The 58492-nt window shown below is 41.2% G+C and overlaps 1 protein-coding gene across 1 annotated transcript; it reads left to right on the top strand.

Annotated features, from left to right (window-relative positions):
- The first annotated feature begins 6573 nt into the window (after positions 1–6573).
- Positions 6574–43878, top strand: ABCG7 (ABC-2 type transporter family protein). Its single transcript, XM_087681311.1, has 11 exons — positions 6574–6956; positions 9514–9704; positions 9801–9951; positions 10039–10171; positions 10291–10492; positions 10801–11083; positions 11246–11377; positions 42427–42647; positions 42749–42961; positions 43126–43210; positions 43316–43878. The coding sequence occupies exons 1-11, from the start codon at positions 6738–6740 to the stop codon at positions 43487–43489; spliced, it is 2004 nt and encodes a 667-aa protein (XP_087537437.1). The 5' UTR covers positions 6574–6737; the 3' UTR covers positions 43490–43878.
- The last annotated feature ends 14614 nt before the right edge of the window (positions 43879–58492 follow it).

Below are 58492 nucleotides of genomic sequence, written 5' to 3' on the forward strand. Positions count from 1 at the left end.
CTCAAGAAGGTTCAAAGAGTGCCCAAGAAGAATTCAACCGATAGGAAGCTCGAACGGAGTGGCTATGGTTGCTGACAAAGAGCTAACTATTGTAGGTATTCGAATGGAAGTTGAGAGTGTGCAACCAAGCTTGAGCTTGTGAAGAAGAAGGCTCTGATACTAGTTGAAGGGAGGTGAGCCCTAAAGTGGAAGCACGAACAGGAGTAAGAGATATGGTCAAAGAAGCAAGAGCAAGAGAGAGACACACACACAATGTGGGAACTCCAACGGTCACAATGTGTGACTGGCCTTCCCTTTATTCAAATGTCATTAAAAGAATAAAGAATTTAGTGACAATGATGGGCACCCACTGCCTGCAGTGTGAAGGTGCGGGTATTGTTAGTGTAGTAATGCAGAGGCAGCTAGGCAAAGGTGCCTTTATCCCCAACACTATTAATCATTGGGTAGTGGAAGTACTTTGTTATGTTCATTGATGCTTATTTGCATAAGGTCTGGGCATATCCTATTAAGTATAAATCGAATGTCTTATCTACCTTTTAGTGTTGGCTTTCTCTCTATCTAGGTATAGGATAGAATGCCTAAGTTATGCCAATGGAGATGAGTATGTTTACATAGCATTCGAGTAATTCTATGATGAGAGAGGTATTAAGCATCAGTTGACTGCCCCATACACCCCACCCTAAAATGGTGTTGCCAAGTGCATGGATATGACCATTCAAGAAAGAGTCCAAAGTATGCTTCATTAGGAAAGCTTATTATAGAATTTTTGGATGGAGGTAGTTACTACGGCCATACACTTGATAAATAGATTGCCATGCACTGCCGTTGGTTGTTAGGTTGCAGAAGAGATATGGTTTGAAAAACCTTTGTTATACGTTCATTTGCATATCTTTGGATGCAAGGCTTTTTGCCATGTTTCCAAGGACAAACATAATAAGTTGGATCTTAAATCAATGAAATACATATTTCTTGGTTATGAGGATGCAAGTGAGATGGGTTATCACCTATAGGGTCCACAAGCTAAGAAGGTCATCCATAGCCATGTTGTTGTTTTCCATGAGGGGAAGATACATAAGTAGCTTGAGTACATAGTTGATATACGCAAGGTGATATTTTAGGAGGAGCCTCTTATTATCATAAAACAACTAGATAACCTACATTGATGTTCCACTAGTGTATGATCATGATATTGGATAGGATGTACAGGTTCCACAACCTATTTTGAGATGGTTTACTAGAGAAAGACATTAGCCTGATCAGTTTTTGCCCCCCATGGACTATGTTATGGTGATAGATTCTAGTGAGCCTCTTACTAATGAGGAGGCCATGCATAGAGGTGATAGTTACTTTGGGGAGGGGGCCATGCAGTCAAAGTACGACTCGTTGAAAAAAACACATACATAGGATTTGGTTCCTTTGCCTAATGAAAAACATGCATTGCCATGCAAGTGGGTGTACAAGTTGAAGAGTACCCCTAGATGCACCAATCCAATATATAAGGCCAGATTGGTTACTAAGGCTTTTAATCAAAAGCATGGTGTTGCCTTTGATGAGCTCTTTTCTCCTGTAGTTAAGATGACTACCCTATGCATAGTATTCGCCTTAGTTGCTCAATTAGTTTTGGATCTCTATCATATGGATATTGAGATGGCTTTCTTACATGGGAACTTGCATGATGATATTTATATGTAGCAACCTAGGGGCTTTTAGAGAAAGGGTAGAGAATATCTAGTGTGCAAGCTGAGAAAGAGCCTTTATGGTCTTAAGAAGGTATATAGAGAATGGTATTATAAGTTTGATGCATTTATGCGGTCCAATCTTACTCCTGCAGTGATATGGATCCCTGCCTCTACACGAAGAAGGCTCATGATGGCAATCTTATTATCTTAGTACTTTATGTGGATGACATGTTGTTGATTCCTAGGAGAGCTCATGATGAGCTAGAAGCTTTGGAAAATTAGCTCAAGAAGAGCTTTGAGATGAAGGACATGAAGCAAGTCTCACATATTCTTGAGATGCACATCATACACAATCGCTCTAAGGGGCTCCTTTACTTGTCACAAAAGGAGTACATATAGAAGGTCCTTAAGTACTTCCATATACAGGATATTAAGCCTATTGGCTATCCATTACCTTCCCATCTAAAGGTCAATTAGGTAGATTATCCCTAGTCAGTATCCCTAGTTAGATGAGTAAAAGACTAAGATAATCAAGATCCCTTATGCATGTGCAGTGGGCAATTTGATATATGCCATGATAGCCACTCATCTAGACATAGCATTTGTAGTGCGAGTTATGGCATGCTATATGGCTACCCCTTAGCTGTGACAATGGGATGCCATGAAGGGTATTATGAGGTACCTGAAAGGCATTGCAAATATGAGCATTTGCTATGGTGGTCATGATGCTATAGTCGTGGGTTACACTGACTCTGACTATGCAATACATGTAGATACTAAGAAGTCCACCTGTGGATATGCCTTCACTTTTGTTGGAGGTATTATGTGCAAAAATACATGGCCTTATCTACTATTGAGGCAGAGTATGTTGCAGCCACAAAGGCTTGCAAGGAGGCCTTATGGTTAAGCCATCTATGATGACAAACCTTGTATTACTATTACTCCTTCACTGCATTCGGATTGTATGAGATGCTATTCAAGTGCAAAGAACCCTGAAGACAAAGCATATTGAGGTGCACTATCACTTTATTAATGAGGTGGTAGAGAACTAGTCTATTGAGCTTATCAAGATCTTGATTGATGAGAATCTTGCATATCTACTCACTAAAAGTCTCTCAACAGAACATTTTGCCTTCCTCAGGAAGACGATGGGTGTAGGATGAGATGACGTTTATTCCTCATCCTATTGTTCTTTATGTACATTTGTACCTTATTACTTTTTCTTGTTCTCTCTAGAGGCACATTTACCTTTAAGTGGTAGTTTGTTGGGGTTAAAGATACCTATGTCTATGCTACCCTGTATTTACTTCACACACCTTGACTACAGACATATATTCTACACGTAGCAAGCACCTATCATTGTCATTTTATTCTTTATTTTTTAGTGACTATTGAATCAGGGAAGACCCGTCACATAGATTGTGACTATTGGAGCTTCCATATATGGTGTTTCTCTCTCTCTCTCTGGCTCTCTTGCTCTATCCGCCGTGCTTGTGTGCTTCCACTCGGGCTCTATCTTTCAAAGTTAATCTTATACAAATTTTAATTCTCTATGTTACACAGAGCAAAAAAGTTTTAGTTTGGACAAGACGTTTTGATAACAACTCACACTTGGAGGTCCCTTGATTACTTTTGACTTGGGATTACACATGTTTTGAATGATTTTTTATCTTAAAGTATGTACCACACTAGTTTATGCTCACTTTTTTATAGAATTTATGCAAGCTGAAAAGAGATTGAGGCAAAATTATATTACATGTGTATAAGAAGGAATACGTTGGGAAGGTATTGGAGCATTTTAATATGGACAGGGGAAGGCTATCAGTGTTTCATTGCCTTCATATTCAAAACTTAGCCAAGAGGACATCCCCAAGTCAAATGAGCAAAAGGTTGAAATGGCCAAGGCTCCTTATATATTTGTAGTTGGTGGCTTGATGTACGCATGGTTGCTACATGCTCAAATACTACTTATGAAGTGGGAGTGGTTAGTAGGTATATGGCAAACCTTGGCAAGAAGCATTGGGAGGCAGTAAAGAGTATCATGAGTTACTTGAGCACACTAGGTCTATGTGCATATGATTTTGAAGAAAGAATGTATTTATTCTTGGATATGTAAATGCTAATTTTGCAAGAGGTGTAGACTTTAAGAGCTCTACTATGGTTTTGTTTTCACTTTCATAAATGGTGTAGTCTTGTGGATCTCTCAATTTAGCCATGTATAGCTTTATCTACCATTGAGGTAGAGTATGATGTAGCCACATAGGCATGCAATGGCCTACTCATCTAGTGGGAGACTTGGGAATTGGTAGAGAGGGAAAATGAATCCATATAGGGGGCATCCTGATAATAAGATGCCTTCAGCTTCAAAGTTTATCAACTAAGAAATAGTTATGCATTAGGTTTTTAGAGTAGCCAAGAATGCTACCCAACGTGAAATCACACTTTACTAGTGAGCTGAAGAGTATGCATAAAAATCCCTTTCCAACAAAGTGGTATTGATACAATGTTGACTTGCCTTGAAAGGTTGCTCAAACCATCTCATGAACTTGCTTTTGTCAAGCACCTTGCTTAGAGAATTGATATAAAGACTGATACTAGGGCAATGAGCAACCTTGTTTAAGTTGTTTGAGAGAGAATACCATTTGGTTACACAACACATTATGGTTTACACGATGCTTACTTCTTCTTTGCATTATAGATTCTAAGGTTTGTTCTAAACCCTTCCTCCATTGTTGCCATATTGATTTGATCCGCACGAATGATAGCTACGGAGTCCATCTCCATTGAGCCAACATCACCCGTTTAGAGCCTTCTATGGAGTCTTATTCACCTTCTCTACAATAGTTGCATTATTGCATGCTCCATCTCCAATTTGAATGAGGATATTGGGGGTTTGCATTCAGCAACAAGTGTCACATGTCTAGTGGGAAGTACATTCTCTTTCATCCTTATTAAAGCACCAATCAAAGTGCTTCACTTAATATACTAAATGTGTATTTCTTATGGCTTTTGAATGTGTTGCTACTATAGATTATTGTTTCTACAAAACCTATATATAAATAATTTTACATTTGCATTAAAAAGGTAGAATGCTTGAGAGCTAATAAGCCCCTAGCTTTTTAACTTGTCATCCTGCATATATTTATTGCAATGTTTTACCTCTTTAAAAAAGCTTTTAGATTCAAATGTTTTATATCATATATATAAGCACATTTTGTAGGAAGAAAGATAGTAGATATGCATGAGCAATTTCTCAAATTATGATAATATCTTTATTAGGATGATCTCAATTATTAGTTTCCATTAAGTCATAGTTGCTACTTTTATCACCACAAAGTAATATTTTTCTCCACATACTCAAACCTAGTTTAGGACCCAATATCAACATGAATAGACAAAGAGACAATGAAGAGAAAAATTTGGCTACAATCATTTGTTTTGCAAGATGGTCTAATAAGTTCCCACTAGCCCATAAGTTTCCACTAACCCATAACTATTAACTCAATTGTGCATATTTGAGCAAAAAATTATACTTAAGATCCAAATAATGAAAGGGAATACCATGTTTCTAATTACTTGCTGAAGATATTGCAATGTTATGCAACAATAATTAAGCATACATCGACTACAATGGATGTAACTTTCCTCAAGCACTTATGTCTAATAAAAAGGTTTGCAATGCTTAGGTTAGGGCATGTCTATTTCTATCACCTTGGGTAGGCCTATAAGCATTCTGAGAAAGACCCCATACATTTTTAGTCCCACAAAAGGTACGGCATGGATGTAACTTTCCTCAAGCACTTATGTCTAATTAATAGGTTTGCAATGCTTAGGTTAGGGCATGCCTATTTCTATCACCTTGGGCTACCGCCTATAAGCATTCTGAGAAAGACCCCATACATTTTTAGTCCCACAAAAAGGTACGGCATGGGTGCAACATACATCTAAACAAGCCAAAGTCATTGGTATCGATGGAGAGTTTGAATGTTTGCATGGCAATATTTGGTTGGTCGTTAGGTATTAATATCTTTTAACATTTTTAGGTCCTTGTTTTGTGGGTTTTTGCACGAGTTTGTAAAATAAAATGGTAATGATTGCTCTTTCAAACAAGGCTTTTCCATTGAATTCTTTTACAAGTAGATTATATTAATTTATATTCTTATTCACTTCATTTTTCATTCAATGTTTTTAAATTAAATTTCTCAATTTACTTGTGATATTTTGAATAGATTTCTTAGTTATTATATAAATATGTTAAAAAGTAGTAATCATTATTCTCACATGTAATGCTTATTGTTGAAATGTTTTTGGGTTTTTGCTTAGATCTTTAACTATTTTAACAATATTTTAGAAATAGTAATCATTACACTTACCGGTGAGTGCTAGTACATATAGAGGTGATGAACGACTGTTTTGTTTCTTTTGAAATTTTGCATTCAATTGTTTTACCAATATTTCTCTTCCTTTTGTGCTCGTATTTTAATACTTCTTTTATTTGGAGGAGGCTTGAACTTTGAGGGATGCGTCAAAGGCATGTATCCATGGGTTGAAACTTAAGTACCCATGTACACGCCCACATGCCTCAAGCGTGTTATTGTTTCTAAAGTTTTTATGTTTATAAAATGATAATGTTTGCAAATGGGGTTGTGGCACAGTTGTTTGGGTGTGGGTTGAGTTACATGGGTGTGCGAGTTCAAACCCCGAACACTGCGCCGCATCCCCGGGAGAGGCATTCAAAATATCTATCCGCATGTAAAAGAGCATAACGCTTAAACATTTGCCATTTTCCAAGTTCTCGATTTGAAACGATCATAATAACGGTTGCGTTCACACGGTATTTTTATTATATCTTAGGAATTTCTCGCATGCACGACACGACCATAGCACAGAACGTTGGCCATTGCAAACCAATGAATTTGTGACGATTGGATCGTTTTTTAACCTCTCGCTTCCTCGAGCTTAAGTAGAAAGACAGCCTACTCGCATGCGCGAGTGAGAGAGACGACGAAGAAGAAGAGAGGTCACGAGAGGCAGTTTGGCCCAGCGCCATAAGCTCCCATGGGAGGTCTCAACACCCTGGGCCCCGTCGTCGCTGCCGTTTTGGCAGCCGCTGCAGTCCGCGTGCTCGCTTCCGGCCGTCGCAAAGGAGGCCGGAAGCGCGATCCAGATGATGATGATTATGCCGTCGAGGAGAACTCTGTTGACGATTCCGTCAAGCCAGTGCATCTTCAATGGCGGAACATCAGCTGTGTCCTTTCCGACAAGTCTGGCAAACCAGTATGCAATCTGCTCTTTACCTACATTGGTTGCATGTACACACATGCTAACTTCTTCCATAAGCTATACTGCCATTAAACAAGGTTGTGATGTCGTGTTCCGGATGCTTGTGTGTACCAATGTCACCTTGATATTTACTTCGTCTTAATCAAAGAGAATGCGAGAAATGTGATCAGTATTGATCAGTTTCTACTTAGTTTTAATTGGGGACGAAGATAGACAGATCAAGTAGTGGTTAATTCGTGTTAATTAGAGAGAGCTAGAGGTAGAATCGGTGGTTAACTAGTTTGTAGCTAGTTGTACATGTCACATCACACGCATGTAGAGATTTCCATCCGCAGGACATACATGCGCATTCAAGGCATATACATGTATGCATTTGCATATGCATCATGTATGTACTTACATCCAAGCCATGCATGTAGATGCCCTACTACACTATCCTGCATATAGGAAGATATGCTTAGTAGCCTTTTAAAACCCTGTTACATGGAAAGATTTCCGTGGCTATATCTAATGGTATAGCAACATATTCTCCGAATCTCCAAGGTATGAAGGTCCTTGATGGTGGCATGCTGCAAAGGCTATAACACGAGATGGAGTCCATCATTAAGGGCCCTCAATCAGCTCACAAGTTCAGGAATAAATTGTTTGGATTCATGACTTGGTGGTTAGATGTAACAAATGATACAAACTTAAACTTGCCATTAGAGAGAGAGAGAGAATGTAGAGAGAAGGAACAAATCTGGACTGGACTCAGAAAGAATGCTGAATACAAGGCTGCTGCAAACAGCCCTTGCATGCTATTGGTTTGTGTTAGTGAGGATGTTTATTCAGCCTGCTGCAAACAGCCCTTGCATGCTATTGGTTTGTGTCAGTGAGGATGTTGGAATGTGCATTATGGGGCCACTTATGTTGTGCCTCGTGTGCTGGTTGGATTCATAGTACGGGGGAGTTTCGGAAACGGGGAAAACAGAAACGGGAAAAACCGGAGTTTCGGAGTTTTGGTCAAATTTTGGAAACGGCGTTTCGGATTATACACTAAAATAAATACTGTATTATGTGGGTATGTAAATATATCAATGCCTATAATAACATGTACCCAAATTTCATACAAAACTTTTGAGTCCATGTTATATGATTGAAATCATGATTCATTACACATATCACAACTCACGAGTGAAGATTGAAGAGTTAAGACTCAATGGTTGAAACTTAAGACAACTTAACACAATTAAGACTCAATTTTCAAAACTGAAGGTAACAAATGAATTATAATTTATGACTCCTAAATCATCTATGATCTAAAGAGTAGAGAAGACTGACATAAAGAACAATGGAATAAGAATCAATATGCATAATAAGTGAAATCAAGATACAATGATACATGTAACTATGTCATGTGAATAATCAGTTAAAACTCTAAAGTCCAGTGAGCACTGAGCACTGTGTACTAGTCTCTAGACTCTAGTAACTACTGAGTAATAAGTATCAACATCAATGAATGACTGGCAAGTGTAGTCTGGATAACAAGGCTCGATGTTTTTGTTGGGAACGCATGCCAAGTGGTCTTTCATGTGTGTTATGCTCCCTGAATTCTCCAATCCACAATAGTTGCACCACCACTTATTTGATCCACCGTAGCCCTCATATCTCTTGATTGGAGTGATGTGTCTCCAATATGGATCCAATGCCATGATTAGCCTTTAGGTAATGGGGGGAAGAGCAAGAGCAAGAGGAAGAGGAAGAGGAGGAGGAGGAGGAGGAGGAGGAGGAAGAGGAAGAAGAAGAAGAGGAAGAAGAAAGAAAAAGAGGAGGATGAGGAAGAGGAAGAGGAAGAGGAAGAAGAAGAAAAAGAGGAGGATGAGGATGAGGAAGAGGAAGATGAAGAAGAGGAGGAAGAGGAAGAAGTAAAGGCTAATGGGAGGAGGAGGAGGAGGAAGACGAAGAAGAGGAGGAGGAGGTGGCGGCGGGAGTTGGAGTGCCCTGAAACGGACCGCAGGATGCCGAAACGCCAGGGGAAGTTTCATCAAGTTCAATTAAGCTAGGATAGTGCTCAAGATCAGGCATAATTCAAACCATGCTCGATTGGGTTTTCATTTTCTCCTGCATTCAGAGATATTTCAGCTGGAATTAAGTATGGATAAGAACCTCAAGTCACGAGTTTTGTATGTCACTATTTGTTTGCATGTTTTTTTCAGGTTTCGTTTATTATTGTTATTACAGTTCTTGTTGCATGCTCTTTAACGTCATGCTCTTGTTTACAGATTCTCCTGTTGGTTGTGTGGATTTTTCCTTATGTTGCCGAGTCTATCTACAGTTGTCTTATCATGCTAGCAGTATCTCAATGCTTGCTGACTGTGTGCTTTTCCAATGAATTTCACTATGGTTGACTGTTGTTTTCACACAAACATAGCTTTCTTTGTACATTTTACATCATGAATGCAGTGGTTCAACCACAAAAAAGAAGCATGCATGTCAATGTGCTCAGTTCACTTGTCATAGTGCATCCATGAAGTGCAAAGCACCTCAAATATATCTGCATGCTTGTTAACAGGTCAAGCATATACTTAGACATGTTTCAGGAGAAGCAAAAGCTGGACGCTTGCTGGCTATAATGGGACCGTCTGGATCGGGGAAAACAACACTGCTAAATGTACTGGCTGGCCAACTTTCTGCATCATCACGCCTAACTCTCAGTGGAGATCTCTTAGTAAATGGAAAACCGTTCTTGCCTTCATCTCATAAGTATGCTTTTAAGCTTTCCTCTATCTAATATTTCCTGAAACTGTAAACTGTCTTTTGACAGTGTTGTGGTGCTAATTTTGCTTTTTATTTGAGCAGGGTGGCATATGTTAGGCAAGAAGATCTTTTCTTCTCTCAGCTTACTGTAAGGGAGACGCTCTCACTTGCTTCTGAACTTCAGCTCCCCAGCTCATTGTCTAGTGAAGAAAGAAAACAATATGTAGATAATTTACTGTATCGCTTGGGTTTGGTAAGAGTGGTCTTGTTGACTTGTTTCAAGATGTATATTTGACTGGGCACAGGATTATATCTACTGGGTCTTATTAGCAGTATGCAGGTAACTTGTGCAGATAGTCGTGTAGGTGATGCGAAAGTGCGTGGAATAAGTGGAGGAGAGAAAAAGAGGCTGTCAATTGCTTGTGAGTTAATTGCCAGCCCTTCAGTAATATTTGCTGATGAGCCTACAACAGGTTAGCTGCATTTTCTCTCTTGCTTTTTGAGAATAATCGCATCTGAGTTGTGAAGTCTAATGTTAACAGGGCTACTTGATAAACCAGTCCTAAGCTGTTATTAACTGCTGAATCTGTAGGTCTGGATGCATTTCAGGCAGAAAGGGTAATGGAAACCTTACAAAACCTAGCCAAGGATGGGCATACCGTTGTCTGTTCGATACATCAACCTCGAGGTTCAATTTATGCAAAATTTGATGACCTTGTACTGCTAGCCGAAGGGTCACTTGTTTATGCTGGCCCTGCCCAGGATCATGCCTTGTCCTACTTTACTGAACTTGGGTATGCTTCCACTCCTTAAATAACCCCTTAATAGAGTGGAATTAAGTCAAAAGAAAGTAATGACAAAGAAACTCAGAAATGCAAGTGCTTACAGTGCAAATTCAGCTTTTGTGATTCTCCATTTAGGTGTCATCATTTTGTTCTGACAACATATATTTTCTGTCTTCTTTTTCCCTCCATCTTATGTATACTCTTTTGTATTTTCCTATTAGGTCTGATCAGAATGTGCAATCCTTCTTCTTCTGAGCGTTTGTGTGTTTTAAGGCTACCTATGCCAAGCGCATTGATATGATCTATAAACCTTTCAGGTACCCATGCCCACAGCATGTAAATCCAGCTGAGTTCTTTGCAGACCTCATTTCTGTAGACTACAGCTCGCCTGAAAATGAAACGTCCACTCGCATACGCCTGGATAATTTACTTCAAGCATTTAGGCAGAAGTCACATGCGAGTTATGAGCTCAATTTACAGGGGGAAAATGGAGTAGATTTGTCTCATTCCACCGAGATTATAAAAGTCTCTATTGCACCTGTCAATCGCATTGGTTGGTGGAAGCAATTCAGATTGCTGCTTAAGCGTGCCTGGTTGCAGGTTGCATCTTTGTGCTTTACTAATGGTGACCACAATGCTGAAGAGTTGTGCATGTATATATTGGCAGTTTCAGCAAGTTTTGCACCTGTCTTTTGTGCAGAATGCTCCTCAGTTTTTATAAAGCACTGAAACATAAGTTTATTGTGTGTAATCTCGTGGTAGGCTACGCGAGATGGACCTACAAATAAAGTTCGTGCCAATATGTCAATATCATCAGCGATCATATTTGGGTCAATCTTTTGGAGGATGGGGCTGTTGCAGACATCCATACAAGACCGAATGGGTCTTCTTCAGGTTTTGTAGTATCTATATCCCCTTTTAACACAATCGTATCAGTTTCTTTCATGAGCTTTAAATTTTTCCCAGGGCAAGTGCCTTTTCCTGAAAATTGTTTATTTACATGGACATTCAAATCTTAAAGAGATTATTAGAGTGGTAGAAGTTCATGTTATAATGTCTATTCAGTAGACATCGGTAGTCTTTCACAAGAGACCGGAATGTTCCTAGTGTCTATCAATTCTGAGCCTCACCATGATTTATGACTGGTAGACTCCAAATAGTTTATTTAGTACATCTCATGGATACCTGGTTCTGTCTAGTGGAATGCACATCAGTTAGAGGAGTTCACATGTAAAGTACAGTTTGGTAGAAACTTGATGCAATTTAACCTTGTGCCAATATTGTTGGGAGTCTTTACAATCAGAATGAATATATATAGAATGAAGGAACAGAGTGCTCGAAGCGACAACATGTTAGAATGGTGCAATGTGTCCTAATGACATATACACAAGCCTTTTTCTCACTTTGATTCAGATTGATGTTGAAACAGATGCAGTAGGATTGTGTGAAATCCTGCAGCAGGTTGAGGTTCATGATGAGCTGTTTTTTCGATAAAGAGCAGTCTTTGCTCCAAACAACCTTTTTGAATGATGACTTACATGAGGTCTTCATTTGGCCACAAAGACGGGGATGACTTGCTGATTCTAATTCTTTACGTGGATGATATGCTATTGATTGGAACTCATGAATTGCATATTGACGCTTTGAAGGCTGAATTGCAGCTCATTTGATGTTATTGATCTAGGCCATTTGTATTACTGTCTTGTCATATAGTTGTACTATAGTTGAGGGGGCATTGTCTTGAGACAGTCCAACTACATTGGACAGCATTGTAGAGCGTTTTCAAATGCAACACTGCAAGCATATCTCCCCACACTTTTCTTTCCCTAACATGGCATGATTCCTCAATGTGTTGAGATTAACATTCAAATGAGTGGCGTGTGAAGGCCAACAACAACTTGAATCATCCCTAATAATTTTATCTGTTTTGATGTAGCTGGACATGCATTCCCTTTCATATATTAGTAGAGTTTCAATCATCATCTTCCACATAGAGCAAGTATATTTCCCAAGGTTACTATTTGTTTGAATTTGTTAGAAGAGTAAAACAAGCAGTGGAATAAAGAAAGATAGAAGATTGATGAATGAGACAATGCACAAGATGTAACTAGGAAGATGAATCCATTATGAGAATCAAGTGTAAAATGGTTGACCGCCAATTCACACACTACACAAGCTCCCTCTCTTCACACCAAGAATTTGTAAGTAAATGAATGATTGTGGCCACACTCCCTCCTTTTATAGATAAAAACAAAGGAGACTTGTCACAAAATAGGTTGGCAAATAATCAACAACAAAGATACTTGTGACATTAAAAGTGACATTTAATGTCACGTTAAGGTCATAAATATGGAATGTGACATTAAGGTAAACCTAGGGGAACATGCACGAGAATGACCGTCCGGGCTCTTGGGCGCCCGAACGGGGTTAAGGGGAGTCTAGAGAGTAAGAGAGTCCAAGAATAGTAGGACTTAAGAAAAGTGGACGGCTGGCAGAGGAATACGGGGGAGAGGTGCCAATACTTATCTAGGCGTGGTTGGGAGGAAAAGAATCACTCGTACTCAGGGTTTTCATCGTTTTTCTCTGTCTTTTCCGAAGCCATCTTTCATTGGTATCAGAGCCTATGGTTCAACGGCCAGATCCGTCGTACGCCAGGTCGTCAGTCCTTTGTAAGGTCGCGTGTCACTCGTCATTAATGAGTACTGGCCGAAAAGAGATGCCGTGAAAGCGTGATGGGCCGTGAAGAAAAAAAAAAAGTGAGACGTGCCACGTCACGTAAAAAGTGACACGTTACGGGCAGAAGGAAGGTTCAGATGAAACGACCAGGCGTGTGGTCGTGAGGTGAAACGTGACAACGTGTCACGACTGCTGTGAGACGGAGGCAAAACGTGAAACGTTACACGACTGCTGTGAGACGGACAGAAAAATGTCATGGAACTGACAGAAAAATGTCATACACGACTGAAGTCAGGAAATTGAATTTCCAGCATGACTGCTTCACTGCTCTAGTCTGGGAAGATAAAATTTGTTTCTTACTCTTCGGGTTTCTTTCCAAACCAGCAACCACCGCCTGCCATTAAAATCAGGGAAGTACTTTACTTTGTATACAAATTTCTTATCTTTGCTTTCCAATTCCAGTGTATTAATGGCAGAAAAAGGGAAAGAAAGGGTGATGGAAAGCTCTAGTTCTGGGGACCAACCTATGGTAGATCCCCATGAACCAGAAATACAAGAAGAACAATGGGAATAATTTTTTGCTACACGAGAGCAATTCGATGATCTTACGGCTCGTGTGCAAGCTCAGGGGGTTCAAATGGAATTTTTAACCCAAACACTCACTGAAATAAAATCTCAATTAACTTTATTGCTAGAAAGAAATAAAAATAAGATAGAAACCTCGGATGTCCGATCTTCATTGAAAGATTTAGATGTGACTATGCGAGATCCTAAGGAACCCCAACCTTACCATAAATTGAGGGATAATCCAGTTCTAAAGGATATGAAACCACCTCAATTTTACGGGGAGGAAAAAGATAGGAATAAAGACACAATCTTTAATTTCCTCCAAAAATGGGAAGATTTACATAAACTAAAAAATACCCCACCACATCTCCAAGCACTGGAGGCTAGTTTAACTTTGGGGCCCAAAGCATATAAGTGGTGGCGAACTTTAAAGGAGGCAAATAAAATACTTGAAACTTGGGCTCAATTTGAATCCGTCTTTTTGAAAGAATTTCTTCCTGAAAATGAAATGGAAAGAAATTGGGAAGATTGGGATTATGTCAGACAAAAGGGAAGACCCCTGCTGACATATCTGGAGGAATATCGTGAGATAATCCTCAAACTGGAAGGAATAGATGAATTTCAAAAAACAAGAGGATTCATTAGGGGACTAGATAAAACCTGTAAAAAGAAAGTAAAACGGAGTTTACCTAAGACGCTGGAAGAAGCAATTAAATTTGCATTAATTCATGAAGATAGTATGCGTCAAGGTACACTCACTAGTCTCACTGATACGGAGCCCAAGTCTAAGGAATTGGAAAACTTCAAAATTTGTGGGCAAATTTAAAAGGAAAATGCCATTTTTTAAGGGTAAAAAACAACCTTTTGAAAAGAAACCATATATGAGGCCAAAGTTAAGTCTTGATGACTTTGATAAGGCCAAAAAAGAAAAGTTGTATTTCAATTACCTATCCCCTAACCATGCTGCTTGGAATTGCCCTCAAAAGAAAAAGGGGGAAGACAAAGGAAAGGATAAGGACAAGGGCAAGGGAAAAGAAAAACAAATCCATGTAGTGCAGACCTTAGAATTAAAGGGCCATGAAAAGTACAAATCTTTAGAGGTCTTGCATATGGATGTACAACATAAGTGTTGTATGTCAACTTCTATGTGGCAACCTACTTTTGGGCCACATGATTTACTTAGAGTACATGGATTGATAGCTGGAAAAAGGGTTAGAGTCATGATTGATGACTCTGTCATACATAATTTTATAAATTATGCACTTGTCAAAAAATTGAAACTTCTCCAACAAAAGAGTGGGCATCAATATGTTGTTCGCATGATGCAAGGCCAAGATAATAAAATATGGGATACAATGGTATCCAATTTGGAAATTGAGATTCAAGGATATAAAGATAAACTTGATTTCCAAATTATGAACATGGAAAGAGTTGATATTGCTCTAGGGAGGGAGTGGCTATGGGGATTGGAACCATCCTTAAAACGTAGTTACCATCATAATACACTGGAATTTGAAAGGGATGGTAAGACTTTTGTCATTCAAGGTGAACATGAAGTATCTGATAATCCTTTGCTGTGTTCTACTGAAGTTCAGAAGCTGATAAAGAAGGAAGTTTGTGAGGTATATATGTTATGGTCTCTTCCTGTACAGAACACTTTTACTTTCTGTAATATAAAGCAACAATTTTCTTATGTTTGTGAGTTGAATGTTAATAATGAATTGAGTAGTTTGTTAGATGATTTTAAAGATGTGTTTCCTTTTGATTTACCAAGTGGTCTTCCACCAGATAGGGGTGATATAAATCACCCAATTGATATAAATAAGGATACACACTCTATTTCAAAACCACCGTATAGGTTAAGTGAAACACAGTATCAAGAAGTTGAAAGACAAATTAAGGATTATGTGGATAAAGGATTTATTCAATCCAGTAATTCACCTTGGGCTTCACCAATTTTATTGGTAAAGAAAAAAGATGGTTCTATGCGACTTTGTGTTGACTATAGAGCACTTAATAAAATAACGGTGAAGAATAAATTTCCTATGCCCAGAATGGAAGATCTTTTTGATCAATTACAAGGGGCAAAATTCTTCACAAAGATAGATTTAAGATCAGGCTATCACTAAGTAAGAATTAAGGCACAAGATGTTTCCAAGACGGCATTTCGTACTAGATACGGGCATTATGATTTTTTGGTGATGCCTTTTGGCCTCACTAATGCACCAGCTACCTTTATGAAGCTGATGAATAGTGTTTTATGGCCCTATCTAGGACATTTTGTAGTAGTCTTTTTGGATGATATCTTGATCTTTAGTAAATCAAGAGAAGAACATTTGGAACACTTACAATTAGTATTCCAACTGTTAAGAACACATTCCCTTTATGCGAAGAAAACTAAATGTGAATTCTTTGCACAAGAGGTCAAATATTTGGGGCATATTATCTCGAAAGAGGGAATCAACATGGATCCAGAAAAAGTAAGGGCAATTATTGAATGGCCACCTCCAAGGAACCTGGAAGAGCTGCAGATCTTCCTAGGTTTATCTGGATTTTATCGTAGATTCATTCGAGATTATGCCAAAATAGCTGTTCCAATGACAGACCAACTTAAAGGGAAAGGAAAAAGTTTTAATTGGGGAACATACAAAAATGAAAGTTTTCAAAAACTTAAGGTAGCTATTGCTACAGCTCCAGTATTATTAATAGTGGATCCCAATAAACCATTTGTGGTTGAAGCTGATGCCAGTGATAAGGCGATAGGTGCGGTCTTATTACAAGAAGGTCGACCAGTTGCTTTTGAAAGCAAGAAATTAGATCGTGCAAAACAGAATTATTCTGTTTATGAGAGGGAGCTGTATGCAATAGTACATGCAATGAAGAAATGGAGGCACTATTTGTATGGTGCCAAACTTTTGATTTTATCGGATCATGAAAGCATTAAGTGGCTTAATGATCAACCAGACTTACACGGGCGTAAAGCCAGATGGGCTGAACTCCTCCAAGAGTTCGACTTTGAGATAAGATATAGAAAAGGAAAATATAATATAGTAGCTGATGCACTCAGCAGAATGCCCATCATTAATGAATTGAGTTTTACTCAGTTCACTTCCAACTTGCTTGAATCTTTAAAAGGGAAATGCCAGGTTGATTCGGCATATTCCAACATATGGGAAGCAATAAAAAATGGGAATCCAAATGAAAGTGCTTCTACTGAGGAAGGAATATCTGAGGATGTTCAACAAGGAAATGGAGCATCAGGGGTTGCTCAAATTGGATTCAAGTGGAAGAATTTTACCATTGATAATGGTTATTTACTCTACAAGGGTAGGGTATGTGTCCCAAAAGATATAGAAATAAGGCGCCAGATACTCTTTGAGTGTCATGATACCCCTAGTGCGGGACATCCAGGAGTCAATAAGACTTATAGTCTTATTAAAAGGCAGTTCTATTGGCTTGGAATGAATAAGGACGTCTTTGACTATGTGGTCAAATGTAATAAATGCCAGGTTAATAAAGCTGAAAGATTAAAAATGGGAGGACTTCTCCATCCACTAGAAATTCCTTCGGAAAAATGGGAGAGTATCTCCATGGACTTTATTGTTGCTTTACCTAGAACATAGAGGGGGCACGACTCTGTGTGGGTGATTGTGGATAGGTTAACCAAAATGGCTAGGTTCATTCCAACTTCAACTGATGTTAAAACACCAGAATTGGCTAGATTGTTCGTAGAGAACATATACCGATTGTATGGCCTTCCGGCAAATATAGTTTCTGATCGGGATAGAAAATTTGATAGCCATTTTTGGCGTGCGGTATTTAGGAAATTGGATACTAAACTTAGCATGAGTACGGCGGATCATCCGCAAACAGATGGACAAACTGAAAGGGTTAACCAAATTCTTGAAGATATGCTTAGGGCATATGTAACTAAAAGGCAAACTAATTGGGAAGAGTATTTACCGATAGTAGAGTTTGCATATAACAGTGCCAAGCACTCTTCCACTGGATATAGTCCATTTATGTTAATGTATGGGTTTCAGCCCAGAGCTCCTTTTGCAGTAGGACTGCATAAGGAAAAGGTTCAGGCAACTAAAGACTTTTTGGAGGATATGAATAGTATGTTAAAATTTGCTCAAGAAAATATTAAAAAAGCCCAAAATCGAGCTAGAGCATATGTAGATCCTCACCGAAGAGACATCTCCTTTGAAGAGGGAGAATTGGTCTATCTTAAGGTGCCTGAACAAACTAAAATTATGAAAAAGGGACAATGTCCAAAGCTTTCACCAAGGTATTGTGGTCCTTTCATAATACTTAAAAGGGTGGGAGAATTGGCTTACAAGCTCCAACTGCCTGCTGGTAGTAAAATACATCCAGTTTTTCATGTAAGTAAATTAAGGAAGAAGCTGGGTGATTTGGATAATCTAATCTTAAATGATGATATTGAGGAGCTATTCAATTACCAATCTAATCCACATGAACCAGAAATAATATTAAATGTTCGCAATAGACGAACAAGGAATACTATTTATCAAGAATGTTTGGTTAAGTGGAAAGATTGTTCAGAAGAAAGCTCAACATGGGAGCGAGTAAGTACTTTAAAGAAAAGGTTTTCCGATTTACAGTTAGACCTTTCAAGTATCGTTTTCGAGGACGAAACCGATTCTTAAGGGGAAGGAAATGTGACATTAATGTGACATTAAAAGTGACATTTAATGTCACGTTAAGGTCATAAATATGGAATGTGACATTAAGGTAAATCTAGGGGAACATGCACGAGAATGACCGTCCGGGCTCTTGGGCGCCCGAACGGGGTTAAGGGGAGTCTAGAGAGTAAGAGAGTCCAAGAATAGTAGGACTCAAGAAAAGTGGACGGCTGGCAGAGGAATACGGGGGAGAGGTGCCAGCACTTATCTAGGCGTGGTTGGGAGGAGAAGAATCACTCGTTCTCAGGGTTTTCATCGTTTTTCTCTGTCTTTTCCGAAGCCATCTTTCAATACTATCCATAAATTGGGACATGGGGATCCACGAACTTGTGATATGGCCATTTCTAACACTCTCTCTCATAGCATAGGTGAACAAGCAAAGACCAAGAATACCCATGATGCACCATGAATACTTTAGTAGTACACACTTTGTTGGATGTGCCTCTGTAAGAAAGCGCTCTAAAGAAGTAGACCAAATGCCATATTCCCCATGTGAAAGCAAAGTAGTCAAGCTAGTCACCTTGCGTGAATACCCACGATGTACTGTGAATACTCTAGCAGCATTCACTTTGTTGGATGTGCCTCGGTAGGAAAGCACTTTAACGAAGTAGACCGAATGCCATAATCCCCCTTTGAAAGCAAAGTAGTCAAGCTAGCCACCTTGCACCTCCTATAGCTATATAAGCTCAATGGATAGCTTACCATGACACCAATATTTCTCCACTAGGGCATACACATACCCTTTGGGTCCCCTCATGTGAGACCACTTGAAGACATCGTGTCACATACCCCATCATAAACATGGCATCAGACACATTAGTGCAAGGTTTAGGTCATCAAAACATGTGAACTTTATGACACATCAAATCCACAAGAACGAAAGAGCATCAATGTGCCCTTTCTCTACTCTTAACACTTGCCCCTTTTGGCTAAGAGCATATGAGTGCGTGGGACATCACTAGAATTGTTCACTCAAGCCATTGCTAGGCCCCACGTGAATCAAGATGATATAGATACTCGCAATCTTGTGCTTTGCCAAGCATGACCATGATATCCACCGCACTGAGCAACGACATGTCTTTTGCATCTTTCTTCTCTTTGAATGTGATACCATGCCACATCACTACTCTTCACCTTTGCAAACATGTTTGCTACTTTGCCGCATTGTGATGGAAGCATTAACTTTTCCAAAGAATGGAGCAATCCAACATCCTCTCAAAAAAGCAATGGTAAGCATAGTAGTACTCAACCACAACTTGATAAGATATGTTAGAACATTGAATCTCTTGATCACAAGGCCACCTATATGATCATAATGAAGTGAAATGAGAGTGGAAATTATTGGCCTATTACCTTGGTTAGGAGAGAGTAGCAAAGGGAGCATGATTCACATACAAAGAACTTAAGCTCAAACAAATCAAGAAACTTGCTCAAAAAATAGAGTATGCAAGGGAAGGATTTGCTAAAATCATTCAAAGGACTACTTATGAATTAGCCCTTAAAACTATCAACTAGTAGACACACTAAGGTAAACATAGATCCTAAAAATAATGTTGGAAACACAAAGATTCCACGTAAATCAGGCATGGAATTAAACATATGACACGAATCGATGGCTCACCAGCTAGCCACCAACAAAGCTCAGTTAAGGAATGATGTCAACACAATAGTGTCAAACGCAGTCATGTCTATGCAGTCACCTCAACACAAGATTGAAACGGTAATCAAATACAGAATGAGGTTAACCCAGACAGAAGCGGATTGTAGCCAATGCAGCAAATGCAGATAGGTCAATAGTTGACACAAATGGTCAGCATATAGTTCAAAAATGCAATCTCACAATGTTCAAAAGAACATGCCACATCCAGTAGAAATGCAATAGCAAAGATAAGCAGTGTATATACACAGCAGCTTGACATGCTAGAAACATTGCTAGTTAAAGTAACAATTGATGCAAAATTAGAGCAGATCTCCATTCAATGATGAAAGAGGCAATACACAAGATGTAATCCAGAAAAGGAATCCACTATGAGCAAGAGTAAATCGTTGAGCACCAAATTTGCCAGGAGTTTTAGAAACGGGAAATGGAAATATGTTTCAAAGTCGTGAAATGGAGATTTGCTTGTAAAGATATGCTAGGTTTTCATTAAGGAAATGTAGCATGTATGACCAAGAGTGAAACACAAAGACTCGGTCAGAGACAAGCAAAACTCAAACCCTAAATACAAAACGCAAACACAAAACTCAAAACTCAAACATAGGGAGAATAACTTTGAAGTGAATGAATGTTGTAAATGAATGTAAGAGTGTGTAGAATGCTCAAGGATAGAGCAATGAAGTGTGAGAGAACGATGACTGTTGGAGATGGATCCCAAGTGCTGTGACCACTAGTTGGAGTGACGTAGTGAGAGAAACACCAAACGTTGATCACCAGTGTAAGGAGACTGAGGCGATTGTATAGGATGATGCTTGATGATGTGGGTGAAGCTACAAAGTGCCACTGTGGAATGCTGTAGTAGAAGGCCACAATAAAACGCGGTAGTAGGACATTGCAGTAGAGGAGCAATCGAGTGGATGGTAGTAGTTGCGAAGGTTGGACCGCCACACGGTGGGAGATTGATGGTTGAGATCTGCATATAAGGGTGAGAAACTTGCACAGAAGAGAAGGCTTGTCTAGTTATAGATATTGAAGAGTATCCCAAAAATTAGGGTGTTGGGGGACCTCTGAAACTCTCTCGAACTGCGTACCAATTTTGCATTTTTCCTTAATTAAGCGTGTTTGAGGATGCTTAAAAATGCTAATCAGCTATAAAGTGTGTTTTAGCTCAACAGTCCCTCTTAGGCCCAAAATTGAGCCCAAAAGGGAAGGTTGGCAATGTTCACCCCAAAGTAGCCAAGGCATTGGACAAAGGGTGCATATTGGTTGCCTAGTGGTCTACCAAGACTACAGAGGTGATGGTTATTTTACCAAGGGAGTCTAAGTAGTCACCCCAGAGAGGATAGGGCATTGGACAAAGGGTGCACGTTGGCTGCCCAGTGGCCTACCAAGCCCTACAGGATGGAACCACATTGAACTTTTTTTTTGGTTTTTGTTTTGGTGGAAAGTAAAATTTAGGGGTGGTGGCCGATTAAGTAACTGACACAAGTAGTTATAATCTGATAAAAATCAACATAGTTTTGGATAGAGAGATGCAAGTAGAAAGAGAGTGACAAATTTGTATTATAGTTTGAAGAAAACAGAGAAGCAGTAGATAACACAATCAAAACTTGCACTCCGATGTGGAGTTCGAACCTCTTGACCATCCTCGAGTTGATTTCATGTACATGAAAAGAATCGCAATCTCACTCTCGCTCACAATCTCAATCGCAATCACATTTGTAGTCTTAATCTTGGATTTTGAAAGAAGAAGACAGATATGATAGTTTGTTTAGCTTTTTTGCCAAAATGGCTTCATGTGTTTAGAATAGGCTTTTCCAAGAACAATGTGTTTCCCAAGAAAAGTGTGGGCCAAAATTAGCACGATTCTCCCAAATCATCATGTGCATGCAAACTTGTGGAAAACGGAAAGAAAACACAAAAAGCACGACACATTAAAAAAAAGTGTTGAAAATTTTTATTTTTCATTTTCGAAGGCTCATATCTCCAAAATTGTGAAGAACTGAATCAAGCTTGTGAGACAACAAAATATTCTCCTCGATCAGCTCTTTGAACTTAGTGAGAGGAACTTTGACCAAATTTTGCTACGTTTGATCACAAATTAGCTTCTAAAACATGTCTTATGCCTAAAAGTTGGAAAAATTTTGACAAAAAATCTGCCATCATTAAAATTTGTCAAAGTACTTAAAATGACCTATAAATCATTTTCAAATACTATCTACACATATGCAAAAAAAAAGATTATTAGGGCATATCAAAGTAATAGTGACCTAGAATACAAGACTAGGGATGGTATCTCCTGTGAGAGTGCGCAGTGAAAGAAGAACATGAACACAGAGGAGAGGAGAGAGGAAGCAGAGAATGAAGGAAGAAAGTCTGCATTGACTGAGATGAATGCTGAATACACTGGAATGGACAGAACAGTCCCTGCACGCAGCTCGGAGCGTCAGTGAGGGAACCAGGACAGACTGGAAGCAGAGGCAGCACCAATGCCGGAGACGGAGACGGAGGAAGCAGTGCTGTACCTGCAGAGAGTGAATGCTGGACTGACTGGGGGGGCTGCTATAAATAGCCCCCAGCCAGCAAACTGGCCGACCAGCCAAACTGGCCGACCAGCCAGATCTGGCCGACTATGGCCAGATCTGGTCCGACTGCCCAAAATAATGGGCAGTCAGCCCAGAAACAGCCCAGATTCGGCTGTAAAATGCCCAAGGCTGCATGCTGACTAAAGCAGCCTAAAAACACACTGACAGAGCTCCTCTGTCTCCTGTCAGACTCTGACAGGAGCTCACAACCAGGAGATGACAGACTGAGACTGAATAAGAGCAGGCTAACACCCCCTCTCAACTCCTGGGAGAGTCTGAAGACCCAAGAACCGCATGTGATGAAGCAAAGAAGCCTGAGGCAACGGCTTCGTAAAGAGATCAGCTGCGTTGGCCGCCGTAGGACAATAGACCACCACTAGCTCCGAATCCACGATCCGCTCTCGAACATAGTGATACTGAACCTCAATGTGCTTCGTACGAGCATGAAACACCGGGTTCTTGGCCAGAGCAAGAGCACTCTGGTTATCCACGCGCAGCTCTATAGGTCCGGTCTGGGAAAAGCCAATCTCCGCGAGTAAGCGACGGAGCCAAACTGCCTCCATAGCGGTCGAACATAGGGCCCGATGCTCAGCCTCTGTAGAAGAAAGTGCCACAGTAGGCTGCTTCTTGCTGCTCCAAGAGACAGCACCAGATCCAAGGGTGAAAGCATAACCTGTAGTAGATCGTCGCGAATCCACATCACCGGCCCAATCAGAATCACTCCATCCAGAAAGGGTAATCCCATCTCCATACATGATCCCAAAGGATCGAGTCCCCTGCAAATAGCGAAGAACCCGCAAGGCCGCCTGCCAGTGATCATGGGTAGGAGTCTGCATAAAGGAAGACAATAAAGCCACCACAAAAGAGATATCCGGCCGAGTGTGAAGCAGCCAGATAAGAGGGCCGACAAGGCACTTGTAACGGGTGGGATCGGTAAGAGGAACTCCAGCTGTCAAAAGCTTGGACTCAGGGTCCATAGGGCATGAAATAGGCCGACACTCAGCCATATCAAACTCCGAAAGAAGCTCGGAGATGTACTTGTGCTGCGATATAAAAATGCCCTGTGCCATCTAATAGATCTCCAAACCTAGAAAGAAGTGAAGGATTCCTAGATCCGTCATGTCAAACTCCTGCTGTAGAATGGACCGTGTATGCTCCACCTGCTGAGTGTCGCTCCCTGTAATGATAAGATCATCCACATACAAGATGAGGAACACCGAAAGAGAATCCACAACCCGTAAGTAGAGGTTGGGATCATAAGTGGAGCGCGCAAAGCCACTCTATAGAAAGAAGCGGTCAATCCGCTGGTACCAAGCACGAGGAGCCTGCTTTAGGCCATAAAGAGCCTTCCGCAGCCTGTAGACATGATCCTCCTTCCCCTGCACAAGAAAACCAGGAGGCTGTGAAACATAAATCTCCTCCTCAAGAACGCCATTCAGAAAAGCAGACTTGACGTCCATCTGATAGACAGGCCAACGGTGGTGAGGAGCAAGAGCCAAAAGCACTCGGATGGTAGACATCCGAGCTGTAGGAGCAAAAGTCTCAAAGTAATCCAACCCTGCACGCTGGGCAAAACCCTTGGCAAGAAGCCTAGCTTTGTGCTTGTCCAAGGAGCCATCTGCAAGATATTTGGTCTTAAAGACCCATTTCACACCAATCACCTTCCGTTTCGCGGGACGCGGTACAAGCTCCCACGTATGATTTCGCTCGATGGAGTCGAGCTCGGCCTGCATAGCCTGTCTCCAAATATCCTGTGCAAGAGCCTCCTCCACAGTGGAAGGCTCGGAATCCTGAAGAATCTGTGACATAAGAGCATAGTTCACACATAGTGAACTGTCCCACTGGGCCTGTAAACGGGCTGAACGACGTGGACCTGTAGAAGAAGCAGGAAAGTGAGTAACACCTGAATCTTGCATGAGCCGGCGATACCATAAAGGAATCCTGAAAGACTCCTGCTGCTGTGAGGGAGACCGGGGGGTCTCCGGAACCTGTAAAGCACCCAAATCGGAGAGGGACTCCCCCTCACCGAGGGAAGGTAGATCCTCCGTATCTGAAGAAGGCTGTATATCCCGTGAAGATCCCAAAGAGGCGGTAGAAGAGCTCGTAGTAGACGAAGGCACATCCACCAAAGGGGAGAGGGAAGCCGAAGGAGGAGGAATAGGGGGGGTGCTAAGAGGCATCCTGGAAGGAAGTGAAGGGAGAGAAGGTGGGGGGGGGGGGGTCCGTCGATGATGAAGAAACATCTGAAATAGAACCATCAATCGGATCCTCAGAGGCCGAAGCCTCATCAAAGATCACATCCCTGCTCACCTCAACCTGCCGCGTCGTCGGGTCGAAGAGTCGATATCCCTTCGTGGTCGTACTATAACCAACGAAGATAAGCTTTCTTGACTTAGAGTCGAACTTCGTCTTCCTCTTCTTCTTGTCCACATGGACAAAAGCATCGCACCCAAAGATGCGAAAATGGGACACGGAAGGCTTCTTCCCAAAGAAAGCCTCATATGGAGTCATGTCCTGTAATGCCGAAGTCGGAGAGCGGTTGCGTATATGCACCGCTGTAGCCACCGCCTCACCCCAAAGGAAATGAGGAAGACTCCTATGCTCCAGCATAGATCGGGCCATCTCAATCATGGTCCGATTCGCACGCTCCACCACACCATTCTCTGATAGTGTGTTCGGATGGGAATACTCCACCCGAATACCATGATCCTTGCAAAACTGAGAGAAAAGGTGAGAAGTGAACTCTCCACCGTGATCAGCTCGAACACCACGAACCTTGGAAGTTGTTTGGGTCTCCACAAACACCTGCCACTCACAGAAACGGGAGTATGCCTCGCTCTTATACTCCAAGAAATAAGGCCACACATAACGACTAAAGTCGTCCACAAGCAGCATCAAATACTTGGCCTTCCCAAGGGAGGCCGTGCCCATAGGTCCGCAAAGGTCGGTATGTACTAACTCAAGTGGAGAAGAAGCCCGCCTAGAAGCAATCTGCGGGTGAGGCTGCCGGTGCTGCTTGTCCCTCAAGCAGCTAGGGCACAAAGTGTGAAGAGGAGGGAAATCAGGAAGTCCCTCCACCATCTTCCTCCTAGAAGCCCGGCGAAGAGAATCGAGGTTCAAATGACCATACCGAGCATGCCAGAGCAGCCCAAGCTCATGGGAAGTCCGCGCAGCCAAGGGTGTGAGCGTATAAAGTCCACCCTCCTGTGTACCTGTCCAAAGAGCATCACCTGTAGAAGCATCCTCCACTGTGACTGCATCCTGAGTAAAAATGACTCGGGTACCTAACTGAGTAAGACCATGCACAGATAATAGGTTAAAACCCAAATCAGGCACATAGAGAACTTTGGTGGAGGAAGACCGCCTGTCAGAAAACATAGGTAAAGTCCCCACTCCATGAACAGGAACCGTAGATTTGTCACCAATGGTGACTGTACCCCCTCTAGAACGAAGATCCTGAAGCCAATCCTGACGGAAGGTCATATGTGAAGATGCCCCACTGTCGACGAGCCAAGGCTTCTCCTGTGTGGTAGAAGCTAGGGCAGTGTCTTCCTCAACAAAGAGATGCACAAACGCAGATTCTGTTGTGGCGGGGGCCGCCTTCGAGTCCTTCTCCTTAGGCTTCAAATGGGGATACTTCTGCCAACACTTCTCCTCGGGATGAGTGCCCTTCCCACAATGGGGACACTTGGGCTTCTTCTCCTTCGCATCCTTCTTGTCCTCCTCCTTCTTGTCCTTGGCCTTCTCCTTCTTTTGTTTCTTCTTCTTGCCACCACCTGTGGAAGCCGTAAATGACTTGGTGGAGCTACTGGCTCCCACCTCTGTGAGTCGCTCGTCATGCTCCAAGACAAGCGGGGAAAGCTCCTCCCATAGGAGAGTCTCACGGGTCCTCGAAGTGATGAGGCTGGTGTAGAAGACATCATAACAGGGTGATGGCAGCTGAGTCAACAGAATCATCGCCATATCCTCAGACGATATCAGACGACCAAGAGAGGCTAGCTCGCCTCGCATATCCTCCATCTTCGTGATGTGCTCCTTCATGGAAGAAGAACTATCAAGACTGAGCATCCACAACTTCTTCTCCAGGGAAATCTTGTGGGCAAATGTCTTGTGTTGATACAAAGACGCAAGCTTTGTCCATACTTCCGCCGAGGTCTTTAACTTGTGAACATGTACAAGAGCAGAATCATGGAGACTCATAAAAAGAAAAGAATGGGCTCTAGAGTTGAGCCTATCCCATAAGGCTGCACGGTCCATAGAGGTGCCATCGGACGAATTCACGGGGGGTCGGTCGATGGGCGAAGAAACAAGCTCCCAAAGATGAAAGGTATCAAGGATGCAAGCCACCTTGCATGACCATAGGGAATAGTTGGAACCATCCAACTTGTCTTCCTTCGGAAAGGAAGGGAGAATCGGCACCTGGATAGAGGGAATCAAGGAAGGCATCCGCACATCTGATGCAGTCTTCACTGAAGAAACCTTCGCAGTAGATGGAACCCTCTGAGATGCATGGACTGAAGAAGGACGAGTGCGAGGAGGGTCTTCCCGATGTCGAACTTCACGATAGTCCCGCCTCCGCTCAGAGGAATGATGAGAAAGAAGCTCATCCTCTGAGTCTTCAAAGCCTGAAAACTGGTAAGACATCTTCCAATCTGCAAAATACCAAAGAAAGTTGTGCCGCTGACGAAATAGGACCAGCAATGTGGTCACCAACCACCAAGACGCAGGCAGAGAGTGCCTACAAACACCTGGATCTGCAAAACGCAAATAGATCTGATGTCGAACACCAGAATCGAGACCACCAGCACCGGGAACAAGCCCAGACAGAGGTCGCCTGCAGGAAAGGAGCAGCCGGGGGTAGAAGCGACCTGCAGAGCAGCAAAACGCAGGCTGTAGGAAGGTCGCCCTGCAGCAGAAGAGGTTGCCTGGCAGCAAACGCAGGGTTGCTGCGTCACTGGATGACGTGGCAGCCCCTGTGTACAGCAAACGCAGGCTGTACAGCCTCCTGATGCAGTCGCCTGGCTGGGATGGACCTGTTGGCAGCCGCCTGAAGCAATCGCCTGGCTGTTGTGGAACTGTGGGCAGCAGCGGTAAGGTATTTCTCTCGTCCTCCGTGCTCTCAATCAGGCGATGATACCATGTGAGAGTGCGCAGCGAAAGAAGAACACGAACACAGAGGAGAGGAGAGAGGAAGCAGAGAATGAAGGAAGAAAGTCTGCACTGACTGAGATGAATGCTGAATACACTGGAATGGACAGAACAGTCCTTGCATGCAGCTCGGAGCGTCAGTGAGGGAACCAGGACAGACTGGAAGCAAAGGCAGCACCAATGCCGGAGACGGAGACGGAGGAAGCAGTGCTGTACCTGCAGAGAGTGAATGCTGGACTGACTGGGGGGGCTGCTATAAATAGCCCCCAGCCAGCAAACTGGCCGACCAGCCAAACTGGCCGACCTGGCCAGATTTGGCCGACCAGCCAGATCTGGCCGACTATGGCCAGATCTGGTCCGACTGCCCAAAATAATGGGCAGTCAGCCCAGAAACAGCCCAGATTCGGCTGTAAAATGCCCAAGGCTGCATGCTGACTAAAGCAGCCTAAAAACACATTGACAGAGCTCCTCTGTCTCCTGTCAGACTCTGACAGGAGCTCACAACCAGGAGATGACAGACTAAGACTGAATAAGAGCAGGCTAACATATCCAACATATCACAAAAAAGTACAAGCTTACTCATCCACTTGAGAATTGTGATGACGAGGAAAAGATAATGGAGTATTGGGTAAAGAAGGATGATCGTGTAATTCGTGGGTGAAAACAACTCGGGATTTGTCCATGGTGCTCTGCACAATGGGATGTATATTATGCTACATACTAAATAATGCTTATGTAATATGTGCCACTTGGACAGTGTCCCTTGTGGGAAAATTGTTTACTTGCCCAAGTGCTCTAGTACAAAGATGATGAAATCATGCAATGCATAGGAGAAGATACAATAGGGAAGGAAAGGCCGATGTCGAAGACAAGTGTCGAAATCTATATAATACCAAGAAGAGTAGGAATCCTCTCTCAACTTAGGTGTTGATGCCAAAGAAAGAAGAGGAGCCTGAGAATATCAGGCTTCGTGTGGTGTTGAGAATCATGTGGATGAAAATGATGAAGCATCCCTATTGGAAGAGCAAGGATAGAAGACACCACCATAATAGCATCAAGAGAGATGTTGCATGATTTGTTGTGGGAGAAGTCTCCATGCTGGTAGAAGAGCAAAACTCCTGGTAGATGAAACTATGAAAGGAACGGTGCGTAGCTTCTATCTCTAGCTTAGGAAGGATTGGTGCAAACCTGCATGTTAGCCCTCCATTGAAATACAAAACCTTGCAAAAGAGATCAAAATCTGCAAGCATAGAGGTGAGTAGTGACATGCTCCAAAAACAAAATTAAAAATAAAGGAAAGCAAAGCTAAGTGCAATGCAATGAGTATGTATGGGGATAGTGGAAGTCAAAAAGAGAAAGGCTAAGTGTGTGGCCACCATTGTGTACAATGAGATGGGGAAGGGATTCTAGAAGGTGCAATGGATGCTCGAGGAATGGATGTGTAAAGTGCAATAGAGGAGTCATTAGCAGATCTATCAGTCAATCCTTATGGAGTAGTGAAGGAGATAGGTTGCTTAACCTGTCTGCGTGCCACATATCCAGTAGCCATTGGGAAAGATGGAGTAAATGATGCAACAGCAGGGAGTGTAGCCCCAGTGAACTAGCTAGTTGGCAATTGTAGTAGTTTATTGTGGTCTTCTAGGTGGAAGACCTTGGGCCTTGGTATGACACTCGTCCATACGGCTCTACCTCTAGCAGTGTGTGCAAAATCTATTTTTCTTAGTAATTTGCTATCAAAGGGGTCATGTTTTTTTGGTTTCATCGAGGAAGTGGTGTCATCCTTGTCTTGGCTTGCCTTTCGCATCTTGCAAGTTCTTGCAACTGTTGGTTTTCCTTCTTGAAGGAGGCAACCAATCCTCGTGCCTCCAAATGGATATGTGTGGACTTCTTGTGGACTTGATCATGCAACCTCGTGTAATACAAGAATTGACACTCTCATAGAAGGTCGGCAATCTAGAGAGTGATAATGTGTTGGATAAAATGAAAGTACTTGCTAGGCAACTTGTTCAAAAAGAATGTGACTTGATTGTTGTTTGACTTCAGGGAGCTAGTGTAAAAAATAATAGGTATGCTCTAATACCATGTCAAAATAAATGACGGTGCAGAGAGACAGTAGGGTTTGCGGGGAGTAACACAAAGTATGCGATAAACACTGAGGGAGAAGAGAAACTTAGAAATACAAGAAGAACATGGTGATGATGGAATGAATCATGTATCGGAAGAAAAGCTCATGTAGCGGAGCTGAAGCTCAAAAGATAAGTGCATTGTCCTATTTGAATCATAACAGCTAGAAACATTTAGAAACGTAATATTAGAAACATGTTTCGTAAGTTTCTTTCGAGAGGGGGTAAAATAAGAAACGCGAGATTTTTTTATAAAGGGTTTTTTAATAGTTTTAAACTAGGGAAAGATGTTTTAAATCTCCATGGAACTTTCTCTTAAACAAAAACAAGTGAATTGAGAAAAAGTGATAAAACATGAAACAATATATAGTCAATTCAGAATAACACATTACACATCCATGATTCATAATCCATTGTTGACTATTGTCAAAGATTAATCTTTGAATAAGCTGTACTATAATCAAACCTTAAACATCATGATCATTGATTCATACATATCACATAAAGAAAATTTAAAGACATTTTACATAGCCCATGTGCAAATAGCAATGTAAAATGGACATAGTTGCCTTCGTACGTCGTATATACAGATTTGTATGGTACGATTCGTACGACTTTCTGGGCCTATTTGGGCCACGTCGCTTGTGCGTCATCGATCCCGCATCCCGCTTTTCTTGCGCCCTCGCTTTTACTCCGCTTTCCTGCGTGGCACTTTTTGGGGGGTGGGAAGCCTTGGATACCTCATCCCACCCCCTTTTCCAGCCATGCACTCCCCTCCCTAGCCCTCATTGGATTCCTTCTAGTTGGCAATCCTCTCTTTGACCGTTGGCCCCTCTTTGACTGTTTGAACTATCATCTTCCTCTCTTGGATCTTGATTCTTGAATGGACTTGTGATTTGTCATTCTCGAATCTCACCTCCCATCCTCTCTTTCCCGCACCCTATCGAAGCATTTTCCATTCTCAAATCTCATCTCCCATCCCCTCTATCCCACATTCTATCAAAGCACTTTTGCCATTCTCATCTCCCATCCCCTCTCTCTCACTCTTGCTCTTTCAACTTTACCCCAACCCTTGGGCCTCTCGAGTCTCCCTCCCTTTCAACTTTCAAGACTTAAGTTTCAAGAGTCGAGCCTCAAGCATCTCTCTCTCTCTCTCTCTCGGGCCTCTTTATCCATCATCGGCACCATGACTCGTGAGAAGCACGAGGCCTTCAATTTGCATGCGATCCATGTGGAGAGGGACACAAAGAAGTCCAACTCCCACCATTGGATATGCAAGCATTGTGGGAAGCGCTATACAAGTGGTGCAACTTGACTTCTCCAATATCTTTCCAAGATGGAGGGGCAAGTTGCTTCATGCAAGGAGATTCCTCAAAATGTTGCGGAGGAGATTCTCACCAAGATGAGAGGGGGATCCACAAGAGGAGGAGGAAGTGGCTTACCGGCACCAACTTCTATGCCTACTAACGAGGAAGCATCCAATGTGAGCGTATCTTTAACCGATGCTGGAGAGGTCTCTACCATTAGTGGTGGGGGCTCCACATCCGCATCTGGCTCTGGTAAAAGACAAAGAGTGGAGGCTCATACGGTGCCGAAGAGACAATCGTCTCTCTCTCAAGCTCTTGGTCATGTGCGTGGATCGGTTGTCTTTCTTAGAGAAAGGCAACGACTTATGGACATTGAAATTTTATGCACAGTGATTGAGTGCAATCTTGCATTCAATGTCCTAGAGCAAGAGCAATGGAAAAAGATGGTAAAAGCTATTGCTAATGTGGGTCTATGTGAAGGATGGACTGGTGTCACATACAACGACATGAGGACGAGAAAGATTGATAAAGAGGAGAGGATTAATAGAATCCTTGATCCTATTTGGGCGGCATGGATAAAATATGGTTGCTCCATTCTCACTGATGGATGGAGTGATCGTAAGAAACAGGGCATTATTAACATACTTGTCTCATGTCCACTTGGCACTTATTGTTTGCGGGTGGTAGATGCAAGAGGGGGAGAAAAACGACATGTGCATTCATCTACCGCCACATTCGACAAGTTATCATTGAGGTATACATTGCAATTTGTGTTTTAAATTTGTTTCACTTTCTTTCATTATGATAATATCATGATTCATAATTGAAATTTGATTTATACATAACTTGTAATTTGTAAATTGTGGACCGTGGTTGTAGGTGGGCCCCTCAAATGTGGTGCAAGTTGTTATCGACAATGCATCGAATTGTCGGCGCATGGGCTGTTTGCTTAAGACCGAGTTTCCTACGATTATGTGGATCCCATGTGCAAGTCATTGTTTGGACTTGCTCATGCAGGACATTGGGAAGCTCAAGTGGGTGAAGAGGGTGGTTTGCAAAGCTACATCAATTGTCACATTCTTCACGGTAAAGGTAAAGGTACTTGCGATGTATTGTGAGCATAACACACTGGAGTTGAAGAAGCCTTCTTCAACTTGCTTTGCTTACATGTGGTTATTGTTGGAGCGCCTTTATGAGGTGCGGTCCGCCTTCTGCTAGATAGTGGCGTCCACTCTATGGAATGAGTGGGATGAGCATGAGACAGAGGAGGCCAAATCCGTGCAACGCTTGTGCCTTAATGAGCAGCTTTGGCAAAAAGTCCGTGCCGTTGTCATTGTTGTGACTCCCTTTTATAGGGTGTTACGTATGAGTGATTGCGAGGGGTTCACCATGGGTCTTCTCGTTTACTTTTTTAGAGTGGCATTGGCGAAGGCACGTGCTTGTACAATGATCATAGAGACACATCGTGCACATGTTTTAGAGATAGCAGAGAGGAGATGGGCATGGATGCAGAAGCCTATCCATGGTTTTATTGCATTGGTACATCCGGCCTACAAGTCACCGGCGGTCATGGATGATAGAGAGTTCCGTTCAGACCAACTTGCGTATTTGACTCGTGTGGTCCTTGTGGGTGACCACAATGCAGTGCTAGAGGAGCTAGGATGCTATGCGGATCAGAGAGGGCATGCGGATTTTGCTTCTCCCACTTGTTGGGGAAGAGAGTCACTTGCGAAGTCTTTATTTTGGTGGCAAAACTTTGGATATGCACTGGAGCCTCTTTAGCTCTTAGCCATGAGAGTCCTTGCCTAGGATTGCTCTTCGGGTGCATGTGAGAGAAACTGGAGTGTCTATTCTTTCATTCATACAAAGATTTGCAATCGACTTAGCACACGACAGTTAGAGCGGCTAGTCTATTGCCACACTAACTTACGCACGATGAGGGCTATGATGAGCATGGGTAGTTCGAAGCATGTAAAGTTTAAACACTTAACCATAATATTTAAAATTTGTTGTTTTAACTTTTAAACTTTGAACTTTGATGTTTAAACTTTATACTTCACAATTTAGACTTTAGCATTTACAATGATCAATCTTACGTGCATCACTGTGTTGTGTAGGTGATTGTTAATACATTCAAGTTGACTAGCGACACTCTTCCGAGTATACATAAGAAGGTGGACAAGGAAGAGATGATTTTTGCAGAGCTCTATAGAGAGCTTATAGCAAGATACTTGTGGCACTCGCAATTAGCATACTCATAGGCGAGGAGTTCGAGTAGGTGGTAGCAGGGCATGGTCATTTGACACCCTCCATTATCGAGGAGTGGTTCGAGTGGCTTGCAGACATATGTAAGGCGAGGCTCTAGTATCTCACATCCTGTGCCTCATGATGACATCCCCCCTTGCCTACACAACCGCCACCTAGGGAGCCATCATTTGATGATGATGGTAACTTCATCTGTGAGGATGAGTATGAGTATGTCTCATCATCGGATGCCGGGGAGTCATCTTCAGACTCTCTTGATGAGCACTCAGTGTTAGCAGATATTAGTCAGCTCATGGTGTGAGTCTGTGTGCAGAGGCTGGGCATTTTATGTAGCGTTTTATGCAGTATTTTATGGCACATTTTTGTGGCCATTTATGATGTATTTTTGAGCATTTGTTGCTGGCCGACCAGCATTAAATGCTGGCCGACCTGCATTTTATGCTCCCCACTTTTGTGGCTATTTATTGGGCTCCTGCTCCACAGTCTTCGGTGCTTCAGCCATCAGTGGAGATCCTTCTGGGAGAGAGGAGCCGGTGCTGAGGTGCCCACGCAGCCAGTGACTCACCGTTGTATGCTGCTGTCTCGTGTTCGATATGGATTCCATTTCCCGAGCATACATCTGAGTTCTCATCTGTCTACTGTGTTCATTCTTTCTTTCTTTCTTCTGTCTTGTGTTTCAGCATTTATTTCAGCATATTCTTTACGCTTCCATTGCTGCACCACTTCTGACATGGTATCAGATTTCAGGCTGCAACCTATTTGTGCTGTGTTTTCTTGCTGATTTCAGGATTTACACCCTTCTTGCTGATCAGGCAGCTGTCCTTCCTGCTGGCGACTGCTGATTTGCTGCTGGCGACAGTGTTTCAGCATTTGCGTTTTGCGTTTTGCGTTTTTCTGGACAGATTTGCGTTTACTGCTGTTCCACTCTTTGCTGCCCGTGTTTCCTTCATCCAACTGCTGGCAACAGTCTTTAGCCCCTGTTTCTTCAGTTTGCAGCCTGTGTTTTGCTGTTACAGCATTATTTTTGCCTGTTTTTCTGATTATTCAGGCCGTTTTTGCTTCTTTTTGGCAGTTTTAACCTGATTTTTTCACTTTGTGCAGCAGCTTTTGGCTTATTTTGGTCAGCCTTTGGGTTATATTGCATGTGAACTCACTATTTTTGGTGTTTTTGGTTGCGTTTTAGCTGTGCTCACTCTCCAAACGACCTTCTTTTCTTCTACTTCTCTTTTCTACCTCCTCCAGATGGCCCCTCCGTGCACCTCAAGTGAAGATAAGTTACATGGACCTGATTATCTCACATGGAGTGCTGTCATGAAAGCTTGGTTTGTGCAGAAGCGGCTATGGTACATCGTCTGTGGAGCTCTTGCTCGACCTCTCCGTCCTTTTCCTCTTCCTGAAGACTTTGATGAGGACAACCATGAGGAAGCGGTGCTCACATGGGACTCGGACGATGCCTGTGCTTACTCGGCGTTGCTTCGGTGTATTTCTAAAGCGGTCTTACCGGCGGTTACCTCCTGTAGGACATCTCCTGAAGTATGGCAGAAGTTGCAGCAGATGTACGAGGCACCTTCCACCATGCGGGCCGTCACACTTTATGGCTAGCTCCAGCAGATGAAGTTTGAGCCGAAAGATACTATTCAGTCTTTTCTTCTTCGTGTTACGCAGGTACAGGACCAGCTTCGGCACATGCAATCTGCTCTTCCTGAGGTGCATCTTGTCGGGACGGTTTTCTACAAGCTCCCCCCGGAGTTTGATGGAGTGGCCAATGCTTTGCGGGCGCAGACATCATCGACTCCTGTCAGTTTTACACATATGACCTCGATTGTTCTTGAGTATGAGGCATCCTTGAGATTACAGGGGCGGCTTCCGGCACATTATGGAGGTGAGGCTTATGTAGCTTCAGAGAGGGGTGACGGGAAGAAGAAGTCGCAGGCCCAGTGTTACCACTGTGGCAAGAAGGGACATTTGCGGAAGGACTGCAAGAAGTTAGCGGCTTCCAGGAAGAAGGAGCAGAAGACGAAGCGGGATGCTGACTCTACCGATGAGTCCTCTCCTTCATCAGACTCCGACTCCGATTCTCCGACCAAGGAGAAGTCCAAGGCACGGAAGGGATCCTCTTCTTCGGATCGCGGGAAGGGCTTGGTGGCCCCTTCCTCGGCTGCTTTCTAGTGGTGGTGATGCGGTCATCCCTCACGACTCTCTTGTGCCAGAGAGGGAGTGTGAGCGGGTGTTGGTGGGGCTGCAGTGCCTCATCTATATTTTGATACAGGTGCACAGGTTCCAGAGAGGGACGTCCCTGACGCATCGACGGTATCTGGCAGTGAAATCCTAGAGACTGGTGTTGATTTCTGGGTTCATGATGAGCTGTTCTTCTTGACAGAGAGCGAGAGGCTTTCGTCTGGAGCTCACGTGAGGGGACACTTTGGTGGTTTGGCCAAAGGCGGGGAATCCATGGTCACATGTTCAGAGACATGTTTGGCAGATTGGCTTTGTATGTCCTGAGTGACATAGGTGACATTACACAGAGAGCTGCTATGAGTCTTCTCTATTTTCAGGTGTTGTTGGTACGATCGACATCGACATCAGATACTCTCCGAGGCATCTTGGTGGTGGGCTGGCCACTCACCGCTTGGACATCCATGGTCCTTCTGGTGTTTCTTTGTTGTGTAGTTTATGATTCTCCATCATTGTACTATTTCATTGTATCCGATCACACATGATCTGAGAGAGGGTGTTAGCAGATATTAGTCAGCTCATGGTGTGAGTCTGTGTGCAGAGGCTGGGCATTTTATGTAGCATTTTATGCAGTATTTTATGGCACATTTTTGTGGCCATTTATGATGTATTTTTGAGCATTTGTTGCTGGCCGACCAGCATTAAATGCTGGCCGACCAGCATTAAATGCTGGCCGACCTGCATTTTATGCTCCCCACTTTTGTGGCTATTTATTGGGCTCCTCCTCCACAGTCTTCGGTGCTTCAGCCATCAGTGGAGATCCTTCTGGGAGAGAGGAGCCGGTGCTGAGGTGCCCACGCAGCCAGTGACTCACCGTTGTATGCTGCTGTCTCGTGTTTGATATGGATTCCATTTCTCGAGCATACATCTGAGTTCTCATCTGTCTACTGTGTTCATTCATTCTTTCTTTCTTTTGTCTTGTGTTTCAGCATTTATTTCAGCATATTCTTTACGCTTCCATTGCTGCACCACTTCTGACACTCAGATGGTTCTGATGATGATGATAGTGATGCCTCATCATAGATTCATATGACATAGATCTCTCTTTTTTTTTTGGTATCACATATACTAGACTGTAGTTGTATTGCGTGTTTTGGTAGCCCATGCGACTGCGATGGTCACCCTCATGTATTTATCTTATTTTGTTATGAAATGGCTATTTCCACTTTAAACATGTATTCTATGATCTATCATTTAATGATTTATGGTTTTTGTTATTTAAAAAATCATCTTCATTTTTTTTTCGTACTAATATTGTACCGTACCTTATAAAATCATAAGGTACCAATTAGTACTGTATTTTATCGTATCGTATCGTATTATACCTTTTGTACCTGACAACTATGAAAATGGGTGAAGCGGCAATATCATGATTCTCATTTCAAAACAAGTTACAAAATGACAAAGTCAAAATCCAAAATGAATCATGATACATTATAGATTACTCATAAATGAAACTAGTCATATAATGAACTATCCAAACATTAATGGTCCATAGACACAACACTAAGTGAAAATCCCAAAAAGGTAAGACTTTAGAGTCTAATCCAAAATTATGAACCCTCACGAGTCACTACTTAGACTCATTATCATCACCATCACCATCACCACCATCATCACCATCATCATCCCCATGCTCATCCTTCTCACTCACACTCCAATCATTCTCTGGGTCATTTATGACACTAGCTTGAGCACTAACTGCTATCATCCTACTGGAACCTTCTGTTGAAATTAATGCATGAGCACCCTTGGCTCTAGATCTTGTTTGATACCGAAGCTGTACTCTCTCTGTTGCAAGTAAGTCCCACACCTCATCATCCTCATGTGTAGGATGCACCAATTCTTCTAAGTGAATTTCCACCTTGGAGTTGGGGTTGATCTCATTTGGTCCCTTGCAATTCTGTATTTTGTGTAGGACTATTGACAGGGCAGAAGTGGGCAGGCGCAGAAGTGAACAGGTAGAGGAGCTGGCGTGGGAGTTGGGATTGTTGATAGTCAGCAGGGCAGGAGCAGACAGTCGACGGGGCGAACAAGCGCACAAGTGGATGGGCGGAGGAGGTAGCATGGGACTGTTGATGGTTGGCGGGGTAGAATCGGGACAAACGAGCGAGATGGGAGGTGTGAGTGGTGACAGGCTGCGCACGCGACAAGTCACTAGTGATGAAAGTTACGTTTTTTTTGGTTTTTTTTTTTCCCATTGACCATAGACTAACACTAACCTTTACTTTCTTACAAACTAACTTACATTTTTTTTTTCGGGGGTCCCCCCCCTCCCCCCCCCAAAACGTTTTTTATGCAAAGAAACGTTTCGTAAGTTTCGAAAGCTATGATCTGAATCAGGTGGTAGCACATGTGGGAAATTTGCACAGTGAAGGGAGTGAAATGCAATCCTTTGGGTAGTGGGCTATTGAAGTAATCAGTGAAAGGTGAAGGGCAGCTGGTGAGGGAGCGGGGACCGCAGTCCTCTGATGGTATCAGAGATGTGGAAGATGATCACTAGTTGTTGAGGGAGCAAGTTGATCCTTTGATACTGGGGAGTGACTTGGACAGTAAAACACAAATCCTAGAATGTTGGAGCTGTTAAACGTAGGGAGAGCAGCCCAGATGTTGATGCCAGGTGGATAATGATGAAGCAAGATGAGCCAGGCTGCAAAAAACGTAGGTCTTAGTAGCCTTTGTGATAGACAAGTAACGTTAGGTGATGGAGGAGGAGCGGGGCTACAAAAACGCAGGTCCCAGCAATGCTTGTGACAGATGAGTGACGCTAGGTGATGGAGGAGAAGCGAGGTTGCAAAAACTAGGTTCCAACAGCCCGTGTGATAGATGAATGAAGAAATCATTGACGCTCGGTGCTACAAACTGTTGCCAGAGGGTAGGATGCTGATGCTAAGCTCGAGATGATGACGCCAAGCAAGGAGAAGGCCTCCAATCTGATAAATGCAAGTGAAGGTGGAGCCTAATGGAGAAGGGTACTAACGCCAAGCAGATGATGGTGATGCCAGGTGGAATATGCTCCAAATGCAAGCCGTGATACTGGAACAAGGTGCTTGAAGCAGAAGAACAAGGGTTAAGGCAGCCACAAGCCACAAACCGCAATGTCTTTCTAAAGAGGTGTGAGGGTGGTGAAAGGGGTTGATGAGAGAAGGGAAGTGGTGGTGGCGGCCGAAGAAGGTGGTGAAGAATGAATCAAGTGATTGCCTATTTATAGGCATAAGTTGTGTAGGGTGCACCACTGCGTGGGTGTCCATTGAAAAAGTGGCCAAAATGTGCATGCTAGCCCTTTTTGGGGCTGTCAATGCGAAACTCTAAATGAAGTGTGTGAATTGAAGAAGTGGTTTCTCAACAGCTAGTAGTGGTAAACTTGGCGAGTAACAAGATATTCGGCCAACTTGACTTTCAGATCATACCCTTCCTTAATGGAAAACTCTCGAAGTTCAAAATCGAGATTGATACGTTGAGGGCGATCTTGAGCAGCATAGTGGTCAATGAGATGACTCTAATGCTCAGATGTGAGGGAAAAACACTGTGATTGAGGGTGAAATGTAGGAAGCAAGCCTTGCATTAACTCAACATTGGTTGTGGCATTGCGGGCTCTCCATTGATGGATGTGATCAGGGTGAGCTAATCAAGGGTCCAACATAGGATTGATATCAATGACAAGGTTCCAAAGTCCGTGAGATTCAACACTTGTTGTATGAAGTTTGACCAAGTTGTGAAATTTGACCCATTAAAATGAATCTTATTTGTTAAGGCATTTTTGGGTGTTGCAACAGGAGTGGTAGTGCTAGGAGTGGAGATGTGTAATGGGGGTAGGGTGAATAGGGGGGATAGGGTAGGGGAGCGGAATACATTGAGGAAGGAATCCTAGAGTGCCCACTATGCATACGAGAAGTGTGCATAGCAGCTTCAAAGGTGGGCATGGGTGGATTGGGTATGGGCATGGTAACCGCATAAGGAGCCCAAGGTGGAGGGATAGGGGCATGAGGAGTAAGGGATAGAAATCCTTACATAGGAGTGACCCAAGGGATGTGTGACGACAGTCCATAAGCAAAGGATGGATATCCTTGCATCTGAACGTTTGTGTGGGGGATTTGTGGGTGTCCGAAGGTAGTGAGGGGGATGCCCATCATAGCCGTCCCAAAGTGAAAGGATGTGGGAAAGTGGGGGTAGGTGGAAGCTACTATGTTAAAGGGTGGCATTCTCTCTAATGATGCACCAAGAGGTGAAGTGAATGGAGGCTAGGTAGATGGGATGGAGAAAGAGAAAGTTAGGAGCAAAGATGGAAGATCCAACCCCTAGTGTGCTTTGAGCTGAAGTGGAATGTAATCCTAGATTTTGGAATGAAGATGTAAGTAGATCAGAATGTGGAGAAGATAGTGCTGGGATGAGAGAGAGTTGAGAAGTATGGTTTACTTGCTCAAATGAAATAGATGGTAAAGATATACCTAATGAAGAGAATCTGCTTTGAGAGCCGTCTCTATTAAAGTTAGCATACTAAAAATCATCTGGATCCTGCACAACAAAAGAAGAAACATGAGAGGGTTTTGGCTCTTATGACTCAAAAGGGTTATATAAACATGATACAAGGCCTGGCTGAGATAAAGGAGATGGATTGCCAGACATGCCGAATGTCATAATCCCTCCAAGATTAGAGAGATGGCGAGTCTTACCAATCGCTCCAGACAGAGTAGTAGCACTTAAAGGTGAAGGTGTGTCTACCTCCTTCTTGAGACCATAATACCTTCTCAGAGCCTCTAATCATGGAGAAGCTTGATAGGGTGTCATAGGATTTGAAGAAGGTGCTTGAGACATTATGAGTCAGAGTCGAGTCATATGCGAGTGTCACACAAAGACTAGCCTCCACAATCACCGCAAGATACTTTTTAGAAGAGCACCGGCTTTGATACCATGTGAACATATGCTAGGGTTTGCACTGAGGAAACACAACATGTACGACCAAGATTGAAACTCAAAAGACTCAAATAAAGGCAAGCAAAACTCCAACCGTAAACATAAAACGCAAACATAAAACTCAAAACTCAAAAAACAGAGATAAACATAGAGAGAAGAACTTTGACGTGAATGAATGCTGTAAATGAATGTAAGAGTGTACAGAAAAGTGTTGGTGAGTGACGTCCATCGAAGACGGATCCCAAGTGCTATTACCACTTGTCAGAGTGATAGAGTGAGAGAAACAGCCAACACTGATAACCAAAGTGTGAGGAGACTGAAGAGGATGATGCTTGATGAAGTGGGCGAAGCAATAGGACGCCGTAGTAAAACATGGTAAAAAAAGGCGGCAATAGAATGCCGTAGTAAAATGTGATAGTAAAATGCAGCAGCAAGACACCGTAGTAGAGGAGCAAGGTGATGGCAGCTCGTGAAGGTTGAACCGCCACGTGGTGGGAGATTGATGGTTGAGATTTGCACACAAGGGTGAGAAACATGCACGGAAGAGAGAAGGCTGAATGGTGGGCAGCTTGTCTCTTTATAGATGTTGAAGGGTGCCCCAAAAATCAGGGCTGAAACTTTCTCAAACGAGGCATCAAATTTGCGTTTTTCATTAATAAGTGTGTTTTGGGGCTGTTTAAAAATGCTAATCAGCTCTAAAGCATGTTTTGGCGGCAGCAAGACACCGTAGTAGAGGAGCAAGGTGATGGCAGCTCGTGAAGGTTGGACCGCCACGTGGTGGGAGATTGATGGTTGAGATTTGCACACGAGGGTGAGAAACATGCACGGAAGAGAGAAGGCTGAATGGTGGGCAGCTTGTCTCTTTATAGATGTTGAAGGGTGCCCCAAAAATCAGGGCTGAAACTTTCTCAAACGAGGCATCAAATTTGCGTTTTTCATTAATAAGTGTGTTTTGGGGCTGTTTAAAAATGCTAATCAGCTCTAAAGCATGTTTTGGCTCAACATCAGCCTTAGTCCAAAACAGTGAAACAGGAACCCGAAAAATATAAATATAAATATAAGTGTGAGAGTGTGCTTGTAGTATATTGTACAAGTGACTACTTTGGCTTTTCACATCTCTTGATTCACACACTCTACAATCTCCCTCTCTCCACACCAAGAATCTGCAGGTGCTTGAATGAATGAGGGTGGCCACACTCCCTCCTTTTATGGACAAAATTAAATGAGTTTTCCTACCATAAAATAGGTTGGCCAACCAATGATCAAATGCACAATAAAGAGGCTAACCATAAATTAAAGTTAGGCACTTGTGAACATGCGATATAACTATTCCTAATATAAGATACATAAAACATATGCAATGCATTAATGAAGAAACCTTCTGGCTGATGGGCTGAGATCTTCATTCTGCAATTTCAATGAGATGAGCTTAGCCCAAGAAAACTGGAAGTTTGGTAAACATCAAACATATTCAATGCATTAATGAAGAAACCTTCTGGCTGATGGGCTGGGATCTTCATTCTGCAATGTCAATGAGATGAGATCAGCCCAAGAAAACTTGAAGTTTGGTAGCTGTGATTCTGCTCCCTTGTGATTCTGCTCCCTTGTTAACAACAATTGCTTTTACCTTGATGATTCTGTGGAGTTTTGAACTGTGATGCACAATGTGGTGTCTTACTGGTTCAAGAGACTATTCTAACCAGATGAATAACAAATAGTAGGAACGCCAAGCCCAACTATATAGACATTGAATTTTTCAGGTGGCTGCAATTAACACAGCTATGGCAGCTCTTACCAAAACTGTAAATATCTTTCCAAAAGAGCGACAAGTTGTAGACCGTGAACGTGCCAAGAGCAGCTATGCATTGGGTCCATACTTATTTTCTAAGCTGCTTGCGGAAATCCCAGTTAGTGCAGCCTTTCCTTTGGCTTTTGGAACAATCTTATATCCTATGGCTCGCCTTAATCCAGCACTGGAGAGGTAGTCATTGAGCAATCTGTCTTTCAAATCTCTAGACTGGAGTGTTCAACATTTATCATTTGACCTTAGTTTCTCATTATGCGTATTTTAACTGAACGCAGGTTTGGGCGTTTTTGTGCCATTATAACAATTGAAGCTTTTACTGCATCTGCAATGGGGCTGACCGTAGGAGCAATGGCTCCCACCACAGAAGCAGCCATGGCTCTTGGTCCATCTCTTATGACAGTTTTTATAGTTTTTGGTGGCTATTACGTGAACTCTGAAAATACTCCAGCAGTGTTCCGCTGGATACCCCACATTTCATTGATAAGATGGTGAGTTCCAAGTTATCCTTAATGGCAGTCTTCCTTTGCTCATTCTTGAAGACTGGTTGGTGCTTGCCCTAATACTAACTTTAATCTTGATCGCATGCATATCTTTGTCTTTGCACTGATTTGGTTTCAGACAGAACTGAGATATCCTTTTCCACTGTGAACAGGGCGTTTCAAGCATTGTGTATAAACGAATTTAGGGGACTCAAGTTTGAGCATCAAAACTCGTATGACCTCCAGACGGGTGAACAGGTAGTCTGGCATGTGCAATTTACTGTTTTAGGACGTATTGCTTGTTCTTATATGGGCATCCAGTTATCTCGTTCATTTCACCACTTGGTGCATGTATCATTTCAGGTACTTGAAAGGATGTCATTTAGGAAGAGTTCAATTAACGAGGCACTGGTTCAAGAAGGCCGAATACTACTGTTTTGGTATTGGATGTCATATGTTCTTCTCAAAAGAAACAAACCCAAGTTTCAGAAACTAGAGGCACCAAGCTCTGTGAAATTAGAACTCATTGAAGAATGAGATTCAACAATGCAGACAAGTTGCAATATGGTAGTGTTGAAATTCAGGTCTGGAATGAAGTAACTTTAGCCAAATATATTCCCCCCCCCCTCCCCTCTCTCTGTGCACCCTCTCAACTCCAGGAAAGGCCACATGAAATCGCAAAGTAGGTACATGAGAAGGGAAATGGATGATCTGTGGAGGAGGCGGACATATCCAAAGCAGTACTGAATATGTTGATACACCCCTTTCAGGCTTTGATTACAAAGCCTTTAGTCACATGATTATACATGAGCTTTGTGTTGGTTCTTTGGAGACATAACCAGTCAGGCACATGCAAATAACGATGATATTCTTCTCCTTGGTAAATATGCCACTTATGTTCAAATGTCAAGGTGTCCTTACATCTTTGGAGGGGTGTACTTTGTCTGGTGTTAACAGTCTCAATTCAATTTTTTGTTTGTGATTTGACCACAATATCTTCATGGTCACAGTAATAGAAAAATCGATCACAGTTAGTCCAAAATAGCAAAGGGCAAGTAGAGTTGCACATAAGCTCCATGGATTATGGCCTTACAATCCTCAGGTTGACAATGGTAGGTGCAAAGTTGAGAGTTTGCAAAACCCAAGCTTACAGGATACATTTGGCATGGGATGCAACCCAATTGGTAAACCGGCTTATGTGGGTTTGTGATTTTAGATGGCTGCACTCCCTTGTGCCATCTTTTCTTGGTTGATGGAAGTAGCCTGTTTTGGCCAATCAAAATTTTATGCTATAGCCTTACCAATTAATATATAGTTGTTATGACATGGGATACATTTTATTTTTCATTGTTTGGTTTAAACAAGTAATAAAGAGCCTTACCAATTAATATATAGTTGTTATGACATGGGGTACATTTTATTTTTCATTGTCTGGTTTAAAAACAAGTAATAAAGAGTTGTTATATGAATGCATACATTCCATTTTCCATTTTCCAGTATAAAAACAAGCTATCAATGTAGACTTTGGCCAAGAGGTGTGAAGCATCACATAATAAAAGTCCTTGCAATGCTCATGCATGAACTTATCCATATGTTGGAGCTAGCAATGTGGAATATATAAAGACATGATGGAGAATTTTCTCTTATAAACAATCAAAACTATCATATGTATCCCTTTGATTTGTTATAGCTAGATGTAAACTATAAACCAAGCATTGCAATTGGTCTTGTGAGAAATAAACTTCTTGGATCAATGTGTCAAGCTGTAGTCAATGACATAGTTCATTATTAGAGCCTTGTGAGCCATGAAAGGTAGGCAACATTTTGGTGGGTTAGCTTTTGATGAAAGTTAGGTAAGCATCGTTCAGTCATGAAACATAAGAACTCTCAATGTGCAGTATCACAAAGCTTTCACGATATCTTGTTTTTAGATGTCTCTCTATCTTGCAAGTTCATCTTCTTTTTAGATGCCATGTTGAATCCAATATGCTTGTTTGAACATCAATAATATCATGAGAGGAGGAAAGTACATGAAATAACTTCTTCATGTAATTGCTAGAAGAACAAAATGTAATTGCTAGAAGAACAAAACATGCAACGAAATAATGGAAGATACAAGGTCAATAAAGAGAGCCACTATGACAAGAGCACAATAGTTGAGTGCTAGCTCACACAATCCACAAGCTCCTTCTCTACACACTAAGAATTTGCAAATATAAGTGTGAATGGATTGTGGCCACACTTTCTCCTTCTATAGGCAAAAATAGAGGAGTCGTCTTATCACAAAATAGGTTGGTCAATTACCAAATAAAGAATAAAGAGGGCACCCATAAATTAGGCCATGGTACTTGTGAACTTATGATATGACCACTTCTAACACCCTCTCTTAGAGCACAAGTGAACAAGCAATGAACAAGAGTATCTAAGATGCATCATGGATACACTAGTAGTGTGTACTCCATTGGATGCACATTAGTAAGAAAGCATCCTAAAGAAGTCCAAATGCCATAAGTATTCTCTTAAAGCAAAGTAGTTGACCTAGCTACTTGCACCTCCTGTAGCCACACAAGCTCCACGGACAACTCGTTGTGACACTAAGATTCTTCCATTAGAGTATTAGCATGTCCTTCAAGTCCTCTCATGTGAGACCACATGAACACATCATGTTATGCATCCTAGCATGAACTTTGTGTTGGACACACCAATCTAAGGTAAGGATTAGGAGAAGATGTGAACTTGATGATACATACCAAATCCACTAGTAATGAAAGAGTATTAGCATGCTCTCTCCACTGACACTTGCCCCTTTTGGTTAGGAGCATGTGAGGGCATGTAATATCACTAGAGCCGAGAAGAATCGTCCACTTGATCCACCAATAGGTCTCCAGCAAACCAAGATGAGATAGACATGTATGTGGTATCATACTCCACCAAGCATGATATAGCCATGTATGCGATCTTGTACTCCACTAAGCATGACTATCCAACACATGAAGTAACATTATGCTTTTCCTATCTTCTTGATACTATGCCACACCATTTTGTCTCTTCACCTTTACATGTACAATCGCTATTGTGTTGCATCATGATGAAAATAGAGTCCTCCACATGTAGGAGCAATTGGACACCTTCTTTGAAAAGCATTGGTCTACTACAGGTTCATTGGATATGTTAGGATGGTGAATCTCTTGATTACAAGGAAACATGTATGATCATAATGAAGTGAAATGAGAAAGACAAGAACTCGCACAATTACCTTGGAAATGAGAGAGTAACAAAGGGAGTGTGATTAGCTTGTAAGAGCCTTAAGAGAATAAATGAGAGATAACATGCAAAAGATTTACATTGCATAGGAACACCCAAAACACAATAATCTAAAGCTATCTAAAGAGCATAGAAACAAATGTGAGAAGGACTTCAAATTTCAATGAAGGTCAATGTTGAGCTCAACATTGCATCGCAAGTTGAGAAGGCATGGTCATTGAAATAAGCCACCAAATGATGACATTAGCCCACTGCTAGCAAAGGTAGTAAGGCAAATATCAAAGGAGTTGGTTCATTTGAAATGCAGGCTAATAGCGACGTCAATGAGTAGTAGGTCAACATAGTGTACTTCACAAATGACATGAGTAGTGACACATGCAATTGATATAGACATCGATATGTCAATGATGAGTAGGTCAATTTAGGCTATAGCCATTGAGTAAGTCAACAAAGCCATGTGGCAAGATAGAACATGTATATATGTGGCATCACACAACAAGAAGGCCAATGTACAAAGCCAAGATGATTGAAACAACAATAAAATGAAATGATAGATCTGAGCAAACAATGAAGAGACACCACATACACACTAGCTAGTCGACTAGCAACAAGATTGCCCTTACCGACCAATGCAACAAGTCACACATCAATAAACACAGGTGATTGATAATCTACACTGAGAACACATCAACATAGGTTAAGGCAAGCATGGGAAGGTAATCAAAACACAATAGTTACATGCATGAATAATGCAAGAACATTCTTTTGTTAACAAGGATGAGCATACCTCAATCAACAAACCTTAACGTCTGATACCATGCTAGAAGAGCAAAACACGTAGCGGAATAATGAAAGATACAAGATCGATGAAAGAGACAATGCATAAGATGTAACCAAGAATAGGAATTCAATATGACAAGAGTACAATGGTTGAACATTAACTCACGCACTCCACAATCTCCCTTTTTCCACACCAAGAATATGCAAGTACAAGTGTGATAATGGACAATGACAATACTCCCTCCTTTTATAGAAAAAAATAAGGGATTTTTCCTACCACACAAAAGGCTAGCCAATTACCAAGTAAAGAATAAAGAGAGTGCCCATAAATTAGGCCATGGGCACCCATGAACTTGTGATAAGACTTCTAATAGTAACTATGCTTCATCTTTAGTTAAATTTGCCATGATGGATGAGTCATGTGAGTCTACTTTTGTCTTTGTCTTTAATATTTTTGAAAAAATAGTCAAAAGAGAAATACTTGAATAGTTTAACTTTACTATTGTCCAAAACTCAAACTATATAATGCAATTTATTAAATTATATGGAGATTAAATGATTATCTTGATGTATGTTTGAGGGGTGATGGCCATAGTGCTAACAATCACCCTGAGAGAGAGAGAGAGAGAGAGAGAGAGAGAGAGAGAGAGAGAGAGAGAGAGAGAGAGAGAGAGAGAGAGAGAGAGAGAGAGAGAGAGAGAGAGAGAGAGAGAGAGAGAGAGAGAGAGAGAGAGAGAGAGCAATAGTAGCAAACATTGTGACAAATATGGAAAAGAGAGGAGGATTAAAAAAGAGACTTTACATCCATTTAGATAGCATTTTTCAAGTGGCTTAACCCTAATCCTTATATGCATCATACCCTTTTTGTGTTGATTGGTAGCTAATTAGCCTACTCTCCCTTATCAAATATCTTATTTTAGCGAGTGCTCAACGACCTTACAATTGGCATGCATAGAGAACTTGATCCTTTCATCCCTTAGATTTACATATTTGCCTTATCTTTGAGGCTTGTCTGATGCCACTATTGTGCATGTGAAATTTTTTTATTTCATGAAACATTATATTGACTAGTTGGGGTAGATGACCTTAAGTGCATTGGGATGATTGTTTGGTTATAGACGTAGTGGGGTGAGTCCCTTTCTCTAACGGTGCTTCATCTTCGTATTTGCACTTGTAGAAGAATTTGTTGGAAGGATGCACCATTTTGAAGTTAGAATTATTATTAATTTACAAAGGATAATCCCATGTAAACATGCATAGTAGGCATTGTAGTGAATAGGGTATTTACCACATAAAGCTTGGCCTTGCATGAACTAGAATTGGTGAGTAGAATAGTCACTATTGCCACAAAGGTGTAGCACAAGATGGATAGAGAGTGGATTGTTGGGGGTATATGCTTAACTGCCTACATTTACTTGTACTTACCATTTTCACACATTACACTACATGTAGAAGTCTCATGTCATTATCACTTTATTCTTTATTCTTACTACAACAATAGAATAAGGGAAGATAGGTAATACATTGCGGTTGTTGGATTTCCCACATATCGTCTTGCCTGCTCTTGCTTGAACCTCAATAGCTCTTGATTCTTTCTTTCTTCAACTTAAGCTTCCACTCCTACTTCACCTTTCAATTGGTATTTGAGAAGCATTGAAGGAGCTTTGTCGACATTGCATTCAACTTCTGAAGAGAGCTTGACTTACAACTTTCATGGTAGTCTCATTTAAGTCCATTTGAGGTATGCATTGGCTTCTCTATCTTCAATACTGATTCCAAACTAGTTAAGGAGCTTCCCAGGGCTTACTTGAGCCTTTTGAGTGCTTACTAAGTTGAGAAGTAGCCATTCCATCAAATTTGAGTGGATACAAAGCATATTGTAGAAGTCGTGTATAGCTTTGGCAGCATGATAACAACTTCATATTTTGGCCATAACTTTTGCATATGATATCAGATTGAGGTGTTCTATAGCTAGAAACAAAGAGAGTGACAAGAACTATAGATCTAGGCACCCATGGAGTTCATTTCGTGTAGTTTTTAGTTCTTTGTTTTATATAGAACCAAATAGTTTAGTTTAGACACTAAGCTTATAGGTTATAAAGCTTGATATATTACATGCCTACATGCTATTCAGGTCTTTCATATGCTTATCTTGATGCTTGACATTGATATTAATGCTTGGATATGTCTAATGTGACATTTGAAGCTTGGATTTGAGCTCCATTGGATGTATTTAGATTTACCCATTTGCTTTAGTGATTCTTCACTTACGTATTAAATACATATTGGATGTATATGCTCTTGAATGTATCATTGATGTGCTTGTGTTTCTCAGATATTATGTGCTTGATACATTAAGCCTTATTGTGTCTTAAATATTTTAGATTTTCTTTCAATTGAAGAGAGTGACAAGAAATATAGATTTGAGTACTCATAGAGTTGATTTCGTGTAGTTTTTTGTTCTTTGTTTTACATAGAATAGAATAGTTTTGGTTTGGATAGCAGATTTATAGGTTACAAAGCTTGATTTATTACATAGCTACATACTATTTGGGTCTTCCATATGCTTATGTTGATGCTTAAAACTGATGTTAATAGCCAGATATGCTTATGGTGACCTTTGAAGCTTGGATTTGAGCTCCATTGGATGCATTTGGATATTATCCATTTGGTTCAATGATTTTTCACTTGTGTGTTAAAATATCCATTTGCTTTAGTGATTCTTCACTTGTGTATTAAAGACATATTGGATGTATATGCTCTTGAATGTATCATTGATGTGCTTGTGCTTCTCACACATTATATGCTTGATGCATTGAGCCTTATTGTGCTCTTAAACATTCAAGGCTTTTGTAGGCATTTTACTGCAGAAGTTAACATTCACCAACTCTAGAGGAGCCTTTGCTCTTTTTGGTTTTTATGCTACACTATTCATTATAGAGTTCCATGACTATGGGCTGATTTGCTTTTAAGCTTGGATATCTTGTATCTATTATTGTTAGTGGTGGACACATACTTGATATGCATTGTTATATGCATTTATGTATCTAATATCTTGTATGTTTTAAAAATTCATAGTACTTGGTCTAGTTTCATTTTATATATCTTTGTTGTTATCTGGATGTTTCTAGCAATGGGAGTTTATTTTGTTGGTCATTTGTCTATAAATGTATGGTCATTTACTGCAATTTTGTAGACACCAATGCTAAAACTTGATTTTGACAAGTTTCTTTGAGAGTAGATGCTTTATTTTAGCTACCTACTATTTGTGGATGAATATATACTATTTAGTTTTTCACTTCTTGCCCTCGTTTTTAGCTAAGTTTTAGGGCTCTTTTTCTTTAATTATAATAGCCTATGCTCTTATACTTTACAGTCCTTTGTAGACTTAATGGTAGGTACTTCAATGCATCCAATGACAATGATATTTTCAACATTGAGAAGCTAGATGGCAACAACTTTCAATATTGAAAGATACAAATATGGCAAGTATTGGTGTAAAAGAAGCAGGTTAGGCCATTGAAACCCAACATCATAAAGCCAAAAAATTGGGATAAAGATGATTGGAAAGTGCTTGTTGAGTTATGTAAGTATACTATCATACTATCTGTCTAAGGCGGTGTACTTCAATAGATTGATAGTGATGCATATGATTTATGGAAGAAGATATGTGATCTTTGTGACAAGGAAAGTCTTGAATCTTAGTTTTATTAATTGAAGAAGCTTGTTGATCTTCACATGAAGGAGGGCACCCTTATGTCTACTCATTTGAATGAGTTCCACTCCATTTTCAATCAACTTATCTTGTATGGTATACAATTTTGAAGGGAGAAGCCCAATAGAAGCATGAGTAAGCGGAAGCAAGCGAGGTGTGAGTTATGGTGGATGGAGAAAGATAGCAAGAGAGAGAGACTCGAGATGTGGGAACTCCAATGGTCACAATGTGTGACTGGCCTTCCCTTTATTCAAATATCACTGAAAGAATAAAGAATGAAGTGACAATGATGGGAGGCCATTGCCTACTGTGTGAAGGTGGTGCAAGTACTACGTCAGTGTAGTAATACACATCTAGACACATACACCTTTATCCCCAACAACCTCCCACTTAAAGGGAAATGTGCCTCGAGTAGTGAAGAGGGAACAAGAAAAAAAAAGAAAAAGTACAATGTGCACATAGAGTACAAGTGGATGAGGAATAGAGGTCATCTCATCCAATGCCCATTAACTTCCTAAGGAAGGCAAAACACTTTGTTGAGAGACTTTTCGTGAATAAATTTGCAAGATTTTGTTAGTTGAGATCTTGACAAGGTTAACAAACCTATCTTCAATGACCTCTCTGATAAAGTGGTACCACACCTCAATTTGCTTTGTCTTTGCATGGAAGACTGGATTCTTGGCTAACTGGGTAGCACTCATAGAATCCAAATGCAATGTGTGTAGGGACCACATCAGTCATACCAAAAAAGGTTTGCCATTTGATAGCCTAACCAAAGAGCCCCCTTGTAAGCCTTAGTGGTGGTGGCTACATTATACTTGGCCTCTCTAATAGAGAGGGCCATGTATTTCTGCACCCTAGACATCCAAGAGACAACACCTCCAACAAAGGTAAGCACATAGCCAGAAGTGGATTTTCTATTGTTTGCATATCTAGCATAATCAAAGCTAGTGTACCCCACAACTCTTGTATCTTGCCCACCATAATATATGCATATATCTGCTGTGCTCTGATGTGCCCTTTAGGTACCTCATGATACCCTTGATGATATCCCAATGCCATCTGCGAAGTGTAGCTATATAGCATGCCATAACTCCCATTGCAAAAGCTATGTCAAGACGAGTGGCTGTCATGGCATACATCAAACTGCCCAATATGGATGCATAATGGATATTGGCCATCTTGGCCTTCTACTAGTCAAACTACTGATAATTAGCATGGCTCACCTTCACATGAGAAGGCAAAGGACAACCAATGGGCTTAACATCCTACATATGAAATCACTCAAGTACATTCTGGATATACTCCTTGTGTGACAAGTAAAGGAGCCCCTGATAGCAGTCATGCATAATGCACATCCCAAGAATATGTGAGGCATGTCCCATGTCTTTCATCTCAAAGTTCTTCTTGAGCTGACTTTTTAGAGCATCCATCTCATCAAGAGCTCTCCTAGCAACAATCAACATTTCATTCACATAGAGTGCCAAAATCAAAACACTGCCATCATGAGTCTTCATCTGTATAAACATGGATCCATATCATTGGGTCTACAACCTTGTGAATGCATAAAAGCATCAAACTTGTGGTACCATTCCTCCCTAGGTGCCTACTTAAGGCCATAAAGGCTCTTTCTCAATCTACACACTAGGTGTTCCATGCCTTTTTTCTCAAAGCCCTTAGGCTTCTGCATATAAATCTCCTCATGCAAGTCCCCATATAAGAGAGCCGTCTTAACATCCATTTGATAAAGGTCTAGATCTAATTGAGCAACCAATGCTAGTACAAGGCACATGGTATTCATCTTGACTACATGAGAAAATACTTCCTTGAAGTCAACATCATGCTCCCATTTAAAATCCTTAGCAACCAATCTTACCTTATAGGTAAGAGTTAAACTTTGACTGCATGGACGTCTCCCAAGAGTGACTATCACCATGATGCATGGCCTCATCATAAATGAGAGACTTACTTGCATTTTTCACCATCACATAATCAACGGGGGGCTCAAACCGCTCAGGAGGATGTTTGGCTCTAGTAGAGCGGAGGTTGAGGAGTCTACACATCTTGTCTAACATCATGGTCATGGGCTATTGGAGCATCAACTATTGCTGCTGGTTGTCTAGCTAGCTGTATAGGAGTAGGAGGCTCCTCTTGAAATATAACCCTACGTATCTCAACTATCTGCTCAGGTTGCTTATGCATCTTTTTCTCATGGAAAACTACATCATGATTGTGGATGAATTTCCAAGCTGTGGATCCCATAGGCGATAAGCCCATCTCACTTACATCCCCATAACCAAGAAAACTGCATTTCACGGACTTAGGATCTAGCTTTGTGTGCTTGTCCTTGGGTACATGGTAGAAAGCCTCACAACCAAAGACGCACAAATGAGCATACGATAGAGGTTTTCCAGATCACACCTCCTTTGCAACCTGAAAGTTAATAGGATTGCAAGGAGATCAATTCATCAAGCATATGATAGTAGTCACTACCTCAGCTCAAAACTATTGTGGTAAGCCGGGCTGGCTAAGCATACTACGGTCTCTTTCTTGTATTGTCATGTTCATGCACTCAGCTATACCATTCTGGGGCGGGGTTTATGAGGCGGTCAGCTGATGCTTAATACCCCTCTTATCACAAAATTGCTAAAAGTTTTTAGAGACATACTCATTCCCATTATCTGACCGTAGACATTTCAACCTATACCTAGATTGGTTCTCAACCAATGCAAGACAATGCTAAAAAGTAGCCAAAACATCAGATTTCAGCTTTATGGGATATGCCCAGACCTTATGCAAGTAATCATCAATGAATGTGACAAAGTACTTCATGCCTCCTAAAACGACAGATAGGCATAGGTCCACAGGAATTAGAATGAACAAGATCCAAAGGCTCATCCATGTGCAAAGTACCTGACTTATGCATACTATGTGTTTGCCTGCCATACAAACAATGATCACATGACTCCAAACACTTATAGTCAAGGGGCAAAAGATACTGCAAACAAGTAAGCATTTTCATTCCCTTTAAGGACATGTGCCCAAGGCGACGATAACAAAGAGATACATGTGGAATTACACCCACCATAAACAAAACATGATCTATTGATCTAGATACAACAAAGGGATATAAAGTCCCAAACTTGGCACCACATACCAAAACAAGGTTCCCATGGGTGATCTTCCAAAAAGAATCTCCAAAGGAAACAAAGTAACCCTTATCATCCAATATACCAGTAGAGATAAGACTTTTCATGATAGCCTCTGGTACATGTCGAACATTATGCAAAGTAAATATACTACTTGAATCAAATTGTAGCTTGATATCACTAATACCAACTATGTGCAATGCCAAGTCATTCCCCAAATGGATAGATTCAATCATACTGTGATAATAATGAAACCACTCCCTATGAGGGGTCTCATGAAAGGATTCCCTTGCATCCATCAACCAACACTCAGTAAAACCAGGTGAGGCATTAGTCAGCTGTGACTCATCCAAAGAAGAAGCTGTAAGTACGTAATCATCATCAGAGTCAGGTTGCTACATACATTGATCTCTTCAATCTTAATACTGGACTTAACAGGGACAATGCTGCGATCATTAGACTTGTCATGCACTTTCCCTTTGCCCTTTTCTTTGTGCTTGTCATCACACATTTTATGGCAATGGGCCTAATATGTCTTGCTTTCCCACAATAATGGCATGCCAAATCGGACTTACATCCATGGGACTTACTGCGAGACTATCCATGGGACTTAGAATGAGACTTTTGTGAGTATCTATCACGGCGGTCATTCTCGCTCTTGCCATCATGGTGAGCCCGAGCAGTCAAAGCATGAGAAGTATGAGAAGCATCCACATTCTTCCTATTTATCTCCTCTGTTAGGAGTGCACCCTCCACATCAAACAATTTCAACCCATTCTCGAGCATATTTGCACACATAATAGTATGGAATGTGTCCCAAGACTCAGTAGTGTGACCAACACGAACAAAGGCGCAAGATTATCCTTAAAGTCAATACCTTGCAATGGCAACTAACCAATGATAGCATGAAACACGCTTAAATACTGAGAAACACTGGTATCTTCCTTCATACAAAGTTTCATAAGCTACTTCAGCCAATCATCTGATAATAAGCAGAGCTCTATTTATAATAGAGATTACAGATTTTCTCCTAAAGATCCCATGCAAACTACCCATTTGTGACAACATTATAATGAATCTACTTGTTGAGAAACATAATAATCATGGACTTGCAGAGCTTATCTAAGTCATCCCATACATTGTGATCTTGACCTTCAAACTTAATACTCTTGCATTGATTGGCCTAATCTAAGATTTTTGCACCAAAACTTGCCAAATTTGCATCTTTCAATAGCCATAATTGCTACCATATAACTTTTCAATGTTGAAGATGGCACTATCATTTGAATGACCAGCCATACTACAAGAAAGAAAGGCACCATGATAGGCTACTGTAATACCTACTAACAACCCCAAAACCACTGCCAAAACAAGCTAAAAACAAGAGATACGAACCAAATAATGAGCTGTCCATAAACTAGGACCAAAATAACATCAAATGGAGGGGGTTGGTCTCATAAATAATACAACAATATGCAGTTACATCATGCTGAAAATGAGGTACAACAGTAAGCAATCAATGGGAAACAAGGGCAATCATTGATACAATATAACCTACAACACGCGAGCAAAAGTTTAAGTAGCTTAAGCTCCAACTGTAAATAAAATCCAAAGTTTAATGTGACATCCAAGTGTCAAGTAAGTGGTTCCCATTGGGACAAAAGTTAGATGCTAGATGAGAAAACAAAGCTCAAATCCTCATGTGAATGGCATCCAAGCATCCAAGATATATAAAGTACATAGCCGAGAGTATAAGACCCAATAAAAGCTTTAAGTCCGTAAGGTCATAGACCTCTGAAGCATCCAATGAAGTAACTGACAACGAATGTCAAATGTCCTAACAAGTTAAACCAACTACAACACATACCAACAAGGGAGTGTTTAGTATGTATTTATGGTAAAGGAGCTAGTCTATGATATGTCCCAAGAAAGGCACACTTTTTGAATGCTACTAGGACCTAAATGTAATGTACTAGTCAAATAGTAATGACCCAACATAATTGATGAAATAATCTAAGGGACACTCCTTCACATTGTCACCAACCTCATGTAAGGTGGAGAAAAGCACCACACAACTCAGTATAACATGACTACTTCCTTTGACCTTACATTGCCCAAAATAGGTTCCTAACATAAGCAAACAACTTGAATTAGGATAATTGTGATATTAAAAAGACACTCCCCCCCCCCCCCCCCCCCCCACCCCCCCCCCCAACACTCATAGAGGTCTCTCCATGTATTCTACATATAATTTTTGCCATGGCTTAAGTGATCATTGAACAACCAAATAGCTTTCTAAACTTAGAAATTATCCTTGAACCTATAAAGTCATGGTACAAATGGAGATCAATATTAAATTAGCAACATGTTACCAATCGCCTAACCCATTGACCTATCACCTATCACTCCTTGCTAGCTTTGACACTGCTACCTATCCCACTCCATGTCCCATGCCCCTGCAAACTTTAACACTACCAACCATGCATGCCACATCGCCTACTCCCAATGCCTTCTGCATGTGTTAACATCTCATCCACCAATACATTTGATAGAATTCCCGAATAGCATGAAAGAGCATTAGGCATAGACTATCCTAGTTAAAAGCTTGCTATCTACTCTATGTGTAGCAATAAAATGATAGTCAAGTTTGAGTAAAAGTGAGCTCACTCAAAGCCAAAAGCATTCTCGAGTATGGCCAACCATATGGCATCAACCATAGACATTAATGTATCATCCCAAGTAGCCGGGAAGAATCAACAAGCAATAGGCATATGCTTTCATTGATAAAATAGTCCTCAACCCTACTTATTATAGTAGTAAAAATGATAGTAAAATTGAGCCAAATATGGGCTCAAATCAGGCCAAAAGCATTCCAATACATTGGCCAAACATTCCCCAAGTGTCCAATATTAAATGAGCATCCCGAGAGTATCACATAAGCCAAAAGCATGACATTTCCCAGACAAATAGTGTTTGGCCGTGTTATGATAATAGTGATGTCTATGAGAAAGCCGAGCTACAAGAGTGCTCAAATTAGTCCAATAGCATCTCAAGCCAATGACATATGATCCCCCCATGAGTCCCACATCTCAAACTCAGCTAAAAGAGTTCTCAAATCAGTCAAATAGCATCTCAAACCAATGACATATGATCCTCCAAGTATCTGGCAACAAAACATAGGTATACAGGCATCCCGGGAAGCGTATATGAGCTCAAAACCTTGAAGATATGGCTACCCCTGTTTTATGATAGCATGCTACCCTATTTGCATAATTATTAATAGCTAAAGTTCAATGACTCAAAACCAATGCTCAATGTCAATGGTCAATGCCAAGAGGAGTGGTAAACAATGCCAAAGCCTTTGTCCAATGCCGGGGAGTGGTTGAGCAAGCACAAGTGCTTGAAAATGGTCACAGTTGAAAAAACGTTTTTGTTTTTCCAACCCTAAATACTAAGCTGAATACTCCCTCAAATAAGCTCAATGTAGGCTCAAGAATGTCCTAAGATAGCCCCAATAGGTCTTGAGAAGTTGAGAGAGAAAGTGTTTGGACTAATTACGAGAGAGCTATTATAAGAAACCACATCATTTCTTTGGTTTTTCATATATATTCTAAAACTAGAAAAGTGAAAAGAATTTTTTTAATAATTCATATTCTAAAGATAAGAGATTAAAAAGAAAGCATTTTATTCCCTATGTATTGATATGTTTTGTTTGAAGATATTAGAACAATGCTATCATCTCATTTAATGGATATATTCACCTTTCAAAGTACAAAATTTTCAATTAGTGAGAAAGAATTTTCCCTCCAAACAAGATATGTTTCTTCTCACTACTATCCCCCATTCATTTGTGGGCTCTATTTGCAAGTACTTTTTCTCTGCACGATTCGAGTTTAAGCTTCTTCTATGTGCATTTTTGTCTACTCTTTTACTACTTGGAGACATGACAACACCATGACCTATATGTCCATACTCTTCTATTAGAAGTATTATATTATATAATAGTTTTGATGTAGGAAACTACAAGTGGATCCCTTTCACAATCTTTGTTTTGTGAGCTAGGTTATGCTACAAACCAAAAATAATAAAAGGAGTAGCATAAACAAGTTCATACCCACTTACAAAGATATGGTAAAAGACTTTGGAATGGATGATGATAGTAGTATGTCTATAACGAAAGTGTTGCTACAACATGCATACATGCACTTTGAGTTGTGCTTATGACAATGACCATTTGATATTCTAATGCACATGCAATAGTGTATGTCACCTTTTTTTACTACTGCTCATTTGAATCTTTTGTTTATGAATAGATATATATCTGTCAAACATTGTAGATTGCCAATCAATGGAGAATATTGTGGGTACTATTAATATATTTCATAGAATCATTAGAGAATCTCTTTGTAATCAACTTTAGGTAGGTCTCTACTAGAGTTGGGGTGTCTTTTTATGAATTTTTTAATGTGGTGCTTGATAGTATTATGGACTATAGAAATTTACAACTTACTGCATTGCCTAAAAGAAAAGAGGTCCACTTCTTGCAACATAAATAAGTGAATACGATAGAGTCAAGCTATATCAAGAAATACAAGAATGTTTGCAAGATGTTAGAAATGCCGTATCTATGTA

Source organism: Lygodium microphyllum, chromosome 7 (genome assembly GCF_053477565.2).
Source record: "Lygodium microphyllum isolate KBCC chromosome 7, Lygodium_microphyllum_v1.1.10, whole genome shotgun sequence".
Taxonomy (NCBI): domain Eukaryota; kingdom Viridiplantae; phylum Streptophyta; class Polypodiopsida; order Schizaeales; family Lygodiaceae; genus Lygodium; species Lygodium microphyllum.

Coding starts and splice junctions, on each gene's coding strand:
- ABCG7 (XM_087681311.1), top strand. CDS start 6,738: ATGGGAGGTCTCAACACCCTGGGCCCCGTCGTCGCTGCCGTTTTGGCA. Junction 11,084..11,245: donor TTAAGCGTGCCTGGTTGCAG/GTTGCATCTTTG, acceptor ATCTCGTGGTAG/GCTACGCGAGATGGACCTAC. Junction 42,648..42,748: donor CTTAATCCAGCACTGGAGAG/GTAGTCATTGAG, acceptor AACTGAACGCAG/GTTTGGGCGTTTTTGTGCCA.